Genomic DNA, 72,089 nt, shown 5'->3' with positions numbered 1-72,089 from the left:
AAACCAGCAGCTATAATGCAGTAGGTGTGTTTCCTTTTAAATTTCTGATAAAATAATTCGGTAATACTAAAATAAAGTTTGTAGCATATGCAAAATAAAAATAGGGCATAACTTTGACATAAACATAATTGAAAGCTAGAGCCTTTATAGAAGCAGGGATTGTAGCTGAAGAGGTTCTCTGGTATTCCAAAGATCTGGACAGAAAACTTCATCCCCAGCTTAATAAAAAGAAGCTAACGCAACTGTAGTCTGTGAAGGCTAATATTTGTACAGAACTGAGAAAATAAATAGAAAGATTGAGCATGTGGCACTGGCTATGTAGTCATGAATGCAACAGGATTAAGGGAGTCAAGGAATCTTACAGCACCATCCCATAGAGCCAAACTGAAGCCGGAAAATATATGGAAAAGTCCTAGTCTATGAACAGAGGTCCTAAGATGTCTAAATGAATCTATAATAGCAAACCTTAAATCACAGTGGAAATCATAAGATGTTGGAGATGATAGGACCATGAGAGATCTGCCAAGAAAACCCAAGGCAGGAAGTAGGCAGAAGTCAAATGAGAGATTCAGGTACTACAGAAAACAAAGCTTGCCCCAGACTGTTTACTTAAGCCTTTGGAGCCCAGCCACACCAGTTTTGGATACCAAAACCAGGAACTGGGCTGTGAGATTTGGTGTTTACTATGCTGGGGTTTTGTCTTGCTTTGGTCCATTCCTTGCTACAATCTTATTTCTCTTATTTTGGAGAAGATGATTTACTCTCATTGGAAAAAATGTACCTGTTCACAGTTAAATGACTGCAGTGAGTGTGGATGACACTTGGGCTGGGTTTTCAAAATGTTAGCATTGTTAAATTGTTATGGGAACTTTTGATATTTAACTAAATGCATTTTTAAATTATAATATCGTGACATGAGACTATTGAGACAAGCCATAGAAGATTTACAGATTTAAAATGAGATGTTTGGGCTGAAAATTGGCAAGGTTTGAAATTTTGATAATTAGTATTTGTTTTCAACTTGATAGAGTCTAGAAAAACTTCTAGGTACCTTTGTGTAAAAACATCTGTCAGAAGTGTCTGTTATTCATACTAAATAAGTTAGCTGGGAGAGGAGTTTGAGTAGAACAGCTGAATTGAACCAGCCAGTTATGAATGAGCTCAGAAATAACAAAAAAGGGTGGTGAGCTTATTAAGCAATGTGTCTCAGAGACTGAAAACATTCTAGACGTAGCTTAGATTGTATGCAAGCTAGAAGCTTCCAGGACTAGGTCTAAGTTAGCAGACACAGACAATCAGTCTTCACCCTAAGACAACAACTGAAATAGGTGAATAAAAGTTTATTTTACATATGGTACTCAATGTGGTTGGTAAGAAAACCCCATATGATAAAAGAAGAAGAAGGAGAAGAGGAAGAAGAAGAATAGAAGAAGAAGAAGAAGAAGAAGAAGAAGAAGAAGAAGAAGAAGAAAAGAAAAGAAAAAGGAGAAGAAAGTCTACAATGTTGTAGAAGCAGAGGACATCTGAAAAAGACATTGCAGAGGACAGGAGACATGTGACAGAAAGCCACAGAAAAGAGATTTTTTTTCTGGGACCATCTCCAGAGGCAGATTCAGTTCTTCGAGTTTTACTGGATGACCGAAGAGACTCTGAGACATCAGAGCAAGGAGAACCTTAAGCCCAAAGCAAGGAACAATGAAGGAGCCTCTGAGACAGTTAATCACAGTAAGACGCCCCAAAAGACAATTTTAATTATATAGACAAATTTTCCTGCATTAAAAACGGGAAACTCCATTTGAGATCTAAATTGTGAACAAAGGTAGGAGTTGAAGGGATAGAAACAATGCTTAAAAAAGACCTTGCAGTACTCATTGCAGTTATGAACACCAGAGTAAACCCCTCTCTACTGTCAATTGCAATATTTATATTTTTCCTCTCAAAAAAGGTTGAAAAATCTGTACAACAAGAAAAAATAGCTATGATAATACAAAGGCTTGAGAGACAAGAGACAGAGGAACTAAGAGAACAGAAAATACTGAATAGTAACCTATCATATCTAAAGAAATTGAGGAACAAAATAGACAGCCCACTTATATTGGCTAAGAAGCTTGTCTTGCTGTAGTGTAACCTATCTCACTGGCATGGAGCTGGGCCTGGAATGAGAGTGCCTAAATGTCTAGTTAATGTGTGGATTCATAAAAATCTAATTGTACTTGATAAACAGAAAGGGAGAATAAGATTAGCTCAAAGACACTGGATTGTGGGGGCAAAAGCTATTGAATGAGAACAATCTCTACACTTTAAAGATGTTTTAACACTAAAACAGAACCTGTTATGTTGGAATAAAGGTTGTCCCTATATTTCTGTAAGTGATAAAGGTTGTAAAAATTTGACAAAGATCTAATCAGAATAAGAGAAGCTTCCAAATAAATGGCATGACTCAAGAAAGGGACTCAGAAAGACAGCAATACAGAGTACCATGCAGAAAGCAAATTCCTGTTTATGGAGACAGCTTAACATACCAGCTGAAGATAGAAGACTGGCAGATTGGAAAACTTTGATGCTGAAATAGACTATTACTGAAGAACAGATGATAAAGACTACAATTATGGAGGATTATCACATCAGTGGCTGCGGGGATCTTCATAAGGACATTTGTTCTGTTAAGTTTGTGGGACTGATAAATGTTTCTATTGTAAAAGTTAAACTTTGTATAATTTTTATCTTAAATAGAAAAGAGGAAGTTGTAGAGGAATTTAAATTCAGAACATAGCTGCTCTGGCAAGAGATGACATCCAAAGAGCTTATAGGTCTGTGTGATCTGATGAGAATATAAACATGCCTTCAATCCAGGGTACAAAGACAAGCAAATATTAGTTTAAGGCCAGCCCAGAGCTTTGAACAAGAAAGTATGATCTAAGTAGATAGTAAGTAAGTCACAGAGGCTAAAAACATTCTAGGCATAGATTGTGTGGACATTAGAAGCTTCAAGGACTAAGACTAGGCCTTGGTTAGCAGACACAGGAAGTAAGCCTCCATGAAAACAATTACCTCAGGAGAATAAGAGTTTCTTTTATACACTTGTAGATGAATATTTAAACTGGATTTTGCTTTGGGCATGGTCATGAGGGATTATCTTGATAAGGATAAAAAGAAGCATAAAAACCTCCTCTTTTATATTCTGATAGTAGGTAGCACAATCTCCTCCTAGGCTACACCAAAAGGTAAAAGATACCTTAGGTCACTTGATCTTTCTTTGCTTCCGACTGCTGCTACAGTTTTATCTGTTAACAGGACTTCCCTATCATGATGGACTCTACCATGAAACTGTGACTGCACATAAAGCCATTTTATCTAATTTTATTTTTCTCAAGATATTTTTTGACAGCTACAGGGAAAATAGCCAAGACATTTCAAAACACTTAAGATTAAAAATACACTTTTACAGGTAATATTTACACAAATCAAAATATAAATTAGAGATATGATTAAATGTTTTAAAATTATATCAGGAATTCAACAAACAATGACTTGTTTTTTCTCATTTTTACATACAAAAAATGAAACAGTGTATTGGTTTTAGCAGGAAGTGTACAATAATTCAATATAGTGTTTTTCAATGAATGAGCAAATTAAAAAAGAAAATTGTTTTCCATAGAAAATTATTTATAATAAATGTTATAAACACATTCCACTCTGGCCCTAGCCCTGTCCTACACTTCAGGAGTGGTCTGGACTTAGTAATTTGATGCCAAAGAAAACATGAAGCTAAAAGTAAACACCTCATAGAAAAGCGATGCACATTGTCTTTACAGGTGATACCCTGTTGATATTTTCTACCTGTCACATGTTACAGGAAGAGAACATTACCTCTGTCATCTTCTTATTCCGACACCAACCACTCTCTAAAAAATTGCCAAAAAATTAAAAATTAAAAGATCATCAGAGCAACGTAAAAAGAAGAGATTTTAAAAATAACCAACCTGACTTAAAATTAAAAAAAAAAAAACAACTATTAAAGACATTGAAAATATGTCTCAGATGAGAATAATCTAAGCAGAACAGGTAACAGTATGTCACTTGGTATCCTGGAAATAATGATGGGACAAAGAAATTGTGTTTCCTGTGAAGCTATACCATTCAACCATGAACAGACTTTAGTTAATACTAGTGAGCCAGTATTAATATCTTTTGACTGATGTGCCACACTTGTGATATATATATAAAAAAAATCTTAATATGAGGGGATGATAAATGATGTGGACAGAGGGAGAGTAGATTCTGTGGATTCAAATTTACAAATTTACATCTTTGTTGTAGCTCCATCCCTCTTTCCTGCCCTCCCCCTCCCTTTTCTCTTAAGAAAAGTGGTGCTCTCTTTCCAATCCAGCCAAGCTCATCACGTTTCATTAGGACTGAGCAAGTCCTTGTCCTCAGTGGCCTGGCAAGGAAGTCCTGCCAGGGTGAAGTGATCAAAACAAAACAAAACAAAACAAAAACCAAAAAAACTGGCAAGCTAGTCTGTGTCTGATGCAATCCCCACTTCCTTTACTAGAGGACCCACATTAGGCCTAGGCTGCCCATCTGCTTTATCTTTGTAAGGGGCCTAGGTTCAGTTCATGCATCAGCCTTGGTTGATGCTTCACTCTCAGCAAGCCCCTCTGGGCCCTGGATAGTTGGCTCTTTGTTTGTCTTCTTGTGGCGTTCCTGTTACCTCCAGGTTGTTTTGTCTTTCCTCCCACTTTTCCACGAGTGTCCCTGTGCATCACCTAATGTTTGGCTGTGAGTCCTGGCGTCTATTTTGAGACACTGCTGGGTAGTGCCTCTCAGAGGACAACCCTAACAAGCTCCTGTCTGCAAATTTAGCAGAGCATCATTTATAGTGTCAGGGTTTGATAGGGTGGGTCTCTGGTTGGGCCAGGAGTTGGTTGGACATTTCCTTACTCTGTGCTCAATCTGCTCTATCTTTATCCCTGCACATCTTGTAGGCAGGGAAAATTTTGGGTCAAAGTTTTGGTGGGTGGGTTGGTGTTCCCCTCCATCTGCTAGGAGACTAGTCTAATTAGAGGATGTCCTATTCAGTCACTATGGATGATAGAAGTCTCTGCTTGAGTACCCCTCATTATCCTCCCAGGAGCCTACCCTAACTTAGGACTCCAGCTTGTCACAGAGATACCCCCAACCACAGCTTCTCTTTTTCTCTACATTCCTATCCTCTTGCCCTTGCTTTTCCCAGTTTTGTCCTCTACCCTCTTAACTCCCTGCACCCCCTCTACTACCTTGTTTCTTTGCTACATCCACTACCTCTGTCTATCTCCCCTTCTCAGTGAGATTTATGCATCCTCCCTTGGGTCGTTTATGTTACTTATCTTCTTTGAATCTGTGCTTTCTAATATGCTTATTTTGTACTTTATGGCTAAAATCCACTTATAAGTGAGTATGTACCATGTGTGTTTTTCTGGGCTTGGGTTACCACACCCAGAGCAGCCCACGTATAGGACTTTTCACCATGACTGGATTCTGTTTGAGACTGGCGCTATGCATGTCTCCTGGCCCAGTATTCAAGCGTTCTCTCAATGACAAAGGAAGTTTCCAAGATTTGTCTGTTGCAGAGGAACTTCCCAGGGACTGGGACCTGTGCTCCCTCTAGCCAGATCTGCACAGGTTCCGCAAGATTTTGTGTGACTCCTGAACCCTGGAGACAGCTTTGGAGGCCTGAAATAGTGGTCCCTTGCTCCCCTCCTATCAGCGAAACACCAGTGTTTGGGCGGTCAGCTGTGACATTATTCACTGAAATCACAGTCTCTGGCCATCTGCTACTCAAATACAGTACATTGCTATCTTGGATTCTCGAATCCAGTTTTCAACCCACAACCCCACATGTTTTCATGGAGGTCTGCTTACAACAGGAAACCCAGGAAATCTTGGTACTAAGAACCTCAGAGGCAAGGTTAGCACCCAAAACCTTACAGGACACAGAGGCCTCAAAAACACCAGGTGACACACCTTATTGGACTTGAAGACTCACTAGTCACCTGAAGACCACGCCAGGCAGACCAGAACACAGAAAGAAAACAAAGATCAAAGGGAATATAAACATCCCCAAACCACCACCCATCCAACAACTATAGCGCCAAAGACTATAAAACCCAGATGGCTAAAGGCCAGTGTAAGAACACAATCAACAACAGCCAGGGCAATATCTTAACCCAGCTAGCCAGAGCCCAGCTATCCGTCTACTGCAACCCCTGAATAGCCTAATCCAGCTGAAACAGAAGAAAATGACCTCAAATCTAATCTTATGAAGATGATAGAGGCATTTAATAAAAGAATTGAATAAACAATCCCTTAAAGAAATACAGAAAATGCCCTTGTTGTATAGTTGAGCATATTTAGACCAAGGTTAGATAGAAGGGGAGGAGGTCCTCCTCCATCAGGGGACTAGGGGAGGGGCATAGGGGGAAAAGAGGGAGGAAGGGTGGGATTGGGATGAGAGGAGGGAAAGGGCCACAGCCAGGATACAAATTGAATAAAGTGCAATAAATAATAATTTAAAAAATAAAGATGTGTCACATCAGAAAAACAGAAAAATACAGATGAAAAAACAAATAAGACAATTCAAGACATAAAATAGAAATAGAAGCAATAAAGAAAACAAACTCAGGGAAAGTTAGAGATGGAAAACTTAGGTAAGAGAATGGCAAGTACAGATGCAAATATCAAACCTTACAAGAGATGGAGAAAGAACCTCAGACATAGAAAATATAATTGAAGAAATTGCTGCATCAACCACATATAACATTATATCTAAAAAGCTCCTAACATAAAACATCTGTGACATGATGAAAAGACCAAACATGAGAATGATAAGGAAAGAATAAGGAGAAGATTCTCAGGTCGAATATTCAGAAATTATTTTCAACAAAATCATTAAAAAAAAAATTCCTCTAACCTAAAAACAAAAACAAAAACAAAAAAATGAGAAGCCTGTAAATACACGAAAAGCTTATAGATCACCAAATATATTGAACAACAACAAGAAACTCTCCTGCCACATAATAATCAAAACACTAAATATGAAGAACAAAGAAAAAGTATTAAAAGCTTCAAGGTACAAAGGCTAAGTAATATATAAAAGCAGACCTATCAGAATTAACACCAACTTCTCAATAAAGACTCTAAAAGACACAAGGGCATGGGCAGATGTCATATAGTCTGTGAAAAAACACAGAGGCTCTCCCAGATTTTTGTACCCAGCAAAACTTTCAATCACCATAGAGAGAAAAAACAAGATATTACATAACAAAACAAAATTTAAATGATATCTATCCATAAATCCAGCCATATAGAAGATAATAGAAGGAAAACTACAACACAATGAGGTTAACTATACTCAAGAAAACATGGGAAATAAATAATTCCACACCAGCAAAATTCAAAGAAGGAAAAGACACAAACACATATACACTACCACCACCAACATCCAAATAAAGGAATTAACAATTGGTTATTAATATCTCTTGAAATCATTAGATTCAATCCTCAATAAAAAGAGATAGGCTAACAGAATGGATACAAAACAGAAGCTGTCATTCTGCTAAATACAAGAAACACACCTCTGCATCAAGTATAGTCATTACCTCAAAATAAGGGCTGAAAAAAGGTTTTTCATGCAAGCAGATACAAGAAGCAAGATGGAGTCACCATCCTAATACCTAATAAAATGGACTTTCAACCGAAATTAATCAAAAGAGATGGGGACGTCGACTTGATTGAGACCAAAATGGCATCTCATTTCTGAACATATATGCCCCAAATGAAGGTACCCACATTCACAAAATAATTATTACTAAAGCTTAAATCACACATTGAGCCCCATACATTAATAGTGGGAGACTTCAACACCCCACTATCACCAATGAACAGGTCATGCAGACAGAACTCAAACAGAAATACTGAAACTAACAGATGATAAGAATGGGTCTAATGGTATCACATTGCACCCAAACACAAAAGAATATACCTTCTTGTCAGCAACTCACAAAAACCTTTTCCTAAATTGACCGTATACTTGGCCATGAAGTAAGTCTCAATATCTACAAGAACATTGACATTACCTCCTGTATCACTTCAGACCACCATTAATTAATGATAGATTTCAAGAACAACAGAAAAAACAGAAAGCCTACAAACACATGGAAACTGAGAAATGTCCTACTCAATTACTAATGAGTCAAGAAAGAAATAAAGAAATTAAAGTCTTTCAAGAATTCATTGAATATATACCATATATGTCTTTCTGCTTCTGGGATAGCTCACTCAGAACGATCCTTTCCAGTTCCCACCATTTACCTGCAAATTTCATGATTTCCTTATTTTTCATTGCTGAGTAATATTCCATTGTGTAGATGTACCACAATTTCTGTATCCATTCTTCAGTTGAGGGACATCTGGGTTGTTTCCAGCTTCTGGCTATTACAAATAAAGCTGCTACAAACATGGTTGAACAAATGTCCTTATTGTGTAATTGAGCTTCTTTCCAGAAACTCATATTCCAACCAAGTACCAGGCATGGAAATAACCTAGAACCCCTGCACATATGTAGCCCATGGCAGTTCAGTGTCCAAGTGGGTTCCATAGTAATGGGAACAGGAACTGCCTCTGACATGAACTGATTGGCCTGCTCTTTGATCACCTCCCCCTGAGGGGGGAGCAGCCTTACCAGGACACAGAAGATGACAATTGCAGCCACTCCTGAAGAGATCTGATAGACTAGGATCAGAAGTCCTCTCAGTGGACTTGGGGGGGGGGGTCATGTGTGAAGAAGGGGGAGGGGAGGTGGGATTAGGAGGTGAGGTTTATGGGGGGATACAAAGTGAATAAAGTATAATTAATAAAAGTTAAAAAAAGAATTCATTGAAAATAAATGAACATCATACCCATACTTATTGGACAAATGAAAGCTGTGCTAATAGAAAAGCACATAGCTCTAAGTGCCATCATGAAGAAATTAGTGAGATCTTATACTAATGACTTCATAGCACACCTGAAAAGCTCTAGAACAATAAGAAAAGCAAACATATACAAAAGGAGTAGATGGGAGGAAATAATCAAACTCAGGGCTGAAAAAAAAAAATAGAAACAGAGAGAACAACAGAAAGAATCAATGAAAAATGATTCAATGATTCGGGTTTCTGAGAAAATCGGCAAAGTAGGCAAACCCTTAGCCAGACTAACTAAAAGGCAACTAACAAAATTTAAAACTAACAAAATCAGAAATGAAAAGGGGACATAACAAAAGACAATGAGGAAACAAACAAAATAATTAGGTCTTACTTCAAAAGCCTATACTCAACAAAACTCGAAAATCTAAATGAAACAGAGAATTTTCTTGAGGGATATAACTTACCAAAGTTAAATCAAGACTAGGTAAATATAACCCATAAGGAAGTAGAAGCACTCATTAAAATCTCCTATTCCCAAAAGCCCACAGTCAGATGGCTTTCGTGCTGAATTGTACCAGGCTTTCAAAGAAGAGCGAATATCAATACTCCTCAAATTATTCTACAAAATAGAAACAGAAGGAACACTGCCAAATTAATTTTATGAAACCACAGTCACCCTGATTTTAACCACAAAAGACTAAACAAAGTTAGAACGAGAATTTCAGACCAGTTTCACTTATGGACAGTGACACAAAAAATTTCAATAATACATGTGCAAACAATCCAAACATATCTCAAAAAGATCATTCACAATGATTGAGTAGGCTTTATCCCATGCTGGGATGGTTCAACATACTAAAGTCTGTCACTGTAACCCACCATTTAAACAAACAGAAAGAAAGAAAGAAACAAACAAACAAACATCTGATTACCTTATTAGATGATGAAAAGCCTTTGACAAAATCCAACACCCATTCATGTTTAAAGTCTTGGAGAGATTATGGACAGAAGATACATACCTAAATACAATAAAGGCAACATCAGCAAGCCAATAGCCAATATCAAATTAAATGAAGAAAAACTCAAAGCAATTCTACTTAAGTCAGGGACAAGATGAGGCTGCCCACTCTTTTCATACCTATTCAATATAGTATTTGAAGTCCTAGCTAGAGCAATAAGACAACTAATGAATATCAAGGGGATACAAATTGGAAAAGAAAAGGTTAAAGTACCTCTATGTGCAGATGTTATGATACTATTCATAAATAATCACAAATAACTACTAGGAAACTCCTACAGGTGATAAACATCTTCAGCAAAGTGAGTAGACATGAAATTAACTCATAAATTACAGTAGCTTTTCTGTACATAAACAATAAGCAGGTAGAGAAAGAAATTAAGAAAAGAACACCCTTCACCTTCAATACAAAATGTCTTGGTGTCACTCTAATCAAGCAAATGAAAGAACTGTATAACAAGAACTTCAAGTCTCTGAAGAAAGAAATTGAAGAAGATATCAGACCTTGGAAAGATCTCCCATGCATCAGTCAGATCAACATAATAAAAATGGCCTTCTTACTAAAAGCACACTACAGACTGAATGCAATTACCATCAAAAAATCAACACAGCTCTTTAAAGATCTTGAAAGAACAATTCTCAACTTCATATAGAAAAAAAAATCAGTATATAAAAAAAGAACTTCTATCACCATTCCTCATTTAAAGCTTTACTACAGAGAAACAGTAATAAAGACTGCATGGTATTGATCAATGGAATTGAATCAAAGACTCAGAGATAAATTCACATACCTATGGACACTTGATTTTTGACAATGAAGCCAAAAACACACAATGGAAAAAAGAAAGCATCTTCAACAAATGGTGCTGGTCTAACTGGATGTCTGTATGTAGAAGAATGAAAATATATCCATATCTATCATCCTGCACAAAACCTAAATCCAAGTATATCAAATACCTCGACACCAAATCTAATAGAAGAGAAAAATGGGGACTAGCTTTCAACTCATTGGCACAGGAGAAAACTCCATGAATGTAATACCAACAGCTCAGGTACTAAGATCAACAATAAATAAATGAGACCCCATAAAGCTGAAGAGCTTCTGTAAGGCAAAGGACAGTATCAATAGGACAATACAGCAGCCAAAAAAAATGGGAAGAGAGCTTTACCAACTGTACATCAAGTAGAGGGCTAATATCCAAAATACATAAACAATTCGAGAAATTAAACACTGACAAACAAAGTAACCTAATTTGAAAATGGGGTACAGAGCTAAACAGAGAATTCTCAACAGAGAAATCTCTAATGCCTCAAAAACACTGAAGTAACTGTTTTGTATCCTTAGTCAGCCAGGCAGTGCACATCAAAATGACTCTGAGATTCCATCTTACTCCAGTTAGAATGGCTATGATTAAAAACTCAAGGGGCAGCACATGCTGTGGAGGTTGTAGAGAAAGGGGAACACTTCTTCATTGGAGTATAAACTTGTATGACAACTTTGGAAATCAATCTGGTGGGTTCTCAGAAAATTGGGATTAATTGTATTTCAAGACCCAGCTATAGCACTCCTGGGCATATACCCAAAAGATGGTCCACCATAGCACAAGGACATTTGCTCAACTATGTTCATAGTGGATTTATTTGTAATAACTAAAAACTGAAAACATCCTTGATGTTCCTCAACAGAAGAATGTATAAAGAAAATACCACATATTTACACAATGTAATACTACTCAGCTATTAAAAACAAGGCCATCATGAAATTTGCAGACAAATGGATGGGAACAAGAAAAGATCACCCTCTGTAGGAGAAAACAAGTAATAGGACAGGAGTCTATGCAGAGGGCCTCTGAAAGACTCTCCCTAGCATTGTATCAAAGCAGATACTGAGACTCATAACCAAACCTTCAGCAGAGTGCAGTGAATCATATAAAAGAAGGGGGAGTTAATATGACCCAGAGAGGACAGGAGCTCCACAAGGACCAAATATATCAGAGCACAGGGGTCTTTTATGAGGCCATATATAAATATAACCTGAAACCCCTGCTTGGATATAGCCCATGTTAGCTCAGTATACAAGTGGGTACCCTAGTAAGGGGAACAGGGACTATTTGTAACATGAACTCAATGGCTGGCTCTTTGACTTCTCCCCTGTGCCCCCGAGGGAGGAGCAGCCCTGCTAGGCCACAGAGGAGGACTTTACCAGCCCTGAAGATACCTGATTAGCTATGGTCAGATGAAAGGGGAGGAGATCCTCCCCTAGCAGTGGACTTGGAAAGGGGCAGGGAGGAGATGAGGGAGGGAGGGTGGGATTGAGAAGGAATGATGGAGCAGGGTACAGCTGGGATACAAAGTTAATAAATTGTAACTAATATTAAAAATATTAAAAAATTAAAAGAAAACAAGATGGATGACTACTGGGAAACTCCATTCAAAGTGAACCTCCATATATGCGCGCTCACACACACACACACACACACACACACACACACACACAAAAGAGAGAGGAACACCTCATTCACACACTTAAGTGTTGGATTTTATGGATACTGGCTAAGTTTATGTATCAGCTCTGGTTCCAAAATATGTAGCAAATCACCCAGTGTTGCAATTCCAGCAGGGTTCAGGCAAGCACACAAACAGATATATAACTTCACACATATAAACAAACAAATAGCGGAAAATCGTCTACTTCTCCAAATTCAACTTGGTCATTCAAATTTTAAGATATTTTGAACTCAATGTGTTCTGAGTCCTAGACAGCTTGCTTTATTATAAAAGCTACTATTTATAAAACACATGCTTCTTGGAAATACCTCTAGAACATTCCAGTTTAAGTACTAAGAAAGAAATATGTAAGTGGCAAGGAAGTTGCCCCAAGTTTCAGAATGAAAAGGGGACAAAGTTAAAGTTAGAATTGTGTCTTTACTTCTTCAAACTTTGCTCTTTTTTTTAAGAGCATCATTTTAATACTTAGGGAAAAATAAGTGCAATACTGTATTGAAGAAGATCTCTTAAAACAGGGCTGAAATTTTATGTGAGTGTCAGGTGTTTGTGAATACCAAAAAAATAAAAATAAAAAGATCATGAAAGTGAAAAAAAAAAGAAATGAAAAGATCATCCCGAGTGAGGTAACTCAAACCTAGAAAGATATACATAATATACACTTAGTTATTAATGAATATTAGCCATAAAGTACAGGATAACCATGCTACATTTCACAGACACAAAGAAGCTAAGTAACAAGAAGGGTTCAAGGGAGGATGCTTGAATCTCATTCAGAAGGGGAAATAAAACAAGCATTGATGGTGGATGGAAGGAGGTATTTGGTTAGGAGCAGGGATTGGAAGTGGTGCAGGGGTTCAAATTAAGATTAGGGAGAGCAAGGGGAAACACGGTCAATGTAGAGTTTTCAGAAATCTGAAGTGGAGGGCATTTCTGGGATATGCCAGAGACCAAGAATAAGGATGCAAGTACCAACCTATCTGAGGGTCATAGCAGTGAGTGATAGAGAGGCTCAAGTGACCACCTTCTGAAGCCAGGCAGGACTTCCAGTGGAGACATAAGGACATCAACCCACCCACAAAACCTTTGACCCAAAATTTGACCTGCCTATGAGATGTGCAGGTACAAATGCGGCCCTACTTGAGACCCATCACATGGAAGAAAACCAACACCTGACACTATTAATGTTAGTCTGCTATGCTTGCAGACAGGACCCTCTGAGAGGCTTCACCTTGCATTTGATGGGAACAGTTGCAGAGAAACACAACCAAACATTAGACAGAGCTTGGGAAGTCCTATGGAAGAGTTGTGGAAATAACTGAGGGAGCTGGAGGGTCAGGGACTCTACAAGACCTACAGAATCAACTAACCTGGGCCAGTGGGGGCTCATCGATATTGAACTACCAACCAAAGGGCAGACATACATGGACTAGGCCCCCTGCACATATATAGCAAAAGTGCAGCTTGGTTTTCATGTGGGTCCCCAGAAACTTGAGTGAGGGACCTCTCTGACTCTGATACCTATGTTTGGATCTTGTTCCCCTAACTAGGCTGTGCCTTGGATGGCCTCAGTTGGAGACAGTGACCCTAGTACTGCAAATATGTCATGTGCCAGCATGGTTTAGTACTCATGGAGGTCCACCACCTTTTCAGAGAAGTAGGAAAGGTGAGAATAGGAGGTTATTATGGAGGCTGGGAGGAGAGGAAGGCTACACAAGATGATATAAATCATAAACAAATAGAAAAATACCTTCCAGGTTTCTACCGACAATAGAAAAGATTGAAAGTAAAATTGAAGCATCTTTCCTTGGCTTCTTTGGGTCTGTGGATTATAGCATGATTAGTCTGTACTTTATGGCTAGTATCCACTTATAAAACAGTACATACCATATATGTCTTTCTGCATCTGAGTCACCTCACTAAAGATGATCCTTTTGTGTTTCATCCATTTGCTTGCTAATTTCATGGTGTCCTTGTTTTCAATAGCAGAGAAGCATTCCATTGTGCAGATGTGCTACATTTTCACACATACATATACACACACATTAACTTATTTTCTTATTCACTTTACATTCTGGTTGTAACCCCATCACTCCTCCTCTTCTACTCCTACCATCTTTCCCCTCTCTCTTCCCCTCAGAAAAAGGGCATATCCCTTTCCTATCCACACCAGTTGCATCAGGACTGAGTGTGTCCTCTGCCCCTATGGCCTGGAAAGGCAGTTCCTCCAGGGGGAAGTGGTCAAAAACCTAGCAAGTGAGTCTGGTTTTGGTGGTTTACTTCATTCTTTATCCATTCTTCACTTGAGGAACATCTATGTTGTTTCCAGTTTCTAGCTATTACAAATAAAGCTGCTATGAACATAGTTGAGCAAGTGTCCTTGTGGTATGGTAGAACATCTTTTGATTATATACCCAGTAGTGGTATAGCTGGGTCTTGAGGTAGATATATTCCCAATTTCTTGAGAAATCTCCAAATTGATTTCCACTGGGGTTGTATAAGTTTGCGGTCCCACCAGCAATGGAGGAGTGTTATCCTTTCTCTACAACCTGTATTTTATCATATTTCACTCATCCTTCCTCAGCTCTTTCCAGATCCTACCCACCCAACTTTGGATTCCTGCCTTTTGCATAAAGAACATTTTGTGCTGCTCAAATATTCATAACTTTGGTATGCCACTTTAACTGCACTCAACGAAAACTGACTCTCTATCTCTTATCAGCTAAGAGTTGCTAAGGTCAATTGCTGGAGCTGGAATTTCATCCTGGGACTCCATCTTCACAGGTCCTGTGATTTCTGTATTAACTATTATGAGTTGATATGTGTAGCTCTCCTGCTGCATCCACAGATACTATTTCCTTATAGTCTTCTACTGCCCCATTTTCTCTTTTGTTTTTGTTTGTTTGTTTTGCATTAAGTTAATGTCTGAGAAATTTTATTGTTACATCATTGCTTAAACCTTGTCTCTCAAAATTTCTTCAGAAATGATTACCTTAAGAGATAGTATTAACCTGTCTCTGTGTTCTCAAGAGTGTTGTTTCCTCTTAATACATTAACATTGATATGAGTGGAGAAAGTACATGGTCCAAATTTGTCTACCAGGCCATCTATGCACTGGTTTCTCCAGACTGTAATTTTTTTCTTTCTCATTATTAGTTAATATGGTGTCTCTTTATTGGATTTTAAGCTTGTGTCCACTTCACAATCATTGTTTTTCATGCAGTCTTTGCACACGTTATTCTTTGATAAACTTATTTTATGTTTCATCACTTCAGAGAGACTTTTCTTATTAGCTTAAGGATAGCTCATTCATCTCATTCATTGTTTTTTATTTTGCATTAACTCCTTTTGCTCTCAACATATCCCTTTCAACCATCTTTGCCTTAGAAAAGAAACTTTTTGTATCTGTCTCTTTTTGTATCTGTATGTATTGTTACATACATACATATAGGATATATACTAATGAAATATTTAATATAAGCACATGGCCATTTAAATTTTTTTTTCAATGCAGTTTATTCAGGAACATTGAACAATCCTCGGACCCCGGGGAAAGCCAGCCCACAGCTTAAATAGCCTCTGGGTAGCCAACCCAGGCGTGCCACGGGGGCAATGCAGATAGGTCCACATACATGGAAGCAAGCCAGATCCTCGGCCTTAGCCAAATGTGGAGTTGTTCGTGACAGAGAGCACTCACCATCGGGAAGGTGGAAGGCAGAAACCAGCTCCATCTTTAAGGCATAGCATTCCGCAGCTCTCTACAGTTCCCCCTTTTTGTTTTAGACGCATCAGGCAAGAGTAGAGGTCTGATCTCTGATATTAGAAATAAATTGGGACTTTGTACAGATGTTCATTTAGGTGTCATCCACCCAAAGAGCATCAGACCCGTCCAATACCTTTTTCTCAGAGGCGGGACCTGGGGCATCAACCCGCATGCAATCAGACATGCTCTTCTCTGGGTCCAAAGCGGCTGACCCTGAGTGCAGTGCTTAGCCTCGCATCCTGAGCGTATCATTTTAGCTTTTTATGGTATCCAACCATGCTTGGGGAGAATGTCCTGCTTCAATGGCTGTAAAGGCCTGAATGATCATGGCTGCATCACACTGTTGTGAGACTCTAATCTTGCATATATACCACAGGCAAACCAAGGAGACCAACACCAGAAGGCCTGCTAATACTCCCATGCCCGCCCATTCCTTCAGATGATTCATGGCTGCAGCAATCCATGTTGATAATCCTGTGGCTAGTCCTGCGTCCACTCCGGTAGAATTTACTGTGACAATGATGGCCATTTAAATTTAAGTTAAACTGAAAATATGTTTCCTCACCTAGATTAAATAGAATTTATGATTTGTGATTTAATAAACAAATATAACTACAGGATAGCATATTAAAGAGGAAATACTATTTCTGCCTTTCCAAGGAGTTCTGAATAGTTATTTTTCCTTGATATATAAGCCTCAAGGGCTAGGACTGCTGCTATTTTTTTCACTGTTATACATCGAGAGCATAGAGCAGTTCCAGACATAGCAAATATTAGCAACTGTATTCATAGATTAGTTTGTTAGGTTAAAACCCCACACACAACAAGTATTTGATCAGCTTCTACATTGAGCAAACAACCAAAGAGCAGATCAATCACAGATTCAAAGAGTATTGTGCACACCAGATGAACAACTTCAGACAACTTCATTGCCTTTTCTACTGCTGTCCCTCATATCCTCTTTCTTCAGAAATACATATGTAGAAAAACAGAATATTCTTTTAGAAAATTTCTATTTTATAGTTCTCCCAGATATAACATGTTGTATCCATAAAAATAGAAAAAGCAGTTACAGAGAAAAATCAGTTGAAGATAAAGAGTAATTACATTTAAATGAAAAACATGATTGGAAAATGCAAGTCCTTGATTGAAACAGTAAACACTAGGCTGATTAGCATAGAAAATTCAGCAAGTGAAGTTGGACACCCTCACTTATGATTTGACCAAAAAAGGAAAACTAAGGAGGAGAAAAGGCAATGGTACTGGAAGCTGAACTTTTGTGAGTGAAGAAATTTCTGAAATTATATGATCTTTTTTAATATAAAAAGAAATAACAAATATCCTTGTTCACTTAAGAAGTGGGTTCCCAATGTGTTTTAACTTTTTTTGAAATTTTGAAATTTTAATATGATTACATCATTTTTCCCTTCTCTTCCCCTCCCCCAACACTTCCATATACTTAGCTCTTTTCAAATTCATGACTTCCTTTTCTCATTGTTACATACATACATATATGTAACACACACACATATTTCTTTAAAGTTACACCCATAGAGTCTCACCAACATGCTTCCCTAAGCAGGACTTGAACAAAGACAACACAAATAGACACAATACCTTATGTTATATGGAAAGGAGAAAGTTCACAAGGCCTCAACTCTAGGCAAAGGACTACAGGCAACTAAGCAATGTTGAGTGTGGGAAAAGTCTTCTCCAGGGTAGAATATACTAATTGGTTATCCTATGCCAAATGGGCAGTCTTGAAAACATACATGCCAGCAACATTATATGGACTGAGTGGTTCCTAAGGTATTTTCAAACTACTTCTCTCAACTTACTAATACTTGCTGGGGAATACATAAAATTCTAATACTTAAGAGTTGTAAATGGATTTTTCAATAAATATTGAATATAAAAATTTACTCACATATTTTCCTCATAAATTAACACTTTTACCAAGATTAAGAAAAGAAGATGAAATAGGCACCAATTAACAAAATGCCTGGGACTTATCAGGTAAGGGAAGTTTATTTTCCTTCAAAAAATCTTGAGGTAAAGTTTTTGTTCCCCTCTCTTTGTTTTCCTCTCCCCTTCTTCTTTTCTTATTTCTTCTGCCTGTTCCTCTTCTTCCTTTTTTTTTTCTTCTCCTGGTTAATCTTACTGTGTTTTATTTTTCCCTGAGGACCTTCATATCAGTGTCTTCAGAAATGCTAGAACAGTGTTCTCCTGAACTGCATGCCAGTCCAAAGTGATTGATTTGATAGCTGAACACTTTTATCTCAGATCTAAGATCTGTATGCCATTCCTAGTGAATGCCAAGCCAGCTTCTTCCTGAAGTACTAAAATTCCTGTCACAGCTTCAGGCATGATTTGCTAGCACTATAAATGTATAGCACTCATTGTAGGAAAATAAACTGTATCTTTCAGTGTGTGTGTTTCTTTTCATGTGTCTGGAAACCTTTCCAGAAGCATCCGGCAGGCCACCTCTTTCATCTCATTGATTGGGGTCTTGTCATTTAGCAATGGCTAAAACAATGATTGGTGAGAGGGATCAACTGCCAGGATAGACTTCAGTAATGAGAATTTATCTCTGCACTGGAAGCTGAGTCACTCATGGCTGGTTACCTCTACACTTTTGTATTTTACTGATAGAAATGGAAAGCAGGTGGCTGATTAGTCAACTAGCATTGGGTGTTTTCACTGTTTCCTAAAATAAATGACATTTATAGGAAGAAGGAAGCTACATAGAAAATGAATTGCCCTGAAAAGCTACTGTGTGGCTGCAGGTTACTGTTGCTTCAGTCTCATCTAGGCCATTTAGGTGTTGATAAACAATGGTGGCACTGCAAGGATTTTGGCCTCTGTAAGAGCACCAACATATGGCAACACCACAGGCCATGGAGGACAGAAAATCACTATTTATAGCCTCTGCTGAAAGTCAGGTAACGAGCCACAAATCAGCTGGTCTTTGAAGCTAAGAGACTCTACTGTCTGACAGATGGCCCTGAAGATGAAACAACCAACTTATTAGTCCTCTGAGGCTTAGCTATACTTAGGTCAGTAGATGCGATAATATATTTGAAGCTATTATGGATGAGGAAATGAGCAACAGAATTTGTGCTCTAGAAAAGACCATTCTTTCGTCAAAACAATGATCTTATGTTAAAGGAACCTGCCTGTTATTTTTGTGATAACATAACATTATTGGCTAAATGTGTGCATATAGATTTACATGTTTATGGATATGTACTTTTAGAGAATGCATATTTATATAAATATATATGATAATTTATGCAAGTCATATACTAATTCATGATCCTCATGCTCTTCAGTTTGGTGTCAATAAGTTTCACTGTAGTCTTTAAGTTTTTTTTAAAAAAAACATTTTCTTGGGCCTTAGAACTGGCTCAGTTTATAAAATGCTTGAGGACGTGAATTTGGCACTATGTGATTGTGACACAAGCTGGATTCATTTGAGAAGACTGAAACTCATTTAAATTCTTGACCAGACTGCTCTGTGGGCGACCAAGCCTCTGAGGAATTTTCTTAATTGATGATTTATGTAGGAGGGGCCAGTTCAGTGTGGGCAGTGCCAGCCCTGAGTAGGTTGTGCTGTGTCAGAAATGAAAGCAAGCTGAATAAGTCCAGAACAAGAAGTCAAAAACTGTACCCCTCCATGGCTTCTGCTCCAGTTCCTGCTTATGCTCCTGCCCTGACTTCCTTTCGTGGTAGACTTACAAGCCATCAAGGGAAATAAAACCTTTCCTCCCTAACTTGTTTGCAGTTATGGTATTTTATCACAGCAATAGAAAAGCTAACTGAAACAAATCCCTGCCATCCGCAATAAAAGCCACAATGGTGAAACAAAGCTTGTGATCCCAGTGCTGGGGGCAGAAGAAGAGGGAACTCTGAGCTTGCCATGCAGCCACTCTATCCAAATAAGCAAACTCCAGGACCAAGAAAAGACACTACCTCCATAATATAAGATATATAAGATTGAGTATGACTAGGGAAATCATGGGGTAATGAACTCTGGCTTCTTCTCTTTTTCTCTGCCTCTGTCTCTCTCTCTGTCTCTTTCTCACACACACACCTCACATGATGAAAATAATAAGCATATGCTGTGCTATGTTTAGGCTAGAGCTTGATTGTCTTTCATGGAGTATGTGCTAGGTACTTTTGTTTTTCTTTTTCCATGCATCAATCACATTAAGTACAAAGGGACAACATAGAATTTATCTAAAGTTATATTGAGTAAACATTTCTGTTTTTGTGGTATCATTTACCCCTCTAGCTTCTCCTGTCCTTGCTCACCCTCTTCTGCAGGGTTCCCAGAGTTCCTCCTAGTGTTTGGCTGTGGTTCTCTGCATCTGATCCCTTCAGTTGCTGGATGAAACCATTACTTGAGCATTAGACTAGGCTCCAGTCTATATTAAGAATCATTTTAGTGATTTTTTTTTCACCAGTCATGTTTGGTTCTGTCCTAGGTCTCCAGACTATCCAGATTCTGGTTCCTGGTCTTCCAGGCAGTGCTAGGTCTGATCTCCTTCTCTTAGCATAAACAGCAAGTTGGACCAGTCTTTGGTTGGCTACTGCCACATGTTCTGTGCCACCTTAACCCCAGCGTATCTTCCAGGCAGGACAAATTGTATGTCTAAGGTTTTGTGAGTTAATATGTCCCAGTTCCACCACTGGAAGCCTGGGCTGGTTACAGAAGATGGATAGTTCAGGTTCCATATCCCCCACTACTAGGAGTGTTCTACAGAGCCACTCTCATAGATTCCAGGGAGTTTCCATTGCACAGGGTTTCCACAGTGTTTCCCCAATGAGCCCTATTTCCAGTCCTCTCTCCCAGTGTTTTCTCCCTCCATTCCTCTCCCATCATTGACTAATCCCTCTTGATCCCAGACCTCCTATAAAATCTATTCAATTTTCTTTTCCCAGGGAGATCCATGCATCCTTCATTGAGCCCCTCCCCTTGTTATATAGTTTCTTTTGGAATGTGGATTGTAGCATGATTATCACCATATTAATTCCCATAGTGGCTGTACAAGTTTGCACTCCCACCAGCAATGGAGAAGTGTTCCTATTGCTCTATGTCCTCACAAGCATGAGCTGTCTTCTCTTTCTCTGTGTATGTGTGTGTGTGTGTGTGTGTGTTTGTGTGTGTGTGTTTTAGACATTCTGACAGGTGTAGGATGGAATCTCATTGTAGTTTTGATCTTTTGATCTTCCTTTCCCTGATGACTAAGGATATGGAAATTTTATTTAAGTGTTTCTCTGCTATTTGAGACTCTTCTATTGAGAATTTTGTTTAGATCTGTACTTCATTTTTAAATTGAATTATTTGGTTTGTTGATGTCTAATTTCTTCAGTTCTTTATATATTTTGGATATTTGCCCTGTGTCAATGCAACCAGTCCTGATGAGACCTGATAGAGTAGGATCAGATGGAAGGGAAGAAAGACCTCCCTTTTCAGTGGGCTTGGGGGAGGGGCATAGATGATGAACAAGGAGGAAAGGTGGGATTAAGAGGGGAAATGAGAAGGGGCTACTGTTGGACTACAAAGTGAATAATCTATAATTAATGAAAATAAATTAATTAAAAATAATAGTAAAGAAAAAATTATAAAAAAATTTTCCCATTCTGTAGGCTGTCAATTTTGTATTACTGATAAATGTACTTTGCCTTACAGAAGCTTTCAGTTTAATGAGGTCCTATTTATTAATTGTAAATCTTAGAGGGTGTGCTATTGATGTAATGTTCAGGAAATTATCTGGAATGCCAATGCATTCAAGGTTTTTCTTCACTTTCTCTTGTAGCAGGTTCAGTGTATCTGGTTTTATGTTGAGGGCTTTGATCCACTTGGACTTGAGTTTTGTGTAAGGTGATAGATATGGATTGATTTGCATTCTTCCACATTCAGACATCCATTTACATTCCATTGATCAACCTTTCTGTTTTTATGCCAATATTATATGGTTTTATTACTATAGATCTGTAGGACAACATGAAATTGAGGATAGTGATATCTCTGGAAGATTTTTATTGTATAGGATTCTTTTAGCTATCCTGGTCTTTTTCATTTATATTTTTCACGTGTCCTTTAAAGAATTGTGTTGGAATTTTGATGGAGATTGAGTTTCATCTGTAGAATCTTTTGGTAGAATGGCCATTTTTCCTATGTTAATCCATGACCAGGAGAGATTTTTTTTCTTTTTCTGAAATCTTCTTCTATTTCTTTCTTCAAAAACTTGAAGTTCTTGTCATGCAAATATTTCACTTTCTTGGTTAGAGTAACTGGAAGTTATTATTTCTCTTATTTTATATCAGTCTTTCTGTCCTTTGTATATAAAAGGGCCACCATGTTTTTTTTTTGAGTTATTGTATCCAGCCACAGTGATGTAGGTGTTTACCAACCATAGCATTTCCCTGGTAGAAAATTTGGAATGCATACTATTATGTCATTTGCAGATAATGATATTTGTCTTCTTTCTTTGCAATTTTTACATTTTTAATCTCTTTCAGTTGTCATATTGCTCTACCTACAATATTGAATAGATATGGACAGAGTGGACAGCCTTGTCTTGTTTCTGATTATACTGGAATTGCTTCAGTTGTTTTGTTTTACTTTGATGGGTAATTGCTCTACCAGCCCTTACTATGTTTGACTATGTCCCCTGTAACCCTGAGGTCTCCAAGATTTTTATCATGAAAAGATGTTGGATTGTATCATCATTATTTTTTAATGCATCTAATAAGATTATTTTTTCTTTCAAGTTGTTGACATGTGGATTATACTGATGGTTTTCATATGTTGAACCATCCCTTCACCTCTGGGATGATGATGATGTTTAATGATGGTAGATGATGATTTAGGTGTGTTCTTGGATTTAGCTTGTATTTTTTCTAGTACTTTTGCATCACTGTTCATGAAGGAAATTGGTCTGAATTTCTCTACCTTTGTTCTATCTTTGTGTGGTTTATGTATCAGGGTGTCTATGGTTGTACAAAATGGATTCGGAAATGTTCCTTTTGTTTCTATTTTGTGAAATAATTTGAGGAGTATTGACATTAGTTTTTCTCTGAAAGTCTGGTAGAATTCTGAGCTAAAACCACCTGGCTCTGGTGAGTTTTGGTTGGAAGACTTTTAATTATTGCTTCTATTTCATTAGGGATTATAGGTCTAAGAACGAGGACTATTGAATCAACTAAGTAGGGCTCATAGCGACTCACAGAAAATGAAGTGACAATCAGAGAGCTTGTATGTGCCTGAGTTAGGCTCTTTGCATATATGTTATGGTTTTATAGTTTGGTGTTCTTCTGGGACTCTTCTTAAGTGGGAAGTGGAGGTTGTCTCTGACTCTTTTGCTTGTTCTTGGAACCCATATTCTCCTGTTGGATGCCTAGTTCAGCAATGATATGACAGCGTTTGTCTAGTCTTACTGTATCTTGTTCTGGTATATTCAGTTGATATACCTGGCAGGCCTGATCTTTGTTGAAGAAATTAAGAGGAGATGATCTGGGGTAGAAGGATGTGTCTGGGAAAGAAATGGAAGCAGTAGAGAAGTGAAAACTGTGGATGGGTTATAATATATGAGAAGAATAAAAATTTAAAAGAACTTAAAAACAAACAAATAAAACATAAAACAAAACAAACAAAAAACCCTATCTTGCCCTTTCAGCTGGATCTTGTTTACACAACTCAAAATAAATTTTCAAAGTATGTTTGAGAGTATTTAGTAATATGATATACTATACCAGCTCACATGAATTTTGATGACAAAAGATCAAATTAGTCAAAGGTAAGTAATACTGTACCTATTTTTACATATAAGTATACAGGCAAGCTTTAACCCTCAAAAATTATATATTCTGTTAAATATTGAACAATAATAAAAAATTAATTATTAAACTCAAAATGTGCTTCCTTATTTTATCCAGGATGTTTTCACATCTTATAGAGAAGACTAAAATAGGTACTATTTTTGAGGCTTTAAAATTTTACATAATTTACATGTTTTATAACAGTAACTTGATACTTTTAATTACTTCCATGAGATGAAAACAATACGTAATTATTTTTATATTTTACTTATACCACAGTAAAATACACCAAAAAATAGTAAAAATATTTTCAGTCTTCATAAAATAATGGCATATTATTCTGTATGTAAACCCAGAGTAGATATTCAGTCTTTTCGTAATAGGATCATTTACTTAACCAAAAATTTATTACTCTCAGTTTTTGTAAAGGAAAAATATTAAAAATGCAGAACACTTAATAGCAATAAATACAGCAGTTTGTCTGTGGTGACACAAATAATCTTAATATCATACATGATTAAATATGTATATTGTAGCATATCTGCAACTGCAATAATTTAGTTTTTACAGAAACAAAATAACTGGAAATGAGAACAGCAAAGAACATTGTGAAAAATAAGCTGAATGTTGGTATTGAGTCTTTGAATCACTTCTCATGTTAGTTAATGACTAATTACATTACATTTCTAAAGAACCAATAACTTTTACTACTGCTATTGCTAGGCTGTTCTTGGTTGAAATATATGATTTTTAAAAATTATTTGTTATAAGCTTGTTAGGTTTATTCTCAGTTACAAAATATTTTGGTCTTTATAAATATTAATTAGCAATATATACAATAGGGAAAATCCAATTAAGGACCATGAGTTTCTAAAATTATATTGAAAATATTGATTTTTAAATATGAGGTTTTCTGTTAGCAAAGTAGCCTGAAAATAATTTTCCTGTTATCACAGTATGTTTTCACTTTAATAATAAGTCAACACATATTTATTAAATACTGTGCTCAGTATTAAAATTTGAATGTGTAAATAATCTGATTTAAAGCACACATGTGTTAAACTATTTCCTGTCATGTCATTTGTTGATTGCTTTTACTTGGTTAGCGCCTCAGGCGTGGAAATAATCATGGAGCATATGATCTCCAGATGTGTCCAATAACAGCAGCCCACAACTTAGATGGAAATAATAAAAAAAAGATACTCCTTGTGGCCAAGAAGATTAAAATTGGTAAATGTGGGTAGTATCTATGGTTAAGGAGAATGTTTCCCTGGAAAATAGCAGAGATGCAACATATAATAAATAAGTGTGAAATGGAGATGGTTAATGATCTAAATTCCATGTTTGCTTGTTGGAATCAGAGACATCTTTTTAAGAAACCTCCTCATGTCGTAACGAGTGTGGTATGAAAGAAAGGCTCCTACACCTTTAAAGCATCTTCTTGTACCTTTAAATTAATATTACCGTCCTTATCGCAATTATTTTAAAGTATTACCTCAGGTAGCCCAGGCTCGTCCTTACCCTGAAGGACTACCTTAGTGTTCTGAAACTTTTGTCCCTACCTACCTCCTAAGAGTTGATACTACAAGTGCATCACTGCACGCCTGGGGAAGGACCCTGGGCTTCATGCATGCTAGACAAACACTGAGAAATATCCAGCCCCTTCTCTTGTTTGAGTTACCAGTGAAGCATGGTAAGAACTCACGTTTATAATAACCTAATTGTGGCATTTGAAAACTTTGAATTGCCTGACATTTAATTCAGGTGTTTGTGGCACAATTCAAGTTGAAAAGTATGAAGTGCATGTATAATAAAAATGTACTGCATTTGACTATGTTCATTCTGTTCAAACTACATTGCTTAAATTACAGTCTATGATTTTATTATTTTTTGCTTAAACTTATCATGATAGGAGAGTAAAATAACATAATATTCTTGGAAAAGATAAGTAAAAACTGTGGGAAAAAAAGTGGATGGAATACAAACCTTCATTCATCATTGTGCTGGACACCTGCCTATGCCTACATGAAGACGTTTAAAAGGTTATTTGGGATCACAGCCTTATATCCGATGGCCCAACTTTCTTTGGATTTCTGAAGAGAGCAACATAACATATTTATAATGTGGAACACAGAAATTACTGTAACTTATGAACGAGGCTCAGCAGTGCCATCCTTGGGACAAGGTCTTTATACATAGGGCCTCTGGGGTATAATCTTTAGATTATACCAATCACTTTATCCAATTTACAAAGAATGCTCTAATTTTAAATTTTTGGAAAATAATTGTATTTCTAAGGCTCTGTATTTTTGTTCTGATATTAAAATAATACAACTTATAGGTAAAATATAAAATGTCTCAATCTCTTTTTATGTCATTATTGTCTCAATTTCTTTTTTTATCTGGTAAGTTTCAATTATGAGCTTTAGAAAATGCAAATAGAAAAGGTCATGAAACCCTACAAGAATGTTTGCTATATTAAATATATTTTATACAGTTATTTATATGCAAGACCTCATCCAAAACCTTTATGCAACTGTTAGTTTTCTATACTTTAACTGCCTTATAGGCTAAGTAAATAAAAATCTTGTGCTTATAATTGGCAACTTAGTTATAAAAAGAACAAGTTTTTTCTCCCCGTTCTATTTCTGTCATAAATGTAAATGTTAATAGCATGAACAACTGTAGATGCAATTAAGGAAAGACAAGCTATGAAGAGAATACAGGTAACTCAAACCTTGCTCCTGTGAGACAAGAGCTCTCAAGCTTCTATATAAACTAACAATGAGAATGGAGGATGATAGTTTTTTCTTTTATTGATAAGAGTTATATTTAAGTTTCATCAAGTATCATGTTCTAGCCGGTTAGCTTCAGTGATATTGAAGGAACCCTTTTCAGATGCTGTGAAGACTTTAAACAATCCCCAGTGATATTTAGGTGTATGAAATCTGTCAGAAAGGAGGTCATTGCGATATACAATTGAAATCCCAGCTCTCCCTGGGAACGTGAGAGAGGCCTCTCTCCAGTGGCTAGTCTGAAATATGTCTAGTGTTTCAAAATCCAACAAAAACATTAGAAGGAATCAACAATGACATTGTATAGCAAGAGATCATTAGCCTTTACCTCCCACTCAATTTGATCAAGATAGAAAGAGAAGACTGACTTGGAAGTATACAGGAAAAAGGAGATGGGAACAAGGCAGGAAAGAACTCAATTCACTACACTGCTGATGATGCCGAGATATCCTTTGGAACTTCACACCTGACAATGGTCATAATCTCTATAGAATAAATTATCCATTCCTAGTTTTAAATCTATATTTAGATTAGCTTTCAGGAATTATAATGAGATGATTACATCTGAAATTATTAAAAATATTAATTTTCAAATGTCTGTGTTCATGTTAAGACAATATTATAAAAAAGAAAAGGCTAGGGATTCAGAATTGCCTGAATCAATAAATGTTTATCAATCAGCCATGGGGACCTGAGTTCAGTCCACAGCGTGCCATCTACAACAGAGCCTTCAATCTCAACAAGAATGTGGCATAGCTTGAAGGAGTCCCTGGAGCTGCTGTTCCAGCCAGTCAAGCTTAGTCAATAAGCTACAGATTCAGTTCAGCGACAGAACTTGTAGGCCCTAAAAGACACAGCAAGATGATTTGGGGTGGTATCTGAGAGAAATTAGGAAGGTATTGGTGTGAATGTGATCAAAATCCCCTAAAAAGACTTCTCAAAGCATCAATAAAAATATTATTTTAAAAGAAGGAGTATAATATGTGAATGTACATTAAATAAAATTAAGTAAAAGGGAAATAATTAGAGAGAGGACTCTGACCAAAGTTATTAAATTATGGAGGAATTAGAGTTTTATTTGTTGTCTTTATTTAGTTCTGTGTAATAGAAAATGAATTTCAAAAGAAATACATCTTGTTTTATGTTGGGCTTCAATATCCCTGGTAAATGGAATGTCTAAATAGTGTTGAAAATTTAATTTGACAGTTTACCCATGATCATTCCTAAAGGCATCAACATGAAACAAATCAAAACTTTACATGAATTATAAATGAGGTAGAGTGAGGTTATTACTGTAAGTCAAACCAAGGCTTAGTTCAGTAGTTGATGGTTTCTTAATTAAGATTCATTAATTAAAACATTACATAAGATACACGATTATATAAGCTTATATAAGATGCAAAATTGTAATTATATATAATAATGCATATTATATAAGATGCATAATTAAAATTAAATTAGCAATCTTATGTAAATTTTGCCTTGGTAGGCCACACCCATCTGCTGTCATCCTTAGCTCTAGCATTAGGTGATATAAGTTGAGATGATGAAAATTCTTTGAAGTGTACATTCATTTCACAAGCTGGTTTGTGTACATGTGTGTTTGTATGTTTGTTTTAATGAGAGACTTTTTATGGCCTTGCAAGATAGATGTTCCTGACAGTGATAAAAATGATGGCACATACAAGCAAGCAGGTTTATAACCCTGAATGAAGGTCTGTTCTCCGAGTACAAGGGGTACAATATTTTGTGCTATGTTTCAAATGTTTGTTTAATCAGCAACCATTACATGGTAGATTTATTTTTACTTTATAAAATAATTCATAAATTCTTGTTTGTTCTCTAACTTTCTCAGGTCTGGCTTTTCTTTTTAATTAGAATCTAAACTTTAATGAGAAAACAAATCTCATGATACTGAAACCAAGGAATGAAAAAAAAATGTGTTTATAGCAATATTACAATTTTGAAAATACATACTCTTTTCAAACATGAAAATTATTTTTTAGGTGAGTTCTGGCTCCTCTCCTAAGAATGTTATATTCTTTTCCTGTGCTGATAATTATCTTTCATAACGCTTAACATGGGTATAAGAATGAAACATGATAACATTAGAAAATTAGAAAAATCAATTAAAATATTATTGACAATCCCATCATAGCTTTTTTGTATTTAAATTTTTTATATAATTTATTTAATTTGTATCTCAATTGTAGCTCCATCCCTTGTCTCTTCCCAGTCCCACCCTTCCTCCCTCTTTCCCCTGCTCTCTTCCCTTATTTCTCAGAAAGGGGGAGCCCTCCACCCCTACTCTCTGATCCCAGCCTATCAAGTCTCATTAGTACTACCTGCATCTTCTTCATCTGTGGCCTGGCAATTGCCGCCTCCCCCCCCCCCCATTAGGAGGATGTGATCAAAGAGTAGGCAGCAGAGTCCATGTCAGAGACAGCCCCTGTTCCCCTTAAGGGAACCAACATGAAGACTGCGCTGCCTATTGGCTACATCCCAGCTGGGGTCTAGGTCCTCTCCATGCATGGTCCTTGGTTGGTACTTCAGTTTCTGCAGGTCCCCATGGGCCCCTGTTTGTTAGCTCTGTTGGTCTGCTCTGGAGTTTCTGTCCCTTCCAGGTCTTTCTATCTTCCCCTTCATTGAGAATATGTTACCCAATTGCTCGTGAGTATCGGGCCAGTGTGTGTGTGTGTGTGTGTGTGTGTGTGTGTGTGTGTGTGTGCGCGCGCGCATTTGTAGATGTGTATTTCTTTGTCTGTCTGTCTCTGTGGCCATCTGCGTGAGTATATGAGTACACGTGTGTAGACACACATGGCATGCTCAAATAGAAGCCGGAAGGGAGCAACATAACCTTCAGAGATGGAGTTGCAGGTACTTGAGAAACATCCAAAATATGAAGTTAATTCTGAGATATGAGCTCTGGCTTTCCATGATGTACTGCAAGCACTCTTTTTTTTAATTAAATTTTTATTTTTACATTAATTACGGCTTATTTACTTTTTATCACAGTTGTAGTCCCCTCTCTTAGCCCCTCCCAATCCTATCCTCCCCCCTCATCTCCTCCTATGCCCCTCTGCCACTCTTAACCACTGAGATATCTCCTCATTTCTTGTGTTCCATTTAAGGAAATAGTTTTCTGCATCAGTCTGTTTTATTTTCTATCTTGAAATTTTCTAATATAGTTTTGTGGGCAAATGGACACATTGAACTTCAGTATTTTAATGTAAACTATTACAGTTACAAAATCTTTACTGCATATCATTATTTTATTATTTAAACTGACTAAAGAACTTTGACATTTTCAAACATTATATAACATGCTTTTAAATGAGATACAGTTTAAGTCAGTGAATTGATTCTGTTTCTCTACATCAATGGGGCCCAACTTAAATGTATACTGGCATGGAAACTATACAACAACAACAAAAAAAACTTCTCATAAAAGCCAATTTTCTGACATTTAAATATATCAGAGATAATTTTGAGACTAATAGTTTGCAATTTCATCAAGAACCTCAAATTATTCTATATATGTAGTGATTCCCTTGTATATTTTAAGAAATGTTAATTTACGTATTGTAGTTAGTTATGTTTTCATGACAAAAGTGTTGTATTAGTTTTAATCATGGTTTTATTTTCTAAATACTAATGTAAGTAGTAAATAGCATAAATCTGGCTAATTGAGAACAGTATCAGTGAAAGAATTCCTTGTCAGACAATATATTTTATTGTTAGTAATTTATAAGGCACAAATTAATATAATGATTGTGTGATGAAAAATAATTCTGCATGGCTTTGGGTATTTATGCTTATTTATGGAAAAATAATGGTCACACAAATATGCTTGAACTGAGAGGAAAATTGAAAACAATTAAGTTCAATTAGAGACTGAATTAGAAACTAATTTAGGTATGAGAATGGCAGCTTATGCTATATATATATATATATATATATTTTTTTTTTTTTACTGTTTTCATTGCTGTTTTTGAACTTCAGAAAAGAAAAAAAATTCCAGATAGAAACTGAATAGCTGCACATCTTTGTGCTTAACATTAGCCTTGCTATTTTAGACACCAAAGTAGTTTCTTTTGTTTAGTTTTTTGTTTTTGTTTTTTTTTGGGGGGGGGAGTAACATCAAATTTTACTCCCATTGCCAATGCAGCCTATAAATAGCAGCAGTGGGTATCAATGGAAAACAAATTAGAAGACCCAGAGAATAAAACATTACACAATAGTTTTACACTGACTAGCTGTGCTTAAATGCATGTGCTCTAATTAGCAACATAAATATTAGTGCATGCACTATTATAGATAAAAAAAAAATGACATGCATGGTGCAATGAAAAAAAATGGCATGACAGGTTGGAGAGATGGCTCAGTGGTTAAGAACGCTGGTTGCTCTTCCAGAGGACAGGGTTTCAATTCTTTTTTTAAAAAAATTTTTATTAATTACACTTCATTCACTTTGTATCCCCCCATAAGCCCCTCCCTCCTCCCCTCCAGATCCCACCCTCCCATCCCCTTCTTCACTCATGCCCCTCCCCAAGTCCAGTGATAGGGGAGGTCCTCCTCTCCTTCCTTTTGATCTTAGTCTATCAGATCTCATTAGGAGTGGCTGCATTGTCATCTTCTGTGGCCTGGTAAGGCTGCTCCCCCCTCAGGGGGAGGTGATCAAAGAGCAGGCCAATCAGATTATGTCAGAGGCAGTTCTTCTTCCCATTACTATGGAACCCACTTGGACACTGAAATGCCATGGGCTACATCTGTGCAGGGGTTCTAGGTTATCCCCATGCATGGTACTTGGTTGGAGTATGAGTCTCTGGGAAGACCCCTGTGTTCAAATTTCTGGTTCTGTTGCTCTCCTTGAGGAGTTCCTGTCCTCTCCAGATCTTACTATTTAACACTTCTTTCATAAGATTCCATGCACACTGCCCAACAGTTGGCCATAAGTCTCAGCATCTGTATTGATAGTCTGCAGGGCAGAGCCTTTCAGAGGCCCTCCATTGAGGGTTTCTAGCTTGTTTCCTGTTTTCTTCTTCTTTTGATGTCCTTCCTCTTTGCCTTTCGGAATGGGGATTGAGCATTTTAGTCAGGGTCTTCTCTCTTGATTAGTTTCTTTAGATGTACAGCTTTCAGTAGGTTTATCCTATACTACCCAAAGTGTTTTTGTTTTTTTTAAGTTTAACTGTCATGCCAGAAACATGAGCTCACATTATTTTCTTTTCTTCTAAAATTAACTTACCTATTTTATTGATGTGGTACGTAAAAAGATATTTGACACATAATCACAGGAAAACTGTAAAGTGTAAGCCATTCTTCTAAAACAATCCCCAGTGTTTTAGAACACTTGTCTTACAGTTTAAGAACCCCAGGCTGTGTCCTACTCTTCTTGCTTGCACCTGTAACTATAGTTGTCTCCCAGAGATGGTGTCCATCAGAGTTTAGTAAGGAAAAAAAGACAGACATTTAACACTTTATTGTTTGTATGTTTAATTTTAATTTTTTTCATAATTTATTCATTATATATCCTGATTGATGCCCCCTCCTTCAACTTCTCCCATTTCTACCTTGCCTCCCAATTCCCCCTTATCTTCTTCCCCTAATCCACTGAAAGGGGGAGTTCTCTACCACTGCCATCTGCCCATAGTTTGTTAAGCCTCATCTGGACTGCCTGGAACCTCTTCCTCTGTGGCCTGGCAAGGCTGCATCACCAGGGGCAAGTGATCAAAAAGCAGTCAACTGAGTTCATGAAAGAAACAGCCCCTGCTCTCCTCACTTGGAGATCCACATGGAGACTGAGCTGACTGCCTATATAGGCTACATCTGAGCAGGGGGTTCTGGGTTCTCTCCATGCATGGACCTCGGCTGGTGCATCAGTCTCTGCAGGACCTCCTGGACTCCGATCCTTTAGCTCTGTTGATCTCCTGGTGGATCAATGAGCTTGAATTGAAGACACAGAAATAAATGCACATACCTACAAACACCGGATTTTTGACAAAAATACCAAAACCATACAATGGAAAATGATACCATCTTCAATAAATGATGCTGGTCTTCTGGGAGTCCACATATAAAAAATGCAAACAGACCCGTATCTATCACCCTGAACAAAATTAAAGTCCAAGTGGATTAAAGATCTCAACATAAAACCAGATACACTAAATCTGTTTGGAAAAAAAGGGGGTGGGGAGAAGAGCCTCAAACTTATTGGCGGGCATAGGAGACAATTTCCTGAACAGAACACCAACAGCTCAGGCTCTAAAATCTACAATTAATAAATAGGATCTCATGAGATTGAAAAGCTTCTGCAAAGCAAAGGACACTATCAACAGAGCATTAATACTTTTTAGAAGTCAAGTAGTTACAAGGGTGTCTTAGCAAGTTTTCCACTACTGTGAAGCAACACCATGGCAATAAAAACTCTTATAAACGAAAATGTTTAATTGGGGCTGGCTTACTGGTTTAGAGATAGGTCCATTATCATCATGGTGGGAAGTATGTCAGCAAAGAGGCAGATATTTTGCTGGAGAAGAGTCCAAGAGTTCTACCTATGGATTGGCAGACAACCGCAAGAAAGAGTGATGCACTGGGCCTGATGAGTTCCTGAAGCATCAAAGCTTAAGTGAGTGACAGACACACTTTCTCCAACAAGAGTACACCTATTCCAACAGCGCCCCTAATTCCAATCCTTTCAAACAGTGCCATTTCCCATGAGCTTATAGGGCCATTTTCATTCAAACTATTACCTTTCACTCCCTGACCCCCATAGGCTTGTAGCGACATCATAAAGCAAACTGTATTTAGTCCAATGTCACACATCCCCATAGTCTACCATAGTCTCAACAGCTTTGAAAGTCCACAGTTCAAAGTCTGCCACATGCATGGCAATCTCTCTCAACTGTAACCCTTTGTAAAATCAAAAATCAAAGAGTACATCAAATACTTCCAACACACAGTGGCACAGAATATACATTATCTTTCTAAAAGAGAAGAAGGGGAGCACAGAAGGAAATACAGAATCAGAGCAAGACTGAAAACCAGCAGGGCAAACTCCCATTGGTATCTCCATGTGCTATTCAGATATGCAATTCCTTCCAGCTTTGTTGACTATAACACAGTTTTCTCTCCTGGGCTGGCTCCACACTCATCTTTTCTTGGCAGATATTCCACAGCTCCCCAGATTTCAAGATCTGGAGTCTCCAGGCTTCACTTTCCTAACTTTACACAATGGACCCTTTGGGTCTCCATGCAGGGACACCACTGACATATGCTTGGCCTAAACAGATTTTCAGTTAAGGACGGAGATTCCACATCTTTCTTGTATCTTTGACTCTAAAGACAGGAAAACATGGTCAAAGCTGCCAAGTTTTGCTGTTGCTGAGGCTGAAACATGGCCCCTTGTTCAAAAAATTTTTTTCATCACCTTTCTGATTTTGAATGTTTCCTTCATTGCCCCAGACTGGCTATTCTCAGACTCAGTTAACAGAGAGAGCTGCTTTCAACTGAGAGACTGACCTCCCTCAGCCTCCTTAGTGCTGAGATTAAAGGTAAATACCACCATGTCAGACAGTAAACTTTTCTTTAATTTCTTTTCACATGTTGTAGGCTTAGCTAGGTGGGGTCTTACCCGGGGATCATACTACCCTTTATTCTTGGTACTCCTTTCCTCAAAGTATATATTTTGGATTTTTCCTTGTTCTGATTTTTTTTTCCATTATAGATCTGCGTAAGTGTGGCCAATGATAACCAAACACAGTAAATACTAGGCTGTCTGGAAATCTCCTCTGCCAATGCTGTTAACCTAAAAATTCTTCAATTTACCTCAGGCATATTTTTTGGACAAGAGCAGAAAGCAGCCATATTCTTCACTGAAATATCACAACAGTCTGTAGGCCACATACTAATACTCTTTTCTTCTGAAATCTCTTGAGCCAGGTCCCACAGTCCAACTCACCTCAGCACCACTGTCTTTTCTGCTCCTACTAGGATGGCCACTCCAAAGTCCCAAAATGTTCCATATTTCTCTGAACAAACAAGTAACAAAGTATACCAACCAACAAAAACATGGTCTGGCCTATCAGAGTAACACCTCAGTCCCTAGTACCAACTTCTGTCTTAGTAAGGGTTTCTGTTGATGTGAAGAAGGCACACCATGAGCGTGAAAAGTCTAATAAATAAAATATTTAATTGAGACTGGTTTACAGGTTTACAGGTCCATTGTCATCATGGTGAGAAGAATGGCAGTGTGCAGAGAGAAATGCTACATGTAGATGGGTAGGCATCAGGAAGAAAGAATGAGCCTGGCTTGAGCTTCTGAAACCTGAACGTTTACCCCGGTGACATGCATCCTCCAACAAGGTCACACCTACTCCAACATGGCCACACATCCTAATCCTTTCAAATAATGTCGCTTTCTATAAGGCACTTTTATTCAAACTACAGCAGAAGGTAAGAGTTTAGTATGCTCATGCAAAAACTGAATCCTTGCAGGAAATCTTGTGAGATTATAAAAAATAAGAAAATGCTAGAATTTCTCCAAAGAAAAATGGTAGACTCAGAAGGTTCCTTAAGTCAGGATGGAGTCTCCTGGGAAAACTGAACATTGCAGGTTTGCCCTCAGTGATCCAGATCTCAGTGAGATGGGGTCTGGGGTCTGAAACAAAGAGCTTAGGGTTCTTTGTAGGCCCACTCAAGTCCCTATCAAATTCATGAAAGGATTCTAACCAAGTGATGAAGTTAATGGAAGAGGCAGGAATTTAGGTATTGGCTTTTTGTTTACTTAATAAGAACCATAGAATATAAGTTTCCACAAAATAACTCTTATGTTACCTTTCAGTTTTATATTATTCCTTACAAATGACATATCTAAGTGGGGTTGAATGTTTCCGTTTCATCATCTGTCCATCATTATTCTTAAATGGGCCAATGTAAAATAAAACTTGTATGTGTATGTGTGTGTGTATGTATATTTAACAACAATAATTTAACAAGAAAAAAGGGACTACATTTGTCAATAGCAATTAGCATTTAAATAACATGATATTTGTTTTCGCCAGGAGAAATGGAAACTTCCATAGCTTGCAACAGACTTGTACAGTAGGAGTACAGCTTCTGTGGGTGTAAGGAAGATGATTTCATTGTAATTCTCACCTGCTGGGAAAGCTGAGAACCATTCCCACTTTACATACTAATTGAACTCAGCGGGTTTAAAATAAGTAAACATAAAATGTATAAAAAAAAGAACATTAAGTTGGGAGATATGATTGGAATCATGAGAGGACCTGGTATTGGAAAGTGAGTTCTCAGTATAGTACTCCTTGTGTGTATGTATAAACTTTGCAAAAAATAAAAATAAAAATAAAGAATAGTCCTTGATTGGAATATCAGTCTCAGGAAAGACCCCTGTGCTCAGATATTTTTGGTTCTGTTGCTCTCCTTGTGGAGTTCCTGTCCTCTCCAGATCTTAATTCCCTGTACTCTGCCCAAAGGTTGCCCATAAGTCTCAGCATCTACATTGATAGTCTGCAGGGCAGAGCTTTTCAGAGGTCCTCTGTGTAGGGCTCCTGACTTGTTCCCTCTTTTCTCCTTCTTCTGATGTCCAGCCTCTTTGCCTTTCTGGATAGGAATTCAGCATTTTAGCAAGAGTCCTCCCTCTTGATTAGTTTCTTTAGGTGTACAGATTTTAGTAGGTTTATCCTATATTGTATGTCTGTATGAGTGAGTATATACCGTGTACATCTTTGTCTTTCTGCTTCTGGGATAACTCACTCAGGATGATCTTTTCCAGATCCCATCATTTACCTGCAAATTTCATGATTTCCTTGTTTTTTATTGCTGAGTAATATTCCATTGTGTAGATATACCACAATTTGTGCATCCATTCCTCCACTGAGGGGCATCTGGGCTGTTTCCAGTTTCTGGCGATTACAAATAAGGTTGCTACAAATATGGTTGAGCAAATGTCCTTATTGTGTACTTGAGAATATGCATGGAGATAACCTAAGACCCCTGCACAGATGTAGCCTATGGCAGTTCAGTATCCAAGTGGGTTTCATTGTAATAGGAACAGGGACTGTCTCTGACATGTACTGATTGCCCTGCTCTTTAATTACCTCCCCCTGAGGGGGTAGCAGCATTACCAGGCCACAGAAGAAGATAATGCAGCCACTCCTGATGAGACCTAACTGACTAGGATCAGAAGGAAGGAAAAGAAGTCCTCCCCTATCAGTGGACTTGGGGAGGGGCCTGCATGCAGAGGGTGGAGGAAGGGAGGGATTGGGACAGGAGGAGGAAGGGAACCAAGGGGGGGAATAACAAAGTGAATAAAGTGTAATTAATAAAGAAAAAATAAATAAAAAAGGAAAAAAAAAGAATAAAATATACCAGAATAAGTATTAAAGTATTTGAGAACAATTATTATGTAAGAAGTTGTGCATCAGTTTAAGTTATATCTGCAGTATTTTTTTTTAGTACAAGTTTTTAAGGAAATGAATGCATCATACTAAGAGGAGGGAAAAGAGACTCAAATGAAATAACATCAAATATTCCATTTTACATGGGAAAAATAACACTATAATATTTTTACTTGATTAAATGACAATGTAACTATTTTTTATTAAATATAAAATTTCTCTAATCAACAGTTTTAATATATCAATATAAATAACTCATTTTCCAATGGCAAAGAAAGTGGATAGTTGCTAATGTAGCTTTTTGTTTCCCTCCTTGCTTCTGAGAAAAGTGTGTGGAGGGACAGTCACTCTTCTTCAGGCCGGGGAACAATTACCTAACCTATCATTGGCTTACTTTTGGAACTACTTGAAATTTTCTAGGAAAAAAATTTTTTTTAAATACCTGCAATATTCTGAAAATGGAAGTATCAGTTTACAGAATGACAAGGAAGAATATCACTTTTGAAAAACCAAAAAAGCAAATGTCTTTTAGCAATAAAATGCATTCAAGGGATTTTTACCATGAGTCAGAACTCTTAAATTTCATGAATAAGAACTGTCTATGCATGGGTATAATACGTGGGGAATTTAGTGTCAGAGTGATCAATGTAACTGATTGTATAATTGCTAGTAGAAAATCAAAGAGCAAATTGCATGAGCTTCTAGAAGCTTAGAGGCTGATTTGCTTTTGTAAATTGATTCCATGCAAATCAATTGTCAGAAAATGTACATTCCACTGAAATTTGATTTGAAGATATGAAAGTTTTCTGTAGTAGAGAAGTCTATGTGAAGACAACATACAATTAATATTAGAGACATTCATACTTTACAAAGTAGTAGTTAGGCGTGTAGTTAGGCATGACTTCTATATCAGTTACTTAAATATTCAGCCTGAGTTTTTAAGACAGTGGACATTGTTTTACCCACAATGACTCCTTGATTTGCAACTTTATCTTCTGACTGATACCAGCAATCAGAAACTATTCTTTTTAATTTTCTCTAAGCTTTCACATCCATCATAGTACTGAAAAGTAATATCGAATTTAATTTATAGGAAATAATAAATTAAGAAAAATACATAGACTGTCACATGACCCAATACTGCAAAGCAATGTTCTAAAATGTTCTCATTTTAACACAGTTGTATTAAAGTTCAGCCCTGAAAAGATATATGCAAATACTAAACATAGCATAATATATATATATGCAATAAGAATTAATAAATAAAGGTACCATGAATCTGAAAGAGAGCAAGGGATTATATGGGAGAGTTGAGATGAAGGAAAGGAAAGGGTTAAATGTAATTATAATATAATATAATATAATATCAATTTTTTAAGTAAAGTAAAACAACTTAGCATGCCACAATGACACGCATCTCTAGCTCTTATTCTTTATACAACTCTATGATTTGGGTTAGCTGAGAACTACTTCCTGATCTGCAGGCCAAAAGAGAGACACTAGACATGGCTTAGACTTTAGAAATCTCAAAGCCCACCCCCAGGAACACACTTCTCTATAAGGTCACACTTCCTAATCACATGTAATCCTTTCATACAGTTCCACTCCCTCATGACTAAGCATGTAAATATATGAACCTATTGGGATCATTCTTATTCAAACTGCCACAGCATGCTTTCTCAATGATTGTAAGCTGAAATGAGCACTTCTTCCATAAAGCTATCTTGTGTGAGGCATTTTGTCTGAGCAATGAGATAAGTAACTATCACAGACCACATTTGCGGTGGTTTGAAACATGCTATCCCACATAGGCTCCAATACTTGATTGTTTTGTCTCTATATGGTAGATTTGTTTTGTTGAGAGAAGAGTTATGAAGTGGAGCCTTGTTGGAAGTGTAGTACTAGAGTGTGAGTCTGAAGTTTCAAAAATGCATTCCAGGTCTAATCTTGCTCTCCTAACTCCAACTTGAGAATTAAGATACAGCCTGCCTGCTAATACATGCTTTCTGCCTTGATGGTCCTGGACTAACCCTCAGATATTGTAATCAAATCCTCAGTTAGATGCTTTCTTTGTTAAGTTGTGTTGGCCACTGCGTTTCTTCATAACAATAGAAAATGTTAGGTCCAAAGTGGTCCCAAAATGTCAGTGCTGGTGACAATAGAAAGGGCTCTGGCTAGGTAAACAAGAAGCCTAAAGTGGACACCTTCTGTTTTCCAGAAAACTCCCTTAATCCAGCCCAAAAGGTCAACTACCTTAGGCAAGAGCATCTAGTTACTTTTCAATCTGAAGGCCTGTATTAGCTCCAAGATAGCACCCTGCTCAGAGTCATAAAAAATTGCTTGATTTTCCATGGTTTTCTTGTCCCCAGAGAGATAGCTTGAGCAGGTTGGTACCCAATGAAATTTTCTTTGTACCCATGTTTGGTGTGCAATCTCACATTTAGTTCCCAACCTAAGACAGACACTAGGCAGAAAAAAAAAAAGAAAAAAGAAAGAAAGAAAGAAAGAAAGAAAGAAAGTTTTTTCTCTTAACTAAACCAAACTACCAATTACTTGTTTCTTCAAAACTCTTTACTACATTGGTCTTAGAGATATCATTAAGCCTCTCTAGTTTTACTGCAACAATGCTTGGCTGAAATACAAAACTAACAATCAGTCTCAGTATCCAGGAAATGACATATTTGAATATCAAGTTCTCACTGATCTTCACAAACTCTGCCAATACACAGCAGACAAGTGGTCTGAAATCTCCCATGCTCTGGCTTTACTTGCTCTCTTTTTTGCCTACTCATCAGATTTTAATGGCTAAGGACACACCTAATCAGAACCCCAAGCCCTCATCTCCTTCTTTAAATTTTGTTATAGAGAATGTGGCTCCTCTATGGGGGCTCCTCAGCCTAACCTACCTGGACTTCCTCAGGCTGAGGTACTAACCATGGCCACTAACCCATCCTTTCTCATTGGCCAGCATCCAGCCCATCCCACCTTGACCTTACTGTTGTTCTCCTTAATTAAAGAAGCTCACACCTACTTCTATACAGATGAGGTAGGTCCTAATGACCTACTCCACATACGTGGCCCTTTTGTACGGCTGATCTCTCCTTCTCCCTCATCTCCCCTCTCTCTGTACACAGGTTTTTCTCCCTCCCTCCACCTCTCATGATGCTCCCAATCAAATTGCATTGATATAATATAGCTTCATCTCCTCATTAGCTCTTTTCATTTGATTTCTGTCATACAACACTGACAGAAAGTCAGGGCATAAACTCTAGGTAGGACCCTGAGTCAGGAACCGAAGTAGAGACTTTGGATGATTGTTTCCTGGTTGCTTGCTCCCTAATATCATTGAGGATCACTTTTGTTCAATGCTGAAACTTGCCAGAGTGGATTATGTTTCTTGCATCAACAACTAATCAAGAAAATGCCCCCATAGATTGCATATAGACCATCTGATGGAAGCATTCCCTCAACTGGTGTTTCCTCTTCTCAAACGACATTAGGTTCTATGAGGTTGACAAAACTAACTCACTAACTAACTAACTAGCACATTTTCTAAGCAATTTAAGAATTTCTTTAATTATTTAGAAGAGCTTTAGTTTGTGTCAGTATCTGGGAATGCCAAGACATTTTATCAATTGCAAATATATGTGGCTTTATCAGAGGACCTCATTTCAGTTCCCAGCATCCATGTCAGACATCTCATAACTGCTTGGATCTCAGCTTTAGAAGGTTTTATACCTCTTCTGGACTCTGCTGATATGCTCACAAGCATACATACAATCATATTCACCTAACTGAAAATGAAATAACTGGCAGTAGTCTAAATAACTACAGGGTCCCATAGTAGTTCTGGGAAATCTTAGAAGTAGGCAGATGACAAGAACATTTTGCATGTGTTTCAAGCAGGCAGAGCTCTAACTATTGTGTTTATTTTTTTCACTGATGCCCTTTCTTGCTTACTGGTCAGGGCAAATCAACAAGTGTTCTCACTCAGCTTTTGCTATGTTATTCGTTTTCTTTTTATTTTTTTAACAAATTATTATATGCAACTATGAATTATCCTGTTCTTTCTTTTACTGTGTTAAAATAAAACATGACTAAATATCAGAAGAAGCCCATTTATATCTTTTATCTTCCATTTTAATACTTTGTAAGATAATTTATGTAAAGCTGGGTGATAAAGTAAAATGTGCTCTGTGCCAACAATTTGAAAAGTTCCTTTTTATCTCAGTGGAGAAGAGAGAAGTTTTTAATGCTTCCGGCCCTAGCATGGTGGGCAGTTTTACAGAAAAGCACAATATGTCTGGTGGTCAGCAGTGAGGAGCTACACAGACTTGACCTATTGAAGTAAGTGGAAGCTGCTCATGCTGCCATGTGGCACGTACAGTTCATAGACACCTATTGAATTATTTTACATGTACGCTATTTTTGAACCAATATTCAAATAGCTATAGGGTCCAGAAAGAATATGTGTAACTATTTTCTATTTTAAAATAATTTATATTTAACATTTAATTAAATGAAATATTTGAAGGTAATTAGGATTACACAGATGCCATGAGAAATAAGAAAATAAATCTCTTTTCTTTAAAAAATAAAAAAGAACCAATAAAACAAATTTAAAAACACAAACTGACTGATAGCACCATAATTGTCCATTGCTTTTATTAGTGAAGACTACACATAACAATAGTTATTTACATATTAGACATGCTCTAATATCCTTAAAGGAAGCATGGTTTTCCCTTACAACAAATGAGCTTTCTAAAGTATTAGACCAAGTTTTTTTGATTGTGTCTTGAGCTGTATGCAACAACAAGGAATTTATTTATTATTATTACATCAGTAAGCAAGGGTTTGAAGATGGTTTAAAACAAGGCCAAGGGATACTACAAAACAATCAGAGCCATTCAAAACTCTTTTTTTTTTCCATGTAAAACATTAAATAAAAATGAAACTGATTAAAACCCACTGTGGGAAACTGAAATGTGACATACTGAGAATCTCCCTTAAATGTAAAAACAAACAAAAAAAAAAACCAAAAACACTTAATATTGAAGATTAAATGGTATTTTTGTTGTAACATGACAACACACTTTAATGAAGTGGATGATGACATTAAAAACTGGCTTCTTTAATTCGATACTATGATGGAGCAGCTGAGAGTGGCCATTGTTATGGCAAATTCTACCAGAGTGGACGCAGGACTAGCCACAGGATTATCATCATGGATTGCTGCAGCCAAGAATCATCTGAAGGAATGGGCAGGCATGGGAGCTTTAGCAGGCCTTCTGGTGTTGGTCTCCTTGGTTTGCCTGTGGTGTATATGCAAGATTAGAGTCTCACAACAGCGTAATGCAGCCATGATCATTCAGGCCTTTACAGCCATTGAAGCAGGACAGTCTCCCCAAGCATGGTTGGCTACCATAAAAAACTAAAATGTTACACTCAGGATGCGAGGCTAAGCACTGCACTCAGGGTCAGCCGCTTTCGACCCAGAGAAGAGCATGTCTGATTGCATGCGGGTTGATGCCCCAGGTCCCGCCTCTGAGAAAAAGGTATCGGACGGGTCTGATGCTCTTGGGTGGATGACACCTAAATGAACATTGGTACAAAGTCCCAATTTATTTCTAATATCAGAGATCAGACCTCTACTCTTGCCTGATGCGTCTAAAACAAAAAGGGGGAACTGTAGAGAGCTGCGTAATGCCGTGCCTTAAAGATGGAGCTGGTTTCTGCCTTCCACCTTCCCGATGGTGAGTGCTCTCTGTCACGAACAATTCCACATTTGGCTAAGGCTGAGGATCTGGCTTGCTTCCATGTATGTGGACCTATCTGCATTGCCCACGAGGCACGCTGGGGTTGGCTACCCAGAGGCTATTTAAGCTGTGGGCTGGCTTTCCCCAGGGTCAGAAGATTGTTCAAGGTTCCTGAATTAACTGCATTGAGAAAAAATAAAATAAAATAAAAAGAAGTCTTTGGAAGAGAAATAAGCCAAGATATATTCTTAGTACAGCTAAAATTTAAAATTATATCAAAAAAGAAGTCACCCACAGATCTAAAGTGAATCTATACTTACCAAAACTCTACAAATATTTTTATATATTCACAGTGTAATTATACATTTAAAATAATTTTGTGACAGTTTATGTTAACTATGCATACATTTCTTCAGTTTGTAAGCATGGCATTTTTTTGACATTTTTTTCTTTGATAAAAATATACTTATCTTAAATTGTCCTTCAAATCTTATAAGTTTGATGTAATATTTTATTACTCATTTTTTAAAATAGTATTTTACTTTTATTCTATTATATTTAATCAGATAATTCAAAATTGCATTATGCAAAAATGATAATGACCACAAATTATTTTTGAAACTTTAAAGATGTTGTCATTGTTGGAAATAAAACACACTCTTATATATAGACTCATAGGAATAACAGATTGTTTCCAGTATAATATTAAAGAAGTATATATCAAAAAGTCAAAATAATAGTGAGAGCTATGGCCCAATAAGCATAACTCTAATTTAAAATATTAATGATTTTGCTTCATGATTAGTCAGTGTTAGATGACTGTGTGGTGAGACAAACTGAGATGATTAACCAGCTTTTTCTGTGAGCCAGAGCACTGGTCATTGACTGAGCAGGACCAAGAGATACAGGATTCGTGACATCACTATGAGTTTTGGATCATCTTGTGACAAAAATTCCATCAAACTTATAGACATGATTCTGTTTAAGATGTTTAAGACAACTTATAACATATCACTTCATAAATTACTCATATAAAACATCATTTTTTCAAAGATCCTCTGATACAAACATACTTTCATATCAAATGAAAATATGCAATTTCTTTATGTACAACATAATAAATGTTAGATCTATGTATACAATTCACACATATTTTTATATTTTATGCTCCTTTAATAAATTTATTTTGAGAAAACTAATAACAAAATTAAGAGCTATGAAAAAAAATATTTTAAAAGGAAAATTTTAAATTTCTCACTAATTTTATAAAGATGTCATCATAAACATATATTGAAAGTCTTTACCAAATATAATACATTTTTATTTACATTTTCATCAAGTAAATTCAATATACTTCTAAGATTCTGTAAATGCATTTATGAAATGTACTAAGATTTTAAGTATGAACACAAATTAAAAACTTATTTTTTAATTAATTTTATTTTTTAATATTATTTACAGTTTATCAAATTTGTATCCCAGCTATATCCCCCTCCCTCATTCCCTCCTAATCCTACCCTCCCTCCCTCATCTTCTCCCTACCCCTTTCTAATTCCATGATAGGGGAGGACATCCTCCCCTTCTGTCTGACCTAGCTTATCAGATATCTTCAGGGCTGGCTGCAAAGTCCTCCTCTATGGCCTAGCAGGGCTGCTCCTCCCTTGGGCAGGGGGGATGAGGGGGAGGTCAAAGAGCCAGCCATTGAGTTCACCCTATATCTGACAGAGGGCTGATATCTGGAATATATAAAGAACTAAAGAAGTTAAAAAGCAATAAATCAAGCAATCCAATTAAAAATTGGGGTACAGAGCTAAACAGAGAATTCTCTGTAGAGGAATATAGAATGGCAGAGAAACACTTAAAGAGATGCTCAATCTCCTTAGCCACCAAAGAGATGCAAATCAAAACAATCCTGAGATTTCACCTTACACTCATCAGAATGGCTAAGATCAAAAAGTCAAGTGAAAACACATGCTGGAGAGGATGTGGAGAAAGGAGAACCCTCCTCCATTCCTGGTGGGAATGTAAACTGGTAAAATCACTTTGGAAATCAATCTGGCACTTTCTCAGACAATCAGGAATAGTGCTACCTCAAGATCCAGATATACAGCTCCTAGGCATATATACAAAAGATGCTCAAGTACACAACAAGAACATTTGTTCAACCATGTTTGTAGCAGCTTTGTTCATAATAGCCAGAACCTGGAAACAACCCAGATGTCCATCATCAGAGGAATGGATACAGAAATGGTGATACTTTTACACAATGAAATACTACTCAGCAATTAAAAACTTTTAAGTCAAATAAACAGTACTATTTATTATTCTCACTGGCTTTTTGTATTTAGTTTCTTTTGAACTTTCCATGCTTTCATATCTTTAAAATCATGACAGATTAATTGCTCTCAGAGGTTCAATAAATGTCTCAACAAAGTGCATCCTCCATGAGTATTGCTTTCAGTTAATGACAATGTTTGTCCTAACAGATTCAGTAGTTAGTGACTAGTGATCAAGAACACCAGCAAACTTGTGACTTTTTTAAGGTAAATAAATGTACTAAAATAAGGTTTCAGTCGAACTACAGAAATATGTCATTATAATATTAATAGTTTGGGTAAAAATTCTCAGATTACTAAGAAAAACCACTCTGCATGGGTTCTCATAATAGAAGCCCATGATTATAAAAAGAGGTTTTTAAAGCATCAATCTTGACTGAGCTATGGTGATGCACCCCTTTATTTCCAGCACTCAGGAGGTAGAAGTAGTTGGATCTCTGAGTTCAAGGCCAGCCTGGTCCACACAGTAAGTTAGTGACTTGTCTCAAACTCTGTTTTAAAAACCAAACAAACATCCCCATCCCCCAAAGCAACAACAACCAAAATAGACTCATTCTTATTGTTAATCTACATTCTATAATTTGTTTGGTGAAATGAGAAAACAGTGGAGACATGGAATGCTTTATCCTCAAGATTACTTTATCACAATAGCATAATTAAGTTAAGTGGTAAATAAATATTCATGTTTATAAGCATATAGTCAAATAATCTTGAAGTGTGTTATAAATTAATTAAACATAATACTAATGACCAAGAATGTGACATGAAACATTGGAATATAACATCATTATTCATATGAAAAACTTACCACCTCTTTTAATCTTTCAAAATACCTTTCATGTTAACAAATGCTGTTTACAAATCATACAATTCCCACTGTAATTCTAAACAGCTCTCAAGGCTTCTTTAGCATTATATTTACAATTTCATATATATACAAAGTAAAAAGCAAAGCCAGCATTATTATGTTCATTAGGAGAAATTTATATTCTTTTAAAATTTGGTATTAAAAAGTCTCTGAGAAATTCCAGTTATGAAGATTTTTATTAAAGTAGAGCATTTGTTCCCTTAAGTAAGTGAAATATGATGTTTTTTATCAACCAAAATTGTTTGAATATATTCATATAACCAGATATATTTTGTAAAGTATTTAGAAAATTGGAAGTCAGAGAATGATTTTAGTGCATATACCTGTAAATGTAAGATGCAGCATTTTATGTACATTAATTTCTTTGCTACCATCTTCCTGCACACATTTAAGTACTTGTATTATTATCCTGGAAAATTGTATATTATGCATATAAAAACACACATTTAAAATTTTTGTGCTACAATTTTCCCTTTCTATTCTTTTTGATTGCCATTGATTTAAAATTTTTTCTTGAAATATCAGTACAATAGTTAGAGAGTTAAGAATCTGTTTCTGAACTAATTCTTCAATCCTAATGTAAACATTTGATTTCTACCAATGCCACTGTGGTTTAAAGAATCTTATACTTTAGTAATTGTGCTAAAAATTCAACTGAAGAGATTGACTCATGTGGGAGCACTGGCTAGATCAGCAGGATGAATTGAGTTCAAATCCCCAAAATCTTTGTAAAAACATGGCATTGACACACATTACTGTAATTCCAGTGCTGCCAAGTGAAAGAGCAAAAGACAAGGAAGTCACTGGATTTGTCACCAGCCTAACTCCAGCTGCAAGGTGTGGTGGTTTGATGAAAACAGCCTCTATATGTCCTTAGGGAGTGTCAGTATTAGGAAGTATGACCTTGCTGGAGTAGGTCTGTCCTTGTTAGAGGAAGTATGTCACTGGCGGGGAAGGCTTTGAGGTGTCATATGCTCAAGCCAGGCCAAGCATGTATCTGTTTTCCTGCACCCTGCCAATCTGGATCTACAACTCTCAGCAGCTTTTCCAACACCATACCTGCCTATGCGGTGCTGTGCCTCCAACGATGATGTTAATAGACTAACCCACTGAAACAATAAGCCAGCCCAACTAAATGCTTTCTTTTATAAGTGTTGCTATGGTCATGATGTCTCTCCACAACAATAGACATCTTAACTAAAACACAGCAAGAGATCCCTTTCTCAAGGTAATAAGGCAGAGATCAATAGAACACAACACCTGATAATCTCTTCTGGTCTCCTCTTCACACACACAAGGGCTGATGCCTGCACATAAATGTATAATTAAAAAAATCACCAGATACATACACCACAGACATACAAAAACATATACAGACACAAAAATTTGTTAAAGGTTTACACTTACAGATTTTATTACTCACCTTCATATTAACAAACACACACACATATATATATATATATACAAATATAAATTTATTTGACAGATCTAATCACAAGATATCATAGAAAGCATTCTCATTGCAGGTACAGTGAAGTCTCTAGTCTACAGGAGGAACTTAATGTTGCTGTTTGAGTTAATGGTTCTGTTGTCAAGCTTCTAAATATTTATGTTTAGCCACATGAATTTGTGCCTCCTTCAACTTTGGTCATAGAAGCTTCTTTGTGCAGTGGGAAGTGGTTAATGCAGAGACTTATGACTGGTCAAAGGGACAGAATTCTCAGTCATTCAAGAGACATCTAAATTAACATGTCCCAGTCCAAGGCCCAGGGACTGTAACACAGGAGGGGGAGGAAAGACTGTAAGAGGCTGACCATGGAGAGAAGAGCTGTTAAATGTTGCATTCTGGAAATAACAATGCCTTTTTGCATAACAGCATCTATGAATGTCTGCAGACGTCCTGCACAAGATCAAACCACTGTTCAAGCGAGATCCCCCAAAGGCACCTCCCTTAGTTATGTAGCTATCAGTGTTGTGGCTCTTGAGGAATGAAGAGTCACTTTTATTTGTGAGTGTGGACACTACTAAGTTGCCCACACCCTTGTTTATGATTCCATATCCATGTTCATACCGGAGGGTCTCAGATGGAAACTGGATGGTAAATATGATCAAAAATCTATTATATATATTTGGATGAAAAGTCTGAAAGATAAATACAAATATTTTTAAATGTTGGGTTTGAAAAATAATCTAGATATTTTATAAAAAATTTTCTGTGGTTAAATTTAGACTTTTTATGTATTAATTTATTATTAAATATGGGTTCATTTTACCTAATTCTCATCTTTTATTTTTTTGTGTAATAGGGAAAAATATCCTATTCATTCCTGAAAAAAAAATTATGTTTTAAGTAAATATAGTTAAATTCCCTGTATTTTCTGAAAACAAGACAGTAATAGTTAGAACTAAAAATTCAATTTATACTTTAATACTTAAATGGCTTAAGCTTAAAACAATACAAAGAAGATAAAGATTTTTAATCTGTATTAATATGAAGTGATTCTTTCCTGTGGAAACATTCAGAGTTATCAAATTTCCATATGCCATACTCCACTTACCAGTAAGTCCAATGTACTTATAGCAACATACATTTGCTAAATATAAATAAATATTTTTTTTAAACTATAAAGGCAGTTATCTACGTAATAAAAGGCTCATTGGAGTACATTAGCTTTATTTAATGTCTCTTGGGAAATGATATGAAACGTGTAGACATTACTTACCTTACTGCAAGGCCTTAGGACCTAATGCTCTGATGAATCCTAATCAAGACGAGAGGAGGTGTGCAGCCTTCATTTTGTCTATGACACACCAATCCCACATCCCACTTCCTTCTCTTGACTTAGTTGGAGGTCTAGTAGATTGCTTTTTTTCTGTGAGTAAATCAACTTTTGAATAAATTGCAATGAGAAATTATGGCTTAAATTAGAAAAGTATATCCAAAATATGCTCAAGTACACAATGACATTTGTTCAACCACGTTCTTAGCAGCTTTATTTGTAATAGCCAGAACCTGGAAATAACCCAGATGTCCCTCAACTGAGGAATGCATACATAAATTGTGGTACATTTACACAATGGAATACTATGGCAGCTCAGTATCCAAGTGGGTTTCCCTAGTAAGGGGAAAAGGAACTATTTCTGACATGAACTCAATGGCTGGCTCTTTGCCCCTTTCTTCCCTCCCCTCCAAGGGAGGAAGAGCCTTGCTAGGCCACAGAGGAGGACATTGCAGCCAGTCCTGAAGACACCTGATAAGCTAGGGTCAGATGGAAGGGGAGGAAGACCTCCCCCAACAGGGGACTTGGAAGGGGGCAGGGAGGAGATGAGGGAGGGATGGTGGGATTGGGAGGGAATGAGGGAGAGGGCTATGGCTGGGATACAAAGTAAATAACCCGTGATTAATATAAAAAATTAAAATAGGTATGCAAATAAAACATTTACTGATAAAAATCAAAAGTATTCACTTAGTTATTTAGTATTTATTTTTTAATATTTATTAAAATTTAAAATAAATTTGCTTATCAATGAAAAGATGTTCTACAGAAATAATTTAGATTTTTGTTGGTTATTTAGCAATGCAAGTTGTAAAATGTCTTTAATGATTTTCAGAGCAGAGTAATACTTTGATTTTAGAATCAATAATACTCAGCCACTTTACATAAACACAGTGAAATATGACAGAAGTATATGTATGTAGAATCTTTGCAGACAGGTTTGGAAATTCTTTTCTAAACTAAGAAGCCAAAATTCACCTAATGTTTTTTAAAGAAATTCAAATGATAATCTCAAAATTCAACTTTTAAAATCCAGCATTTAAGGCAGTAGAATCGAAAGGCATACTAATGTAATGCTTACACGATGAGGAATACGAGTAGGAGAATAAGCTGTGCAGTGTTAGGACACACCTTTATTCCGAGCACTTGGGAGTCAGAAGCAGGCAGATCTCTGAGTTTGGGCCAGCCTGATTTACAGAGCAATTTCCAGGTCAGGCAGGAATACACAGAGAAACCCTGTCTCGATACAAAACAAAACAAACAAAAAAGATTTGGAGAATATTGAAATATTTGTTTTTCATAATTTGTTTAAACATTTATGCTACTGTCAGAGCAGACAACATATGTAGTAAAAATACTGAAGGTTAGTAAGATGCTGCATATGAAACTCCAAGCTGTGTGTGTATTGGCACTGCATGGCTTTCCACCATGTACATTGTGAATGCACATCGAATGAGCACATGTTGAGCCTTCCAAACTGAGGTTTCATGAAGTCATTGCAGTGATGCTGCTCAGCTAAATGCTGCCAGAAACACCTTGGATTCATAGTCCTCATTTTAATTAATTGTTATTTGTTGCCTGTATATAAACTCCCTATTTTTAACCCTGGATATTGAGACATAGATTAAGAAGATAGGCCACAGATAACAGGTTTACAAGAGGAATTTTTCCCAAGTTGGTCTAATGGAAAACTGAAGCTCCAGAGCCTGATGCACAAGCTTTGGACAATGAATGGAAATGTTGCTATGTGACTAAGTGGTTGATCATGTCTCTCCTGAGGAACAGTGCCTCTCTGGGGGTTGCTGGTGAGATGAGCAGGTATCGGTAAACAAAGAGGAGACACACAGTTGTGGCCTGAGGCATCTGGGCATCCTAACTTGGGTCTTAATGCTTGTGCACAGGATCTTCGGCTGTGGAACCATCTCTCCAGTCTATAGAATATTATTTTAAAATTATTTAAACTACAAAGTCTACCTTTTGAGTCTCACATTCTTGAGAAAAATAAGTTATGGTAATAAGTTTATGGTAAGGAGTGTGTGTGTGTGTGTGTGTGTGTGTGTGTGTGTGTGCTTCTATAGGTATTGTGCAGGTAACCACAGGTGCTGTGTGTTCATACATGCATATAGTGTATATGAGCTTCTCTTCATGATTGGATTTTGCAGTACTCCAAACCCCTTGCCTGATGGATTCCTAGAGTGTTGGAATGGAGACAGAGGATTCAATATTCATCTATTCTCAGTTTTTTGAAAAGTCAAAAAGATGCTTTTCACAATTACAAAGAAAGATAACATGAATGAGGGAAGAAAGAACAAAGAGAAGGAAGGAAGGAAAATTCTAAAGAAAGGAAGCTTCTAGACCAGAGAAATGTTGACATTTTCTAGGCAAAACTTTTAATGTGCAGGCCATCTGGGTAACATTTCAAAGCATCTTTAAGCAACAATTGCACCTTGAATAAAATATTCACCGTAGAGCTAAGTACCAACTCTATAATAAACAAAATCTTTTGCAACCAGGAAATAAAAAGTAATCTGGGATGTACACTTATAATCCAGACAATAAAATACTAAGTTTAGAAGAGACATGTAAGATATGATGCAACAAAACATACATTATAGATTTTGAGGATTTTAGTGTTTTAGGTATTATATTTAATACAGAAAGTCAATAATAGGTGCTTTTCTGAAATGTGCCTAAGCAATTTCCTTTTGAAGCAGCACAACTGAAAACTGTCATTCATCCTTGCCTAAGGGGCAAATGATTGCTTAAGAAGTGAGGTTATTTCCTTGAAACAGGATTGGAGGTTACTAACACAGCTAGCTCCTTTGGCTTGTACTGTGCTTTACTGACTGAGCTGAGATTGCCCTTAGCAATTATTTTAGAATACAGGTTATGGACCAAGTAAATGAGAATCACCAGGGATGAGTTTTAAAATTGCATGCTTCTGTGCCCACTCCAGGCCTGAGGATGTAAAGTATTAATAATATTTCTACATGAAAGTTTAAGAAATGGGAGCATGCTGTGGAGCAACTTCTCAGCACACTTTGGAGCAGCCAATAAATGTTATTTTCATCCTAAACTGTAGATATTTGTACTTTTTGAAATTTCAGGAGTAGAGAAGAGAATTTAAACTGTGGTTAGGAAGTTTCCTTAATTCTACTAGAACTAGGCAATTATGTAAAAGCTTCTTTTAGATGGAGTATCATAAAAGCAAGTAGAGATTGTTCCTCCCAGATCTAATTCCTGGAGATGGCAAGGAAGTGAAAAAGATAGACTCCAGAGCCAGGTGATAGTTGTGGAAACAAAGGAAAAACCAAGAACAAAATCCACAAAAGCATCAGAAAGACTGACTGTGGCAAGACTGTAGCATGTGACATGGGCATCCCAGACAATGCGACGGAAAGCCTGTCATGTGCGAAAAGTAGCCTGCCAGCTTTGGACCAGTGCTTGGCATCTATCTCATTCACAGGTCTTAGGGGCGTTAGTTCTTGATTGTTTGCCAACTCCTGAAGATCAATAGCAAGGTTTTGACTCCAATGCCTGTTCTTCGGTACAGGAGAAGAGTATGGAGAAGCATTAGGGTTGCTACACCCTGAGATTTCCCTTTGTCCCCAAATAACATGTGAGATTACTCGTAGGAGTAGTGGAAAGTCTTATATATTATGAGAAGGTTTCTTACAGTCAAGGAAGAGAAACGTGGGACATTTGATGCTAAAAGTTAGGCTCAAAAGCCTGATTTCACAGGTGACTCAAAGCCTGATTTATCAGCAGGTGTCTAATAATGGACATGAAATAGGTGCTAACAGATTGTGACAGGATACCTCTGTAAAATGCAAATGATCTTTAAAAATTCTTGATGAAATGATTTTCAACAGAGGAATTAAAAGAAATTAATCTCTCAGAACAGGAAATCAAAATGTACATAATTAACATTCTTACAGAGAGTGGAAAGTGTAGGAGGAATTAGAAAACTAAGCAGAGATGTTATATATGTATGTATGTATGAGTGTGTAATATGTCATTATATGAATATATGTACATGTGTGTGTATGAATATGATGTATATGTGTATGTAAAATGCATATGTTTGTATTTACATTTATTTATGTCATTGGGTATTAAAAATTCAAACGTTGAAATAATGGCAAAGCAAAAAGATTGCATTATAACTTTAAAACAAACATTTTATTGCAAAATTACCATATATTACAAAAGAGGTGGGAAATATAAAAACAGTGAAACTGAAGGCAAAGTTTTTAGGTAGCTATGGTCTAGAAGCATTTTCAAAATGTTTAAAATTGTTATAAAGTTCAATATCTTTACACCATCAAGAATATGAAATTCTTTTCAAATTCGCATGTAGTAAGTCTTTTTAATTGCTTTCTTCAAGTCTGCAATAAAATAAAAACAAAACTCAAATGCAACAAATACACATGGAAATCAAAGGAGGCAAATTATTATCTAACAGAATTGTAATTTGCATTTTGTAGAAATCCTGTATTTTTTTATTATTTATTTCACTATTAATTTCTCTTTTCAAAGTGGCTTTGAAACTTGACTCCACAAGCTGTTCTCCAGTGAAACCTTCTTAAGTCAGTGAAATGCTGCAAGTGTGGAAGTGATACTGGGCTCTCAGAAGAGATATTTGCTACACTGGAATCTTGATGCCAGATACTAGAGAGTGAAGGACAAAGGCATGCGGCTTACCTTGAAATAACCACTGGTTGTCCCAACCCAAAATTTCCTTCTGAATTCCACGACTTTCATTAATTTGATGGTTTCTAGTTCAATGAGAAGTCATGTCAGAATGCTTTACCACCGATTATTCTCATTATCCTCAACACCTCTTCAACTGTGAGGTTTAAATTCCTTCTGATCATTCAAAAAGGAATATAGTAGACATACTGTCTGAGCCTTAGATGCATGTCTTAATTCAAGTTGTCAGTTTGTTTGAAATGGATCACTACATTTCTCAGACAGAATTTCCTTTGTAAAAAAAATTATTATCAATTCAGTCTTTTGTTTGAAGGTTTCTCCTCCATAAACACATGCACACACACTCATACACATTCTGGTTTGTCTTTTTTTCAAAGTGTAATTCAGATGAAATGTCTTGAATACTTTTAAGCATTGCAGTGACATGAACATAGAACTATAGACAGTCTTTTTTTTTTTTAAGTTATGTTTTAAGGCAGTGGTTCTCAATCTGTGGGTCATGACCCCTTTGGGGACTGCTTATTAACTATCTTGCAAATCAGAAATTTACATTACGATTCATCACAGTAGCAAAATTACAGTTATGAAATAGGAACTTTTTTTTTATTAATTACACTTTATTCACTTTGTATCCCGCCTGTGGTTTTCTTCCTCCTCCTGTCCCAATCCCTCCCTTCCTCCACCCTCTGTATGCATGCCCCTCCCAAAGACCACTGATAGGGGAGGACTTCTTTTCCTTCCTTCTGATCCTAGTCAATTAGGTCTCATCAGGAGTGGTTGCATTGTCTTCTTCTGTGTAATGCTGCTTCCCCCTCAGGGGGAGGTGATTAAAGAGCAGGCCAATCAGTTCATGTCAGAGACAGTGCCTGTTCCTATTATTATGGAATCCACTTGGATACTGAATTGCCATGGGCTACATCTATGCAGGGGTCTTAGGTTATCTCCATGCATGGTCCTTGGTTGGAGTATCAGTCTCAGGAAAGACCCCTCTGCTCAGATTTTTTGGTTCTGTTGCTCTCCTTGTGGAGTTCCTGTCCTCTCCAGATCTTACTGTTTCCCACTTCTTTCATAAGATTCCCTGCACTCTGCCCAAAGGTTGGCCATAAGTCTCAGCACCTGCTTTGATAGTCTGCAGGGCAGAGCCTTTCAGAGGTCCTCTGTGTCAGGCTGCTGACTTGATGAATAAAATTTTTATGGTTGGAAGATCAACACAATATGAGCGATTGCATTAAAGGGTTATAGCATTAAGACTGTGAACTGCTCTTTACATTGCCCATTTTTCTAATATTTGATGTAACTTTTTAAATTTTTTTTAAATATTAGTTACAGTTTGTTAACTTTGTATCCATGCTGTATCCCACTCCCTCTTTCCCTCCCAAATTCACCCTCTCTCCATCATCTCCTCCCTGCTCCTTTCCAAGTCCACTGATAGAGGAGAACCTCCTCCCCTTTCATCTGGTACTGGTTTATCAGGTATCTTCAGGACTGGCTGCAAAGTCCTCCTCTGCAGCCTAGTACGGCTGCTCCTCCCTCGGGGGGAAAGGGGAGGTCTAAGAGCCCGCCATTTAGGTCATGTCAGAAACAGTCCCTCTTCACCTTATAAAGGTACCCACTTGGATACTGAGCTACCAAGGGCTACATCTGAGCAGAGGTTCTAGGTTATATTCATACATGCTCCTTGGTTTGAGAAACAGTCTCATATAAGACCCTTGTGCCCAGAAATATTTGGTCCTTGTGGAGTTCCTGTCTTCCCCAGGTCATATTAACTCCCTCTCCCCCTTTTTTATGATTCCCTGCACTTTGCCGAAGATTTGGTTGTGAGTCTTAATATCTGCTTTGATACACTGCTAGGTAGTCTTTCACAGGCCCTCTGTGGTAGGCTCTTGTCCTGTTACTTGTTTGCTCCTACATCTAATTTCCATCCCATTTGTCTTTCTAAGTGAGGATTGATCCTATTGTACCTTGGGTCCTCTTTCTTGTTTACCTTCTTTAGATGTATAGATTTCAGTATGTTTATCCTATTGTATAGGTCTATATAAGTGAGTATATACCATGTGTGTCTTTCTGCTTTTGGGATACCTCACTCAGGATGATCTTTTCTAGATCCCACCATTTGCTTGCAAATTTCATGATTTCCTCATTTTTGATGGGTAAAAGTACCACAATTTCTGTATCCATTCCTCTACTGAGGGACATCTGGGTTGTTTCCAGGTTCTGGCTAATATGAATAAAGCTCCTACAAACATGGCTGAGCAAATGTCCTTGTTGTGTACTTGAGCATCCTTTGGATACATGCCTAGGAGTGGTATAGCTGGATCTTGAGGAAGACAGTCTCTTCAAAAAATGGTGCTGGTCCAACTGGATGTCTATAAACAGAAAAATGAAAATAGATTCATACATATCACCCTGCACAAAACTAAAGTTCAAGTGGATCAACGATCTTAACATAAAACCAGATAAACTAAATTGGTTAGAAGAAAAAGTGGGTAAGACATTGGAACTCATTGGCACAGGAGACAACCTCCTGAACAGAACACCAACAGCATAGGCTTTAAGAGCAACAATTGATAAATGGGACCTCATGAAACTGAAAAGCTTCTGTAAAGCAAAGGACAGTCATCAAAAAAAAAAAAAAAACAACAGCCTACAGACTGGGAAAAGGATCTTCACCAGTCCTATATCTGACAGAGGGCTGATATCCAGAATATATAAAGAATTAAAAAAGTTAAAATCAGCAAATCAGTTCTGCTAGGCCACAGAGGAGGACTTCGAAGACAGCCCTGAAGATACCTGATAAAACAGGGCCAGATAAAAGGGGACGAGGTCCTCCCCAGTCCATGGACTTGGAAAGGGGCAGGGAGAAGATAAGGGAGGGAGGGTGGGATTGGGAGGGAATGGGGAGTGGGATGCAGCTGGGATGCAGAGTTGATAAAATGTAAATAATAATAACAAACAATAAAAAATACTTGAAGATAAAAAAAGCAGCAAATCAAGCAATCTGATTAAAAATAGAGTTACAGAGCTAAACAGAAAATTCTCAGTAGAAGAATACAGAATGGCAAAGAAACACTTAAATGCTTAAAGTCCTTAGCCATCAAAGAAATGCAAATCAAAACAACACTGAGATTTCACCTGACAGCCACCAGAATGGCTAAGATCAAAAACTCAAGTGACAACACATGCTGGAGAGGTTGTGGAGAAAAGGAAACCCTCCTCCATTGCTGGTGGGAATGCAAACTTGTACAACCACTTTGGAAATCAATCTGGCACTTTCTGAGACAATTAGGAACAGTGCTTCTTTGAGATCTAGCTATAGCTGCTCCCCCTCAGAGGGGTGGATGGTAGTCAAAGAGCCAACCACTGAGTTCATGTTAGAGACAGTCCCTGTTCCCTTTACTAGGGTACCCACTTGGATTCTGAGCTACCATGGGTTACATCTGAGCAGGGGTTCTAGGTTATATCCATGAATGGTCCTTGGTTGGAGTATCAGTCTCAGAAAAGAACCCTGTGCCCAGATATTTTGTTTCTGTTGCTCTCCTGTGGAGCTCCTTTTCTCTCCAGGTATTACTATCTTCTCCTTCTTTCATAAGCATCCCTGCACTCTGCCCAAAGTTTGTTTATGAGTCTCAGAATCTGCTTTTATACACTGCTGGGTACTCTTTCAGAGGACCTATGTGGTAAGCTCCTGTTCTGTTTCCTGTTTCCCCCTTCTTCCAATGTCCATCCTGATTGTCTTTCTGAGTGGGAATTGATCATCTTACCCAAGCTCCTCCTTCTTGCTTAGCTTGTTTAAGGGTACAGATTTTGGTATGTTTATCCTCTATTATATGTCTAGTATCAGCTTATAAGTGAGTACATACCTTGTATGTCTTTCTGCTTCTGGGATACCACACTCAGGATGATCTTTTCTAGATCCCACCATTTACCTGCAGATTTCGTGATTTCCTTGTTTTTTGTTTTTGTTTTTTTTTAACTCTAAATAGGTTTTATTTTTATTGTCATTTCATTATGAAAATGAAAAGTAGTTTTCACAGGTATTAAATTTTCTTTTTTATTTTTAAATAATTTTTATCTATATATGTTCCTTGGTTGGAGATACAGTCTCACAAAAGACCCCTGTGCCCAGATGGATATAACCTAGAACCCATGCTTGGATGTAGCCCATGGTAGCTCAGTATTGAAGTAGGTACACTAGTAAGGGGAACAGGGACTATTTCTGACAGAGCTGGGATACAGAATGATAAAAGTCAATCATTTAACATTGCCTTGGGAAACAGACACATATTAGACTCTTTGGACAAAAAGACTTTAGGAAATTGCTGGACTAAGTAATAACAAATAAGTAAGTAAAACTTTTTATTTTGCTACCATTTTTTCACATGAGTCTTAGGAAAAATTTCTATAATAAGTTTTTTCTTTTGCTGCAACTGACAGTGTACAGATCCGAGTCAGTTGCCAAAGCAGGCGCCTTAACCCTGGCATCCACACAGACAGGATGATGGCTGAAAGAGCCTGACTGCTGTGAAGATGGCTATTATAAAACCTGGAGCCTGTACTTTGAAAGCTGTTTTCATGTTTCCTGTTATTTCTTTGCTGTTTCTCTGTTATCCACATAAGCTTCTCACATTTTCTCGCACAGGGTGTTAAAAATATGTGTATTAAATGAATCAGCGATTAACTTTGAGTAATTAATAATTCATTGGTATCATATAAGGGAGAGCAATAAAAACACTTTACCTATGGAGTCATTTAACCAAGGAGTCCAGATTTGATTCTGTATTTCCTGCTTCCTGTGTCTTTAGCCCTCTTGCTTAAGTCTGAATCTGTGCCTGCCTAAAGGCTATCTCGTGAATCTCTCTCTGTGTCTGTCTGTTCTTGTGTTTCTGTCTGTTCCTGTGTCAGCCTGTTGTGTGGTTGTTACTAAAAAACTGTCTTACCTTTGTCAAACAGCATAAAAGCACTGCACAGGTAAGGAATGGGATATTTTACATAAATAATCAATAAAGTTTTACAAGGTTTAAAGGCACTGGCTCCAGATGACCTCAACTGGCCCAGACAACAAATATAATCATTGATTATCAATCAACATAGTTGTGTTATATTCCACAGCTATGATAGGTATTTATTTTTTTAAGATTGCTTTCAACCTCTGCAATTGTGGCTTTCAGTGACTAAAACACATGCATTTTTTTTTGGGGGGGTGAATAGAAGAATACATACTTTAAGATTATAGCTTTGTTTTAGGTTAGGTTGTAAAAGTTGATTACATGGGAATTCAAAGGCAATTAAAATTCATCATCACATTGTTCTTTTAAGAGAACATTATATAAACAGGCTGAATACACAGTAGGATAGCAGTCTTAAGTTTCACCTCAGGGCATGTCACTAACTCAAACTGTGAGGTCCAGCAAAAATTGCAGTCATGTAAATTGTATGAGATATTTTCATAGTGTTACATCACTGTAGTTTCCCTTCTTAATTTCACCAGACTTGACTGACATTAGCCTGAACATATATTGGGTAATTTGATTATAATTAGCAAATATTCATTTGCTTTCATTGTACTAGCACTTTCTGTAGTAGTTGTATATTCAACTGGGGAAACAAAAATGATTCATAAATTAGGAATCTGGTAATCTATTGGGAGCAGGAAGAGGAGAAAGCTGAGCATCCATAGAACAACCTGATTTTTTTCATCCTGCCTTCTCAGAGAGTTCCATGAAAAAAAGTAGAATAAACATACTTTCCTATCATAATTAACTTCATGGATGCAAAGTATCTGATAAAAGCCAAATATTTTAATGAACAGATATATTACTGACCATCTAATATTTTTTTTTTTTGGTTTGGAAGTTTATCCTATGGTGTCATATTTTTAGTGACAAACTATTTACCTTTACTTCGTCAGTCCTCAGCTTCTGTGATCTTACTGTTAATGATGCTGTTTTAACTCCAGTATTCTTTTTTCTTAATTAATATTACTTATTACAATTTGTTTACATTGTATCGTGGCTGTAGCCCCCTCCATCATTTTCCCCTTATCCCACCCTTCCTCATTCATCCCTGCTATACCCTTCCCCTAGTTCACTGATAGGGGAGGTCCTTATGCCCTACTATCTGACCCTAGCCTATCAGGTCTCATCAGGACTGTCTAGATCTTCTTTCTCTGTGGCCTAGTTAGGCTACCTCATCAGGAGAAGTTTATCAAAGAGCCTGCCACTGAGTCAATGTCAGAAATAGCACCTGCTCCTCGTACTAGGGAACCTACAAGTAGACTGAGATCCCCATGGGCTACATCTGAGCAGGGGGTCTAGGTCTCTCCTTCCATGGTCTGTGGTTGTTATCATTCTCTGTAGGACCCCCTGAGCCCAGATTTTTGGCTCTCTTGGTCTCCTTGTGGAGCTCCTGTTCCATCTAAGTCATTCTACCTCCCCCTTCTTCCATAAGATTCCCTGCACTCTGCCCAAAGTTTGGCTATGAGTCTCAGCATCTGCTCCAAAAGTCTGATGAGTAGTCTTTCAGAGGCCCCATGTGGAATGCTCCTGTACTATTTCCTGTCTTCTCCTACTTCCAATGTTTATCTTGTTTGCCCTTCTGAATGAGGGTTAAGACGCTTCCGAGTGTCCTCCTTGTTGTTTAGCTTCTTTAAGACTATAGATTTTAGTATGTTTATCTGATATTATGTGACGAATATCTACTTGTAAATGAATATATACCGTGTGTCTTTCTGCTTCTGGGTTACCACACTCAAAATTATCTTTTCTAGTTCCCACCATTTGCTTGCAAATTTCATGATTTCCTAGTTTTTAATTGCTGAGTAATATTCCATTGGGTAAATGTACCACAATTTATGTATCCATTCCTCAGATGGGGGACATCTGGGTTGTTTCTGGGTTTTGAGTATTATGAATAAAGCTGCTTGAACATGGTTGAGCAAATGTCCTTATATACTTGAGCATCTTTGGATATATGCCTAGGAGTGGTATAGCAGGATCTTGAGGAAGCACTATTCCTAATTTTCTGAGAAATTGCCAGATCGCTTTCCAAAGTAGTTGTACAAGTTTATATTCCCTCCAGTAAAGTAGGCGGGTTCCCCTTTCTTCCCAACCTCTCTATCATGTGTCATCCATTGAGTTTTTGATCTTAGCCATTCTGAGGATAGTAAAGTAAAATTCAAGGTCATTTAGGTTTGCATTTCTCAGATGACTAAGTAGGTTGAGCATTTCTTTACGCGTTTCTCTACCATGTGATATTTCTGTGTTGAGGATTCTCTTTTTAGCTCTATACCCCAATTTAAAATTGGGATTAATTATTTGGTTAGTTTTTAATTTCTTTATATATTCTGGATATTAGCCCTCTGTCAGAGGTGGGTTGGTGAAGATCTTTTCCCAGTCTGTAGGCTGTCTTTCTCTTCTGTTGACCATGTCCTCTGCTTTACAGAAGCTTTTCCGTTTCATGAGATCCCATTTATTGATTGTTGATATCAGAGCATGTGCTGTTGTTGTTCTGTTCAGGAAGTTGTTTTCTGTGCCAGTGAGGTCAAGACTTTTCCCCACTTTTTCTTCTAACAAATTTAGTGGTCCTTGATCCACTTGGACTTCATTTTTGTGCAGGGTAATAAATATGGGTCTATTTGCATTTTCATACATGTAGACATCCAGTTAGATTTTTTTGTTGAAGATGATGTTATCTTTTTTCTATTGTATGGTTTTGGCTTCTTTGTCAAAAAACAAGTAAAGGTAGGTGTGTGGTTATATTTCTGGGTCTTTTACTCAATTCTATTGATTCACCAGTCTGTTTCTGTGCTGGTACCATGCAGTTTTTATTACAGTTGCTCGATAGTAATCTTGAGATCAGGGATGGTGGTATCTCCAGAAGATCTTTTATTATAATGGATTGTTTCAACTATTCTGTGTTTTTTGTTTTATCATAGGAAGTTGAGAATTTTTCTTTCAAGTTCTGTAAAGAATTGTGTTGGTATTTTGATGGGAATTGCATTGAATTTGTAGATGGCTTTTGGTAGGATGACTATTTTCACTATGGTAATTGTGATCCATGAGCATGGGAGATCTTTCCATCTTCTGATGTCTTCTTTAATTTCTTTCTTCAGAGACTTGAAGTTTTTTTCAAACAGGTCTTTTACTTGCTTGGTTAGAGCCATACCAAGGTAATTATGTTGTTTATGGCTATTGTGAATGATATTGTTTCACTAATTTCTTTCTCTTTTGTACAAAATCAGAGGGTTACTGATTTTTTTTAAGTTAACTTTGTATCCAGCTACTTTGCTGAAGGTGTTTTTCAGCTGAAGGTGTTCTCTGGTACAATTTTTCAGTTCACTCATTTTCAATATGATATCATCTGTGAATAGTGATACTTTGACTTCTTCCTTTCTGATTTGTATCCCCTTGATCTCCTTTAGTTGTCTAATTTCTCTAGCTAGGATTTCAAGTACAGTGTTGAAAAGATATAGAGAGAGTGGACATCCTTGCCTTGTCTCTGATTTCAGTGGGATTGATTTAAGTTTCTCTCCATTGAGATTGATGTTGGCTATAGCTTGCTGTATATTGCCTTTACTATGTTTAAATATGTGCTTTATATTCCCTGATCTCTCCAAGACTTTAAACATGAATGGGTGTTGGATTTTTGAAATGTTTTTTTTTTTTTTTTTTTTTTGTGGAATCTAAGGAGATGATCATGGTTATTTTGTTGTTTTCTTTCAGTTTGTCTATATGGTAGATTACATTGATGGATTTCCATATATTGAACCACCCCTGCATGTCTGAATTGAAGCCGACCTGGTTTTGATGTATGATGTCTTTAATGTGTTCTTGGATTTGGTTTGTGAGTATTTTATTGAGTATTTTTACAGGAATGTTCATAAGTGATATTTCTCTGAAGTTCTCTTTCTTTGTTGGGTCTCTCTCTGTGTGTTTGGTATCAAGGTGATTGTAGTCTTATAGAATGTGGTTGGTAATCTTCCTTCTGTTTCTATTTTTTGGAACAGTTTAAAGAGTATTGGTATTAGTTCTTCTTTGAAGGTCTGGTATAACTCTGTGCTGATACCATCTGGCCCTGGGCTTTTATTTTTTTTGGATGAGAGATTTTGATGACAGCTTCTATTTCCATAGGTGATATAGAATTATTTAGTTTAGTTACCTAATCTTGTTTCAGCTTTGGTAAATTGAATCTGTCAAGAAAATTGTCCATTTCATTTACATATTCAAATTTTGTTGCATATAGGCTTTTGAAGTATGACCTAATGATTCTTTGAATTTCCTCACTGTCCTCCTTTATGTCCCCTTTTCATTTCTGATTTTGCTGATTTGGATAGTTTCCCTCTGCCTTTTAGTTAGTTTGGCTAAAGGTTTGTCTATCTTGTTGACTTACTCAAAGAACCAGCTCTTGGTTTTCTTTATTCTTTGAACTGTTCTTTTTGTTTTTAATTTATTGATTTCAGTCCTGAGTTTGATTTTTTTCCAGCAGTCTTACTCTTCTTGGGTATATCTGCTTCTTTTTAATTCCTAGTGCTTTCAGGTGTGTCCTTAATTTGTTTGTATGAGATGTCTCAAATTTCTTTATGAAGTCACTTAGTGCTATGATCTTTCTTCAATGCTTTCACTGTATCCTATATTTTGGATAAGTTGTACTCTCACTGAATTCTGGGAAGTCTTTAATTTCTTTATTTCCTCTTTGACCCAGTTGTTCTTGAGTAAAAAGATGTTTCCATGTGTTTATAGGTTTTTTGTTATTTCAGTTATTGGTGTGGTGTACTTTTAGACCATGGTGATTTGATATGATACAAGCGACTACTTCAATATTCTTGTATCTATTTAGGCTTGCTTTGTGCCCAACTATATGGTAAATTTGAAGAAGGTTCCATGTTAAGTGATGAGAAGAAGGTACACTCTTTTGTGATTGGGTGAAAAAAAATCAATGAAATAATTTCTAACCATGTTCTGCTCTATTTACATATCAGTATGTACTTTAGTCATCGTCAAAGAGGCAGCCTTGGACAACCCATGGGAGCAGATGCAGAGACCAAACATTAAGTGGAAATATCCTATGTTGGGGGACTCTTACAACTCAGGAACCCAGCAAAAGAGGGCAAGAAGGTGCTGTGGGAGAAGACACCAGGAAAGCACAAACTTCAGGATTAACTAAGCATGCTCATGTGGGCTCACAGAAACTGAAGCAGCAATTTCAGCCTCATTAGGTCTGCACTGCATCTTCTGAATACATGTTACTCTTCTTGGCTTGGTGTTTTGGGGGGACCTGAAAACGGGAGTGGGACTGTCTCTGACTCTTTTGCCTGATCTTCAGACACTTCTCCTCCCACTATGTTGTCTGACCCAGCCCTACTATGACAGTTTATGCCTATCTTATGTTACAGCATGTTTGACTGATAACCTGGGAGGCCTTCTTTTCTGAGGGGGTGAGAGATGTGGAGGTGGCAGTGGATCTGGAGGGGACAGGAGGAAAAAGGAGGTTGAGGCAGATGGAAGGAGTGGAAGAAGGGGTATAGAAATCATATACTGAATGAGAGAAGAAGGAATAAAAATTAAACAAAACTGAATGCCTTAAAAGCAGCCAGTTTGTCACTTAAGACATTGATCATAAATTATCAGCTCTTTTATGTAGATCATATTTTAAAAACTAGTCACAGCACATCAAATGTGGGTCTTACATCAAGTAGATGCACAGAAAGAGAATATAGATGGGTGTCTTTAAAATTTGGGGAAGTTTATGTTTTTTAAAGTATTCATTTCTAACTTTCTAGAGCAGCTAATATACTAATTACATAAGGATTGTTTGGCTTCTAATTTGTCATTTGCTCTTCTCTAGCAAATGTCCAATAAAATTTAAGTCAAATATTAAAATACACAGCATTTAGTAGATAGAGGATATGTGATCTCAAATTTGAGACTAGGCTAGGCTTGTATGAGATGCCAGTAGCTAAAACTTGAAAGTAATGTTCATCCTCCTTATTCTAATTAACTGACAAATAATTTCTGTTAAGCTGTTTGACTTAGCTGTGTTTTGTTAATTTTTACTTAGGTAATTTTTTTTATTAATCACATAGATAGATTAAGTTAGGTGAACTGCAACATTCCTGTAAGCAATATTCCTGATATGGCTATATTTATATTTGTAGCAGGTAATACAATGCATATTGTGCAGAGGAATACAAGGTTTGCATTGATCTTTAATATTTTAGTAGATTTTAACTGAATTGAAAATTTGTTTAAAAAGCTCTCATTATCAAACTACATTATAATATTTTTACTATTATTATTTTCATAAAGACAATCAGTATCTTTGCTCCCAACACGCTGGGAGAAAAGGATTTTTTTCCCTCAAGAGTTAGAAAATGGAGAGGTACTGGTTGCCTCTGTGTGTGAAGTATTTCCTGAATATGAAGACTCAAAGTTGATCCCTACAAATCTTGGAAAAACTTGGTGACTAGAACCTCTCAGTTGAAGAAGATAGGTCATTCTCACTGACCAACTATTCTTGCAACAGCAAGCTCAGGGTTAAAAATATGAACTAGAAACAATAGATAAAGTGAACATAAGTCTTCGGCCTCTATGTGTGCACACATGAGCTAACATATTAGTACATGCACACATACACTGGAAGTGGTTAGCAGTTAACAGAACATAAAGAAAAATGAAAGTAAAAAGAACTACTGAAGTGTACTGAATTTTGTCATGTGATGCTTTACTACAATCCTGGGTTGGCTTGTGAGAGGGCACATGATGTTTTGCTGTGATGCTCCACATGGGAGGGAAGTCACTTTGGCCAGCTGAGAACATCCATGGGTGGACTTTGAGGAGAGGAAATATATAGAGGCTCAGACATAGTGAGACATCTCTTTTTGTATCAACATCGCTGCGCTTTTTTTCCACACGTGGCTTTGCAGAGAGAAATGTTCCAAAGAGCTTCTCAGGCAATCCAACTGACTCTTTCAGCTTTCATTGCTTTGTGTTGGCCTTTGGACTGGACTGCTGGTATCCTGAGGAGTGAGTCTGGTAATCCCCTAATGACTCACCAATCCTGATCAGCAGGAAGTAGAAAAAAGAACACTACAACTCTTTTCCCTACTAATCTCCAACCTATGGTTAGGGGTAGGAGGAGCAGAAGGGAGTTAAAGATGCTCAAGAACCCTAAATGAAGTAGTTTTGGCGAAAATTAAATCATTTGCCCTAATCTCTGTGTCTCCACTGAAAACACAGCAGGGCTAAAGACATGACTCAGCAGTTAACACTTGTTACAATTACAGAGCATGGACTGACAGGAGTTCAGTTTTCAGCACATCTCTGGTGGTTCACAGCCACCCATTAGTCCACTTTCAGGGTTCCAACTCACTCTTTCCACCTCCACAGAACCAGGCCATCAAGTGCTACACAAATATACATTCAAGGAAAACACTCAGGCTTGTAAAATAAAATAAATCAATATAAAATTTGGAAAAAAGGAAATGTCTAGCAATGGAAAAGTCAAAAGAACCAAACCATTAAAAAGCGTTGGTCACGTTCACAATGTGTTTCTTAAAACTGGTTTTAAAGTAAGATTTTCAGTTATTTTTAGCAATTAACATTTATCGCTTGTCACTTTGTGTAGCATTTTATTTTCCCATTCAAACTTTGTGAATAAAGACATGAGGAAAGGATTTTATTGTTTTAAAATAATAAAGTCACATATAGTACCATCTAAAGTGAAGCACATTATTATTATTTCCAGTGATGGAAGATACTTCAAGTGACCTTTCAAATTAAAAACTAATGCTTGTGGAAAAGACACAAGGAAATTGCTAATATATTTGTGATATATGTGAGAGTTGCCAAGAACGGATTTTACTAATAAAGGTTAGTCTACAAAAATAGCACATAGTCATGTAGTTAAAGATTCACACAAATGTCTGGTATATGAGCAGTCTTCAAAGTTTATGATGGTTTGTAAAGGTTTGTGTTAGCTTCAGATGGCCTTTCAGTTTCCAAATTAGCTTTATTTTATAAGGAACAAATCTTCACAATTTTAGCATGTAAAACAGTGCTTAGTATAATAAAGCTTCACCTGTAAGAATTTTAAATAGGATTTGTTTTGAGTGTGTGTGTACATGCGCACATTAACAAGAAGTTCACCTGTCTAAATTTTTAAAATTTTGAAAGTGTATAATACAGTATTATCATCTAACACTCACAGTATTTGGTGACAGATCTCTAGAATGTACCAATCTTATAAAACTGAGATGTTTTGAAGGTTAACAACTCCCCATTTCCTCCACTCTCCAGCACCTGGTAATGACCATTCTACACTTTTCTTTTATGGAATTGATTATTTCTAAGTAAATTTCTACTCATGAATTTATAGCAGAGAATCAAGGAACAGAAAGTTTTCTCTTTTGGAGACTGTGCTTAGGAAATACCCATGCCCATGTTCCTTCTAATGACATTTTAGTCCACTGTTGTGTAACAGGGCTTAGATTCTTGCAAGTAGTGAGCTTAAGGTGGTTATCGGGCTTTAGAACCTCTTTTAGTTAGTTCCACTGGGAGTCTTTTCTGTCAGGCACCTTATAAGATAACTTGATTTTTCAAAGCCAGGGAAAGTCATGTCCAAAGTGGATTACATATGTAATATGCATAAATATGAAATATAAATATATACAATTACATAGTGCAAACAAGTCAGTGCAGAATAATGTCCTCACATTTCCTATATCTTATTGGTTACAACCATCCACATTCAAAAAATAATTATGCAGGGATTTCATTTCTAGGTGTTTTTGGCTTAATTCTGAGTATTTATGTTACATAGTTCCCAGTCACAAAGAATGTTGAACAAAGAAGAGCAACAACATTTAGATACAAAGCAATATGTTTACAAAAAGTTTAAGCAACAAAAATTGACAAGATCTAAATAGGGTGTAAAATGTAATGTATTTAACCACCCTTCCTGTGTCCTCCCCTTACTGTGATATGCTCACCCTAATGTCCTCAATAATAATAAATGACACTTCCAATTTCCTTGTATTTTTGAGCAAAAATCTATCTTGATCTCATAATTTACACTCATGTCTTATATTCTATATCTGATCTGTCACCACATTCTAACATGTCCTACTTCATATTTTATATTTATGATGGATACCAAGGACTTTGACAGTCTAAGTAAGCTTTCTACTACTGAGTCACCTCTGAAAGCCAGGTTTCGTTTGTTTGTTTGTTTGTTTTCATTTTTTGTGTGTCCCATGTTCTTACCTGTCACATGACCATCATCTCCTATGTTTTTCTTCCTTGAACTGAAAATATATCTTCATCTACTCACAGTATCTTTAGATCTTCCTTATTACAACAATCAGGATATTAGACATATAATATAGGATAACCATACTAAAATCCATACTCCTAAGGAAGCTAATCAAGAAGGAAGATCCTGGGTAAGATGTTCAATCTTCCCTCAGAAAGGCAAATGGAGCAGACATAGGAAGAAGGAGAAAACAGGGAACAGAACAGGAGCCTAGCACAGAGAGCCTCTGAAAGACTCTACCTAGCAGGGTATCAAAATATATGCTTAGACTCATAGTCAAACTTTGAGCAGAGTGCAAACTTTGGGCAGGGAATCTTATGAAAGAAGAGGGAGCTAGAAAGACCTGGAGGTGATAGAAGCTCCTCAAGGAGAGCAATACTATCAAAAAATCTGGGCACAGGGGTCTTTTTTGAGACTGATACTCCAAACAAAGAGCATGCATGGAGATAACCTAGAACCCCTGCACAGATGTAACCCATGGCAGCTCAGTGTTCAAGAGGGTTCCCCGGTAACAGGAACAGAGACTGTCTCTGACATAAACTGATTGGCCTGCTCTTTGATTACCTCCCTGTGAGGGGGAAAGCATTCTTGCCAGGCCACAGAGGAAGACAATGCAGCCAGTCCTGATGAGACCTGATAGACTGGGGTCCTGACTCCTGTTTTCTCCTTCTTCCAATGTCCATCCCATTTGTCTTTCTGAGTGAGGATTGATCATCTTGTCGAAGGTCCTCCTTCTTGTTTAGCTTCTTTAGTTGTACAGATTTTAGTATGTGAGCAGAAATCTTTTTATTAGCTATCATGTCTCCAGTTAAAGAAAGGCCAGGGCATAATAATGTGTTTGTGTAGCCAAGAGTTTGGGTTTTATGATATTAACTGTATGAATTTCTTTTACTCCTTTTTGCTAATAATGTCATTATCATATCTACCTTTACAAGTGTTTATCATTCATCATTTCTTACTTTGTAAATCTTTTACATTTTAAAATTACTCTAAAATCTTATTTTATTTCTTAGAAACTTCATAGCTCTTCATTTAAATGACAGTTTAATTGTTATTTATTTTATTGTGCTGAATTTTACCTGCTAACAAATGCCTTATTCTTAAGCTATACCCAAATTCTTTTTTTTAATTCTTTTTTTTAATTTAATTTAATTTTATTTCTTTTTCTCAATGCAGTTTATTCAGGAACCTTGAACATTCTTCTGACCCTGGGGAAAGCCAGCCCACAGCTTAAATAGCCTCTGGGTAGCCAACCCCAGCGTGCCACATTCTTAATTAGTTTATTGAGGTATCTCTGCTGTGCAAAAGCTGTATTACTTTAACATACAGAACCCACAGCGGTGAGGTTTAGATGAGTTTATATCCATGAAAGGAATACCACCATGGAGCTCACAAATATATTCCATTACTTCCTCCAAATACTGTCCTGAGTTTAGTGATTATCATTGCTTTTATTATTTGTTATAAGAACAGCCTAACAAAAGATCTAACATCTTCACTAATTTTATGAATACAATAGAATATTAGACCTGTCAAGTCTAGCATTTACTGACAATATAACAGAAAGTTTCTGCCATCATCTTTCTTGTTTCCAACCCTACCAGACATTGGCAATCACCAATCAAATTTTTTATTGTATCCGTTTGTCTCTTTTAAATCTCACATGTAAGTGACTCAGCAATTTTTTTCTATGTCTGGCTTGTTGCAAAGTGTAATTTATAGATCAGGAGGGCACTATAACTGCCTGTTACTGGCTACTGTTTTCAATGTTGTTATTATTTTTCTACACTCCCCATATTAAATTATATTTTAAGTTGGTTCTATGTTCTCTACATCTAGCACAATCAGAAATACATTTTTTAGAAGCTTACATTTCCATGTGATTTGTATACATTATCATACAGGACTAAATAGCACTCAAGTAGATATTTTACTTAAAAATACCTTCAATCCCTGGAAACAACCCAGATGTCCATCAACAGAGGAATGGGTACAGAAATTGTGGTATTTTTATACAATGGAATACTACTCAGCAATCAGAAAGGAGGAAATCATGAAATTTGCAGGCAAATGGTGGGATCTAGAAAAGATCATTCTGAGTGAAATATCCCAGAAGGAGAAAGACAAACATGGGATATACTCACTTATATAGACCTATAAGATATGATAAACATAATGAAATCTATACACCTAAAAAAAAAAAAAGATAATCAATAGAGCGGACATGGGGTAAGATGATCAATCCTCGTTTAGAAAGACAGATGGGATGTGCATTGAACGTATGACAGGAGTCTACTGAGCGCATCTGAAAGAATCTAACTAGCAGTGTTTTCAAAGCAAAGAATCATGACCAAACCTTTGGTAGAGTACAGGGAATCATAAGAAAGAAGGGGAGTTAGTCTGATGGGGAAGGGATAGGAGCTCCACAAGGACCAAATGTATCTGGGCATAGGGTCTTTTCTGAGACTGACATACAACCAAGGACCATGTATGGATATAACCTAGAACCTCCACTCAGATGTAGCCTGTAGTAGCTCAGTAACCAATTGGTTTCCCAAAGTGAGGGGAACAAGGACTATTTCTAACAGGAAATCAATGACTGGCTTTTTGGCCTCCCCACCCCCCAAGGGAGGAGCAGTCCTGTTAGGCCACAGAGGAGGGCTTTGAAGCCAGTCCTGAAGATACCTGATAAAACAGGATCAGATGAATGGGGAGGAGGTCCCCCCCTATCAGTGGACTTGGAAAGGGGCACAGTGGAGATGAGGGAGGGAGGGAGGGACTGGGAGGGAATGAGGGATCAGGACATGGCTGGGATACAGAGTTAATAAAATGTAACTGATAAAAAAAAATAAAAAAAATATCTTCAATCTCACAAGAGATAAAAATGAACTTCCATCCTTGGAGCCCTTTTATCCTAAAATAAGACAATACATAATCCTGTCGTTTCCTTCACAGCAATGGCTGAAAAAGGAGAAGTACCTCACTCTTGGCTTGTAGTCACACTATCTGGTTCAGTACAGCTAATATATCTCCAGTTTCCACACTTACCTATTCTCAAGTTTACCCTTTTCTTCTCTCTATTCTCACAGCTACTGTTTTTGTGCTCTAAAATAGAACAACTTTTCCTAACTGGATGCTTTTATCTATTTTAACTCAATTTCCTGTTGTAAACCAGTTCATCTTCAAAGCACACATAGTTCATGCTAATACTCTTGAAAGATAGCAATTTATCATGACAGGATTGGTATACTAAAGAAAAAGACAACTAAAATGATGGTAGACACAAAGTCATACACTTCATAATTTCCGATGCAGGAAACATCTGAAATTATCAGTCACATCGAAGCAAAGGGTAAAATAATGAGTGTCAAGGGCTTAGAAACAGGGAATCCTATAATAAATGTGTAAAATTACAATTCTGCTGCATAATTCTAAAGTTGATTCTGGATTTTGATATATAATGTAGTGCCAAAAGACCAGAAAGGAGGACCTCCCCTATCAGTGGACTTGTGGAGGGGCATGCATGCAGAAAGGGGGGAGGGTGGGACCGGGAGGAGAGGAGGGAAGGGCTTATGGGGGGATACAAAATGCATAAAGTGTAATTAATAAAATTTAAAAAAAAAGGTAACAGTACTGTTCTGTATGCCTAAAATTTGTGTTAGGTGTGCTTCTCACTAAGCGATTTTATTTCAAATCTAAAAAGTATTATAATCTTCTTTCAAGTCAAATGCTTCACTAGCAAATTTTTGTTGGTTTTGGCATAAGACATTTCTGTTGATCTTTTTTAAATTAAATTTTTATTTTTATATTAGTTACAGTTTATTCACTTTGCATCCCAACTATAGCTCCCTCCCTCATTCCCTTCCAATCTTACCCTCCCTCCCTCATCTTCTCCCTGGTCTTCTCTAATTCCACTGATAGGAGAGGTCCTCCTCCCCTTCCATCTGACCCAAGTTTATCAGGACTGGCTGCAATGTCCTCACCTGTGGCTTAGCAGGGCTGCTCCTCCCTCAGGGCGAGGGAGGTCAAAGAGCTATCCACTGAGTTCATGTCAGAGA

Source organism: Meriones unguiculatus, chromosome 15 (assembly GCF_030254825.1).
Source record: "Meriones unguiculatus strain TT.TT164.6M chromosome 15, Bangor_MerUng_6.1, whole genome shotgun sequence".
NCBI lineage: Eukaryota > Metazoa > Chordata > Mammalia > Rodentia > Muridae > Meriones > Meriones unguiculatus.
This window is presented reverse-complemented; position numbering follows the sequence as displayed.